This window comes from Triticum aestivum, chromosome 2B (assembly GCF_018294505.1).
Source record: "Triticum aestivum cultivar Chinese Spring chromosome 2B, IWGSC CS RefSeq v2.1, whole genome shotgun sequence".
Lineage (NCBI taxonomy): Eukaryota > Viridiplantae > Streptophyta > Magnoliopsida > Poales > Poaceae > Triticum > Triticum aestivum.
The window spans coordinates 59,619,227-59,691,315 of NC_057798.1; the positions used below are offsets into that span (position 1 = coordinate 59,619,227).

Sequence of the window (72,089 nt, forward strand, 5' to 3'; positions counted from 1 at the left end):
ATGCTAGATGTGTAGTGAAAGCTTATTTATGAAGTATTAGAATAAAAACTAAAGTTCAAATAATTTCTAGCATGATTATATATATTAGCTACTAATCTGCCACTGTTTACTTCAAATAACATATCGTTCATGTATGGATTGAGACATGAATACCTACATTTTACTTAGGTAGTACATGAATGTTATAATATATTGATTATTAAAACTTGCCTGGATTTTGTGGTCTTTTAGTAGTGGATGGCTCAAGGCTGGTTGTAGATTCACATCGATGCAGTCATAAACATCTCCTCCATCAACCTATTTCGGCATCTCCTCAACTTCATAGTTGAAAAACTGATTATAGATATACATACTAAGATGAATTCATACATACCAGAATAGTCTTATTGACTTTTTGATTCAATGGGACCCCACTAGTATTTTCTTCTCGTCTGATACACTTTACTTCTTTTCCACCGATGGCCAGAATAAGATATGCTAAGAGAATGGTCACAATAATAGATGGATTTTCTTTCATGATGGAAATATGAAATGTTCAATTGTTGATGTGTCTACCATCATATTTATAATGTTAGGAAACTATCATGAAATGAATGGTTGTCATTCAATAAGAGCAATAAATTGCATTGCTGGAATAAAATATGTCATTGTATTAATTGATCGCCTCTTAGTTTTTATTACAAAAATCTTGAAGTACTAATGCCCCGAAATATTTGACTTATGTAATAAATGGAAAGATCTTCAAAATTATTGTCTCGTATGGATAATGTTGACCCTAGTTGATTGGTCACCCTTATAGTAGATAGGATACAATAACTATACCACCTCCTAGTATTATTACCAAAATATTGGAGTACTAATGACCCAATAATATTTGAGATATGTAATAAATGAAAAAATCTTCACAATTAATGTCCCATATGGATAATGTTAGCCCCAATTGATTGCTCTTTGATTATAGACGGTATTAACTCAATTCATAACAGACAAGTTTGGGTAGATTCAATATGATCGTTCTTCTAATGTCATAATCTCAATGTTGTTTTAGGACTATCATTACACTTAACGACATCCTAAGATCCAGAAAACGTGATCACCAACAACACTTTATCTAGTCCTAGAGGCAAGTCTAAGATCCCTTTATTTAACTTTTTATCATTCCACACGTGCATATGAGTTTTCCACTGAATCACATATTCCAGGATCATAGCAGTTATAGCATAGAATATAAACTCTATAATTATGAATATGAAAATATAATAATACAAATATTATTGCCTCTAGGGCATATTTCCAACACTTAAATGTACCTTTGGAAGATTGAAGATTGCTTTGGGAGATGGATCAAAACCTTTAGACAGGTGGACAAGAAATTAGTCCTGATTGGGGTGGCTGCAATGTTTTGGAATATTTGGAATTGTAGGAATATGGGATTATTTCTATAACAAAATGTACAATGATTAAACTTATGATCTATTGTATAATGGCTTGGTCTATTTCGCAGAGAAAGGAGCAAAACACAAAGGTTTTGGAGCTAGGAACAAGGCTGTTAGAAAATGTAGCAAGTGAGTGTATAAAACTTCGCAAGAGTGGAGGTACACTATGCCACGCTAGGAGGGTGAGGATCCGGAGTTCTCGCCTGAAGCTGGCTATGGAAGACGGAGTGCCTCTTCTCTAGTAGTAGTGGTAGTGGATTAGGTGGCCCTGAGTGCCTTGTTTTGGTTCCTGTTCCTGCTCCTGTTCATGTCGCAAATAATTTGTAAAACTTGCAATATATATGTTTACTCCCCTCTGCTGTTGTCTAAGAGTAGGGGGTGAAACATTTGGAGGTTTGCTTTTGGTTTTGGGTCATGTTTGTAGCTCGTACTATTGGTTTCCTTTAATGGAAATCGGAAGGGGGGAGCCCTACTTTTCTTCAGAAGAGGGGCGACATGGTGGCGGGACTGGTTTTCCTGTTTTTCTAGTTGGCTTTACCAGTTTGGCTGACGTGGCTGCTGACTGGATGATCAACATGGTCAAAACCGGGAATAGTTGCTAAAACCAGTCACGGGGTTGCATTTTGACCGGTTTTGAGAATCCAGGGTTGATTCTTAGATGGTTTTGCAGTTCGGGGTTGTATATTAGACTTTGGTGGTAGTTTGAGGTTGTAGTATGTACTTCTCTCCCCAGATTTAAGTGTGAATTTCCAAAAACATGGGGTGCATCCAATAGGAATAGAACTCCTAACCGCAGGTGTGTCTACGGCCGGATGTACGCGAACTTTAAAGAACCAAATTCCTTGGCAGATGCGAGCACTCTTGAAATTTTTTTCAAAATTTCCATAGAATGTTTTAACAATTTTTAAAAACACATACAATTTTCAAATCTATGATTTATACAACAAAGGAGGAACATTTTATAAAAATCTGAATAATTTTCAAAAACAGGAACCTTTTCTGAAAGTACCAAATATTTTTTAAATGTGAAAACTTTTTAAATTTATAAACAAATTTGGAACCTTGTCAAAAATTCCTGAAAATTATCCAAAAATATGAACCTTTGCTGAGTTTTATGATTTTTTTCGAAAATGATAACATTTACCGAAATCACAAAAAACAATCGATTGTTCTGACAAAAAAATTAATTCCTGATTTTTTTTCATAAAACCAAGAAATAAACAAAGGAAAGAATGAACAAAATTTTTAAAACAGGTATATTATTTGAAAGTCAGAACAAATAAGGAAAACACCAACATTTTTATAATACATGTCTATCATTTTTCCAAAATTTGCTTGACATGTTTCATATACCAGATTACACGTTTAACATATTTTAATACGTGGTCAACAATTTTGTATACACATTTAACATTTTCTACAAATCCATTATTTTTAATTACCAGTTCAATATGTTTTTAATACATGTTCAACATTTTATCTATACACATTTAATAATTTTGGAATAAAATTTTAACATTTTCCTAATACATGATCAACATTTTTTTGTATACACATGTATAATAAAATCATAAACAAGTTTAATATTTTGTGAATACATGGTCAACATTTTATCTATACACATTTAACATTTTAAAAATAAAATTGTAACATGTTGTGAAAACATGGTAAACTTTTTTGTCTACACACATTTAATATTTTTAAAATAAATGTTTAACATTTTTTGAATACATGGCCAACTTTGTCTATGCACATTTAACATTTTGCAAATACAAGTTCTACATTTTTTGAATAATGGTCAAAAAAATTCTATAAAAAATTAACATTTGGAAATGATTGATTAACCTTTTTCAAATACTTGTTTAACATTTTTGTAAATGTTTAGATTAAAAAAAATTGTATATTTTTTGTATACATTTTTCATATACATGAGAAACATTTTCTCTATACATTCTTTAAATGCTTGGTCAACGTTTTATCAATGTTTTATGCAAAGTGTTTTTGTAATATCTATTTATTTAGAATATTTGGAAGTATAAATAAAAAAACACAATACGTGAAAAAAGGAGGAAAAAACAGGCAGTTGCCTTCCGCGAGCCTGGGCCGGCCCATCTCTCTCTCCCCTTCAGCTAGCCTAGGTCTCGGTAGATGAGAGACATAAGAGCATCTCCAACAGGCGTGGCAAAAGGCGCACCCGCGCGGTAAAATTGTGTTTTAGCGCACACCGGCCGGTTTCGCGCGCTCCAGCGGTGGGGGGACTTACCGCGCGCGGGAAGCTTAGCGCGCGCACGGGAGAAAGCAGCATGCGGCGCGGTAGATTTGGCGCACTGCTTTGCGCGCGCCTATAAAATCCCGCGCTCGCCACGTGCAAAGCACACCGCCACGCGCCCTCCTCCTCGCCACCTCGCCGCTTTTTCTCGCCGCTTCGCAGCTTTTCTCGCCACCATCGCGCCACCATACCGCCGCGCCGCCGGGGTTTTTCGGGCTACCGCGGCATCCGCGAGCACCCCAATGGCTGGTACTCCATCGAGATCCTGTCCGGCGATGTCCGGCTCGGCCTCGACTCATTCCAAAGCGCGCACGAGGCGGCCCACGCGTACGACGCGGCGGCGTGGCACTTGGACAGGCCCCGATCGCAGATGAACTTCCCCGACGTCTTCACGCGCGAGCAGGCACGACGCGTCGCCCTCCGCCGCGTCTCATCACCGACCAGGACCGTGCGGACCACGTGCGGCAGCAGCGCCGCTTCCTCATCGCCGAGGAGGACGAGCAAGCCATGGCAGAGTGGCGCCGTCGCCACCCGGAGGACGTCGTCGCGAGAACCAGTTCTAGGCAGAGAGGACTCCAGATGGCAACGGGGACAAAACCCATCGGGTTTTGCCTTCCCAACCCCATCCCCACAAGAAAATCTTAAACCCGTCCCCATCCCCATCACCATGTGCGGGGCTAGTTTTTCACCCGTACCCTAAACCCATCGGGTTTCGGGGAACCCACGGGGAACCCACGAGAAAATCAAAATATTTAAACAAACATAGTGGCCACAAAGAATAACATTTCAGCAGCAAAACAAGCACATTTCAGCAGCATAGCTTGAGCAAATTTAAACAAAAAACAATGGTAGATGGTTCAACAGCGGTGCCCGTGTGGTGTGCAAGATGGGATCGAGGGAGTGGTGCCCGTGTGGTGTGCGAGACCTAGTGAGGCTGGCCTGCGTCGAGTGGATTTGAGGTTGGGGGCTCGGACGCTACAGATGTTTGGGCCGATATGAGTCCAAGCTGCATGGCTCAATACCTTGCGTAGTATTTTCGCGGGTAGGTCAGGTTTCAGGTTCGGGTATTGATGAAACGGGTGTGAACCCGCGAAACATGCCAGGTTTTGCATTTTACCCAACAGCAGCCCCACGGGGTTAGAAAAACGCCCATCCCCGTCCCCTAATGGGGTAAAAACCCGCGGGGACGCTGGTTTCGGGGGCCCGTTGCCATTTTGAGAGAGGACGGCAAGGCTCCGCATGGAGCGTGCTGACAGGCGTCGGCGCAAGGCACTGGCTTTATCGCAGTGCGATATCGTCAAGAACGGTGGGCAGTCGATCTTCTCCCCCAACGATCAGCGTTGGAATGACATGTGGCTCGACACCTCGGACAACACCACGAGGATGATATGGTGATGATGATGGCTGCTGGGAGTCACCGTAGTTTGTCTCGTTGCACCGTAGTTTCTATCTAGTTGCATCGTAGTTCTATCTATCTATGCTTTCGAACGATGTAAAATACCTTTCTATCCGTAGTTTCTATCTAGTTCCACCGTAGTTTTATCTATGCTATGAACTATGTATGGTATTTTATCTATGCTAGAACTATGTATCATTTTTTATCTATGCAAAGTTTTCATAAAAAAGATGTTGTAGCATGCGCACGCACTGCATTTTAGCGCCCCTGCTGGAGCTATGCACGTGTTGCATTTTAGCGCGGCGTTGGAGCCATCGCTGCGCACCGCACCAAACCAGGTGATGGGCGCACGTCAAAGTACTTTTTAGCGCGCAGCGCGTCCGGCGGCTGTTGGAGATGCTCTAAGGGCATCCCAGCTCGAGATATGCACCACTTCATTCTATAGGCGGTGCCTTGCCATGCGATCCGGGACGTGCGCGCATCGCGCAAATTTCAGAGGTGACCAATCTTTTTCGCGCTCAACAAACCTAAAAACTCGACAGGCTAGCTGAACGCATCTCAGCTGATAATCACACAAAAAGATGGCAACCTACAGGCAGGTAGACCAAGTTGACTCCCAGATGAGCCGCTGCCACCTCCCGTCCGACGAGGCCACGCGCGCCACAGCGCTGTCCCGCCACGTCGGCGACGGCGTGCCGGTCGTGGACCTCGTCGACCGCAAGGCAGATCGTCGGGGGGCGGGGAAACGGCCCCCTCGTGTGCTTCGACAGCAAGGTGACGGGCGCGTTCTTATCCAAGGGCCCACCACGCCGATCTGTGTCCTTCGGCTGCACGCGCGCCACCCGCTGGATCGCTATTCGCCACTGCGGCACCGCCGCCTCCTCCGGCGCGGAGGAGATCGACCTCGGGCTGCAATACCGGCACTACTCCCGCCGCAGGCTCTACCTCTTCGGCTGGTTCGGGAAGGCCTCGACGGACTTCGGCGAAGATGTTAGTGGCAGCTTCACCAGGACGCCGCGCTAGATCTTCCGGTGTGCCACCCTACGACGCCTGCACCTGGCCAACTGGACGCTCGACCTGCCCTGGGGATCATGGCGCCGGCCGTGGTGCTGCAGCAGCTAGTTTGCAGCTGCCACCAGCTGCCCGTGCCTCATCCGCAGTCGTATTTTAAGTGGGAACGTGAGAAAATGCTTCGTTTTTACATAAACACCCCTGCATTAGTTACAATTCTACCCACGGTCCTTAATTAAACTGCTTCACCACCGGGCACGGGCAGCAGCTTACCGGCGGCTTCCACGCCACAGAAGCCAAGGAAGGGTGATGCGTCCCGGCGGAAAAAAAAGGAAGGAGGCGGGGTCGGCCTGCTGGTTTGCCGGGGCCAGAGAGGCTCGTGGCAGGGAGCTCCTCTCCTCTGCTTCGGATGCGAGGCGGCCGAAGCGCTCGGGATGCAGAGCTACGGGGCGGGGCTCGAAGGGTGGCACCGGTGGGTCCTTGGCCGGCGGCGCTCGGGCATCGAGCGACCATGGCCGTCTCTCTATAGAAAAATAGAAGGCAGAGAGAGCTTTTAAAGAAGAAGCACGGGGAGAGAAGAGAGATGGAGGAAGAATGGGAGGGCTCACCGACGGCGCAGAGGAGGGCGCCCGAATGAGGAAGCGGTAGGTCGTCGTCCTCCACATCGCCCAGCGCGCGGCTTCTCCGGGAGCGGAACTGCTGTAGCTGTTGCTGCTGGCCAGACACCCATAGCTATGCACTCACCTGCGGCGAACGGAAGCGGGAGAGGGAGAGTGCCCAGGCTGGTAGGGAGGGGAGGAAGAAAGGAGATGAGTGGTGGTGGAGGAGCAAGGCAGTGAGAGGATGTGGTTGGACGAGGCCTGTGGCCTCTTGCAGTCAATGCGAGCCGCGAGCAGAGGAAGAAGCGACAATGAGCGACGCGGGGTCGGCCGAACCTCTGGGGCATGGTGCAGGTGGCGAAGGGCTAGGCGGTCCGAATCAGGTTGTAGGCGAGGCTGCTGGCCTGATCTGGAGCATGGGGCTGACGACTGGGGCGGACAGCCTGATCAGGACGAGGCAGAGGAGCTCCAAGGCGCCAGCCATGGCATCCTCGGGGTTCATCGCTGATTAGGGGCTGCTGCGCTGGCCAGACACCACGGCCCCGCGCACCTGCGGCTCTTGGCTAGATTGGATGGAGAAGAGGAAGAGGATCAGCGGTGGATTAGGATGAGCGGAGGAATTGGCGATCCGGATAAAAGGAGAGGAGTGTTGTTGCAAAAATCGAACCACCGGAGCACGGCGATCACCGGAGACATGACCGGAGTGGAGGAGGAAGAACACAGAAGGATTGCCGACGCACAAACGCCCCCCCCCCCCCCCCCCGCACGTACGGGACTTTCTGTTATTCACCACGAGCACGAACTCGTCCTCCTCAGCGATTACACAGGCGTGGAGTGGGTCTTATACCCGCGAGCTCTGACATGCCAGGCCTCGCTTACACGCCACTCCCCGCGCCCCGCGCGCTCCGGCTCGCGCCCGCGCACCGTGCATGCCCACGATCGCCACGGCCGTCCCGCGCGCGCGACGCGGTCCTCCCCTAGATCGTCGCTAACCAACTCCCGTGGCCACCCCGCGCACACACGCGCTGGCTCACGTACACACACACGCCTATACGCACACACGCACCCAGGCTCACTCTGGCTCGAGCCCGACACGGCCACCACGCGCACACACGCACTCGCCGTGCCCACAGCCTAGCCGAGGCTTATATGCCCTACATTTCTCCCCCTAAGCCGAAGCTTAGAGGAGGCCGTAGTCCTCGACGTCGACGTCCTCCAGCAGCGCCTGCTCCGCCGCGCCGTCGTCGTCGTAACCGCCATCGCCCGCTGCCGCTGCCAAAGCCAACAGCTCCATGCGCCGCCGCGCCGCGTCTTCATACCACACCCCACGTCCCCGCGTTCCCGGCCCGCGCTCCCGCCACGCACGTACGCGATCTGCGCACCAGGTCCAGCGCCTCGATGTGGTCCGCACCCGCGGTCCCGGCGCGCCCGACGCGTCCGGTGCGCACCCATAACACGCACCGGTCGCGCCCGGCTCGCCGCCGCGCCTCCATGCCGCCGCGCTGCTGTGTGACGTCGCCGCGCCTCTACATCCACCACACGGACGGCGTCACAACCAGCCACAGCCGCGCCCGCCTCCGTGCTCACCACTGACTCGCCGCGCCACAGCCCCGAGCCGCAAGGCTCTGATACCAATTGTTGTTGCAAAAACCGAACCACCGGAGCACGGCGATCATCGGAGACATGACCGGAGTGGAGGAGGAAGAACATAGAAGGATTGCCGGCGCACAAACCCCCCCCCCCCCCCCCCCCCCCCCCCCCCCCCCGCACGTACGGGACTTTCTGTTATTCACCACGAGCACGAACTCGTCCTCCTCAGCGATTACACAGGCATGGAGTGGGTCTTATACCCACGAGCTCTGACATGCCAGGCCTCGCTTACATGCCACTCCCCGCGCCCCGCGTGCTCCGGCTCGCGCCCGCGCACCGTGCATGCCCACGATGGCCACGGCCGCCTCGCGCGCCCGACGCGGTCCTCCCCTGGATCCTCGCTAACCAACTCCCGTGGCCACCCCGCGCACACACGCGCTGGCTCACGTACACAAACACACACACACACACACGCCTATATGCACACACGCACCCAGGCTCACTCTGGCTCAAGCCCGACACGGCCACCACGCGAGCGCCGTGCCCGCAGCCTAGCTGAGGCTTATATGCCCTACAAGGAGTGGCCATGAGATAAGGCACGCAGTGGGCGGTCCATGCTTTTCTTTAATGAAATGGAGTGAGATTGGTCTTGTACCGGCTAGAAGCTACTGGATGCACGCGCGCTAGCACTGAATTTTCATTTTTCGGAAGAGCACCGATTAATACTTCATGATGTTTGTTGTTAGTACATACTCCTTCTGTCCTAAAATAACTCTCAATACAATTTTATACACAATTTTGTATTCCCTCCGTTTCTCAATTTAAGTTCTTTCAGAAATTTTGATATGAACTACATACGGGTATATATAGACATAATTTAGAGTGTACTTTCGCTCATTTTGCTTCGTATGTAGTCTATATTGAATCTTGAGAAAGACATATATTTAGGAACGGAGGGAGTACTGTTAATTAGTACAAGGCGGATTGAGTATAATAATTAAAAGTGAATAAAATATTAAAAAAATATTTCTTAATGGAGAATATATTTGAAGCTCGCCGGTATTTGCGAAACATCAAGATATTCCTCAACTCTGCATGTCATCGATGTCATCGGTAAGATAGGGAGGAGAGAGCGAGGGATGGAGAATAGAAAGAGTGTGACAACAGTGCAGCTTTTGAAATACAATGAGATTTTCATAAAGTGGATATTTATGAGTTTCACAAGCAATTTAATTGGAAAATTGCTTATTATTCATCATGATAGGTAAACACTTGAATATCACATAAACTCTGAGATTTATTTTATACCCGATACAACGCACATGCATTTTTTGCTAGTATTAACCAAAGGGGCCAAAAACCCCGATGATTACAGGCAACCCTTAAGGCGCCACATACAGAGTCACACAGAGATACACGGGGGGCGAGGTGAGCACGCGAGCCCAAGCAAAGACACACTAGCTACGCCGGGGCCGCCAACCAAGAGTCGACGTGATCACGGCAGGGGGGCTTCAGCCGGCCTCTCCAGAGCAGCGCGTCGTCTCTGCAGCAGGCTAGTGCACGAGCCAGAGAGGGGCGCTGCCGCTGGAACACGACCGCGTTCCGATATTTCCACAGGTGCCAGCAGCATAGCATAACAAATTCAGGAACAGAGTGGACAACAGAGCGCGCCGATGCCGCTAACCAATCTAGACAGCCCATATCTGCACCAGCGACCTTGACACCAATTCTTCGCCAGAAAGCGGCCGCGAACGAACATGAGAGGATTAGATGATCGGCACTCTCCAGCTCATTCGCGCAAACGGGGCACCCAGCCCCGTCAGCCTCCACGATGTGTTTCTTGAGCAGGACATCCCTCATGTGGATGCGCCTCTACGCCAGCAGCCAGCAGAAGAACCTGACCCTCGATGGCGCACGGCCATTCCATATGAACTCCGCGAACGGGGCGACGGCGCCGCCGAACCGTAGCAAGCTATGTTAAAATAAATCTGAGGCACTCCGTCGATCATCCGATGACCAAACAATCACACAAGCACGACACCGAGATTTGTTAACGAGGTTCACCGATATGGCTACATCCCCGGGGCCTGACTATGGGCGCTCCTCCCCATGACACCGCTACAATACCGCACCCGGTCGCCCTGGACACCGGCACATGCCGCCGGCTTCCCCTGCGTTCCGGTGCTATTATGTTGGCATCCAATATGTGAGTTATTCACTTTCACGCAGGTCAATGATATGACTACATCCCCGGGGCCTGACTATGGGCGCTCCTCCCCATGACACCGCTACAATACCGCACCGGGTCGCCCTGGACGCCGGCACATGCCGCCGGCTTCCCCTGCGTTCCCGTGCTATTATGTTGGCATAGGTTACATTGTGTGTCTACCCCCGCTATATAAGAGAGGCCTAGGATACAAGTGTCCTACTAGGACACGACTCCACATCCTATGTAAACACGGTACAACTACAAGTCCAACTGTAACCTACCTTGTACACTATATTCGACACAACTCCAACAAACTCCACCTTGCCGAATATTCTCCACCACCTTGAATTCGTCAATGCGTCAAACTTCCATGCACATTGGACTTGGGCTTATCCCATGAGCACCGCTGCTACTTCAAAGACTCCATGTGACTCCACCTGCAACTTGTAGTTTCTTCTTTTCTTGACCACAATCAACACTCGAGGAAAATTAAGTTCCTTGTTACTCTAGTTTGTGCTCCCAACTTCCAGAGTATCCGTCCAACGCCATCACACACCGATCACTGACCTGCGTGAAAGTGAACAACTCACATATTGGGTGTCACACATAAGAGTTACCTGAACTCAACATCACCGCTCCTTTCTTGACTGCCTGTCTGAAACTTGAAAGAATTTCACCATTGCTTGTAGTCATCCCGAGTCAAATTCGCAGTTGTCTCGCCATATGTATGACCACCAGAGCCTTGGCCCGTCTCCATGTCTCGTGCATGCCGCATGCCTCGCCGCTATTATCGCGTCGAGCCTCCACTGTCACGGTCGAGTCTCAAGGGTTGCAAACCCACACCACTCAACCCTGCAGAGTACCACCGATCATCACCGATCGATGACGAGTTTCACGCTTCCATCTGACCACTGGGCTCCAGTCCGAACTGCGTGTCACTGGCTTTTCCCGCTAAATGGGCTTCGACTCTCTGTCGACTTACGCCTTAGCCCCTCAATCAGCATCGAGTGAAGTCTTCCGTCAGACCTCAGCTCCACCTTCAACATGACTTTATGGTAGATGATCAGTCCACCCCCGCGCCTCATCGACTTCAAGCTCCGTGGATACACCACCTTGAATCAATCTCGCGCCATAGTCTTGTTGAAGCCACACAAGCACTCATGCCTGTGTCACGTGTTTCCATGCCCAGAAGTCGATCACCATCAACATCACGCACCTATGTCATCGTCGCCGATCCCACCACCATCTTCTGTACCAACCGACTTGCGTCGATCCGTCAGACTGCCTAGTCCGACCCAGCCGATCTCGTTCGACTGTACGACACGCCCGAGGCTCCCAAATCGTCTTACGCCAATTTCCATCCATCACCTGATAATTCCATCTTAGTTGACATGACTTCCTGCAACGCCTTCAAGCATCTCTATTGCGCCAACAAAATTTTTTATCTTCGTCTACCATAACCCAAGGTTTCCAGTCCAGTCAACTTCTCCACCTCAAACTTGGTACCCATTGACGCCATAGTCTTTTGTATGGCTGACCTTGCGAAAAAATATCCAAGCTTCCAACACGTGCTCAAGTACACAAGATGCACCAGTAGCAAATTCCTACCCAAAAACCTTCTCGTACTCACGTGTATTAGAGCAAATACAATAGAGCTGAGTCAGCGGGCTATAAGAAAATAAACTAGTATATTTCTGCTTAGTTGGAGGAAAAAGAAGAGGAGAGAGAATGTAAACGGGCTCTTTATGAAGAGCCAGCTCTAGCACATGCTCCTAGACAATTTGTGAGAATGAAAGGTGGGTCACATAATAAAAAAGTAGTACACTCTTTTAATCTACTATTATACACGTTGGCTATAAGATGGGCTGTAGATGACATGGCACTGACTTATAGCCAGTAGCTGGCTATATTATTAACCATGCTCTTAGCTCCCAGACTCAACTTCCAATGCTAGTAATTGCTTTGCGAACGCCTCTTTGCTAATTCCCGATGGATGTGAATCACGTGTCAATCGATTTTCCCCTCCGCAGAAACGATCTGTCTCCTGCCTCTCTGTGTCACACGAGGACTCGGTCTTTTTTTTGTCAAAACAAATCCCGTAGATGCCCTTGTATACTACCCTGGTCCTGATCGCCTTTGCATACACACACGTACGCCTGAGCACACCAGCTGCCGTTCAGCCCGTGACTTGCTCACCTGCTGCAGCCGCTCGGCTTCCTCACCTGGGCCGCAACCCACGCACCTGCCTTGGGCTTTCCAGCACTTCGATCAGATGTGTTGTCTGCCAGTCTGCGCGCGACACGCCGCCGGCGTCGATTGCATCTCACCGAGTCCACGCCTAATCGATTAAACCGATCTCACAAAGAACTCGCCTAATCACCGAATCGACCAAACAACCTGCTGCTCAAATGCTGCAACTCGCCGCCGCCAAGACATCCAACCACATGACTGCTTCTTCATCCTCTAGATCAACAACGCACAGTCTCATCAAACCTTGCTCATGATACCACTTGTTAGAATAAATCCGAGGCATACCGTCGATCATCCAAGGACCAAGCAATCACACAAGCATGACACCGAGATTTGTTAACGAGGTTCACCGATATGGCTACATCCCCGGGGCCTAACTATGGGCGCTCCTCCCCATGACACCGCTACAATACCGCACCGGGTCGCCTTGGACGCCGGCACATGCCGTCGCTTCCCCTGCATTTCCGTGCTATTATGTTGGCATAGGTTACATTGTGTGTCTACCCCCGCTATATAAGAGAGGCCTAGGATACAAGTGTCCTACTAGGACACGACTCCACATCCTATGTAAACACGGTACAACTACAAGTCCAACTGTAATCTACATTGTACACAATATTCGACACAACTCCAACAAGCTATACACGGAGCCACAGACAGCCCCCCTCCTGGGGCGGCAATGTGGAGAAGAGTCCGTTCGTCCCCGCCCGCCCGGCGTGGCCTGGAAGCCATCATCCCCGAGACACAGGCCAGCTCCTGCGCCCCAGCACTCGTGAGGCGTGGGGCGAGGTGGTGTCGCAGCCCGTCGGCCCTTACCCGCCAGACCGTAACCTCGACGGCAGTGGCGTGCGAGAAGAGGGCGGGAAAGGTAGCAGCCAGAGCCCCGCATGGCAGCCAGCCGTCGAACTAGAAGGAGACCGTGCATCCGTCGCCAACATCGACAAAGGAGAGAGCACGGTACAAAGGGAGGCTCCGAGACATTGAAGAAGACATACTACTCTGATGATGAGTACGTCGGCGACTCAGATTCAGACCCCGAGCCGGAGATCTGCGACGATGACGACGACATCTATGATGATGACTAGATGTTCAGGAGCATGTGGCGATGGGGCATCCCCTGCTCCCGCCATAGCCTCAAAAGGATCAACATCGCAATGTACACTGGGGATGGCTTCGACAGGATACTTGCAAATTTCCTCTTCTCCAATGGTGCAGCGCTGGAGGAATTCTCAGTCACCATAGCGGCTCCACTGGCGCCATGCAGGGAGGAGATTGCAATGATGTTCAGATCCCGGCGACATAATCCCAGGACTATAGTAACTTGTACCTAGACAAGGGATAGAAATATATCTGACTTGCTCGAGTATTTCTCCGGTTTTGTTACACTTTTTTTTGTTTTTCAGTATAATGTGGGCAACCAACTAGGTAGAAAATATGGCCTGAATGTATATGACACCAAAAGATGATCAACCGCTTTCCTGACATTGCATCCTAACCTAAGATCCCACACCCAAAAATTTTGTCATGTGTACGCAGACACATCGTTTCAACATTTTCTCCTTTGGGAGTGCAAACAAAAATGGTACTAAAACTGTTGCAATATTTCAAACACATGAATTGCAACAAAAGAATTACATAGGCAACAGATCCCCACTGGAAAAAGATGATGAGACTTAATAGCTTGCATTAAGACGATTTTAGAGGTGGCCCTGATCTTTCACCGCACACACAAAGCAAGTGGCAGCTGAACGAAGTACAAAACTAGAGTATTTGGTGTAGTAGAGAAAAATAGATAGTGGAGAACAAAGGATGATTCTTCAACCCTTGTAAAACAAATAAGAAACAAGGCATGGAGACTTTCTTGACGACAGCAATGGAGTTCAGATCCTGGCAATTTAATCGCCGTACCACAGTAACTTGCAACTTGACGACAGCAAAATATATATGAGTGTCTTATTTTTTTCGCGGGGACATAGGACTATATCAATGTTTTATTTCTCGTGCAACAGTAACTCTATATGAGTTGCAGTGGGCATTCCCAAAACTATCTATTACTTAGCAGAGTTGGAAAAACAAACTGGCTTAGTTACTAGGCAGACATTGTTATTATTTACACCTCAATAAGCTCCCCGAGCTGCAACAAACAAACCTTGAGACTGCTCTTTAGGCTGCGCTTGGTATAGATGTAATTTAATACACGTGTATTAAATTTCCGGGTGTAATTTACATGCCAAGAGTTATTTTCGCCTGGAAACCAAAACGACGGACAGAGATCCGTAACTTTTACAGGTGTAAGTGGAGGAAAACGAGGATCCAAGCAGGGCCTTATTGATTATTAGGATATAGGAGCATACCTTCAGGAGATTAGGCTGCTGAGAAATGCAATGATCCCTTTACAGTGATTTGGCTGTTGCAATGAGATTCTCCACCGTCAAACCAAGCTCCCTGTATATTCTTCCAGCAGGAGCACTTGAACCGAAACGGTTAATGCCGATTACTTTGCCCTTCTGTCCTATATACTTCTCCCATCCTAGTGTGACGCCGGCTTCGACGCTAATCCTGGAAGTAACCTCGCTTGGTAGGACACTCTCCTTGTACTCCTCAGACTGCTCCTCAAATAATTCCCAGCAAACAAGCGAGACAACCTGTACAGATTTCCCCTCCTTCCTCAGCTGATCGGCTGCTTTTGCTGCGATCTCGAGCTCGGAGCGTGTGCTGATTAGGATGAGGTCAGGTTTGTTTCCCGATGAATTGTCAGAAATGGCGTAGCCTCCCTTTGCAACGCCTTCAACCGAAGTTCCTTCCACCTGAGAGAGTTTCTGTCGAGAGAGTGCAAGGATGGAGGGCTTTTTCCTGTTGATAACCGCGATCCTATAAGAGCATCTCAAATAGGCACGCAACCGCGCGGCCTGCTAATTTTTTTTACAGCATCGAAATGGCCGTTTTTTGCGCGCAGTTGGGTGCTGGCTCCAGCGGCCGCTGTAAAAGATGGCGTGCGCAAGCACCTCCAACAGGCGCGCTAAATATACAACACGCACACCCAGCACAAACAACATTTCACACTCAAAATAGAACCAAGAAGATCAAACACATACAAAATAAATCAACAATAAATAGTTCAATTTATTACAATCCAAAAAATAGTTTATCTTCCATACGCAAATTGGAAGATAAGGCAGAGGGATCTATCCATCCATCCCTCCGCTTGGCGGCGACAAGAGGAGGTGGCGGAAGTAGCGGTGGCGCACGGGTATAGGCGGGGAAGCCCCGACGGGTCGTTGGAGCAAATGGGAAAGGTGCAGGCGGCGGCGCCAGCGCTTGGATCTGGCGGTTGGTGAGGTCGCGCGCGAGTCCTTGCTGTCCAGCGCGCGGGGTCGGGCGCACGAAATAAGCGGCGCGTGATGTTGTTCTCCTCCACGCGCTGAACCCATTATACCACGTGAGCGATTATTGCGCGGCTGCTGAGACATCCGTTTCGGCTCCATGCGCGCAAAAAAACAATTTTTCCAGCATGCAACTAAGATAGCGCGCCTGTTGGAGATGCTTTAAGCCGCAGAAGTCTCGTTTACATCAGCTGGTTGGAGCATTAATATGCCTGGCATTGCTCGGAGGCTGAATAACTTAGAGGGTGTTTGTTTCCAGGGACTTATTGGTTTAGGGACTTAAAAAGTCTTTATAAGTCCCATATAAACCAAACAGGAGGGACTTATAGGGACTTATTGGGGTCATTTGGGACTTATCAAAAAAGACTCTCAGGGAGGAACTTATTGGGACTTATCGATGTGGACGCACCTACCCCGCATCGCCCCGCACGAACCCCGCCCCGCTCGTTCCCCTCCTCCTCGCCTCGCTCCTTCCCTGCCTCGCCCCAATCGCCGCCGCCGCCGGCACCCTCAACCGCCGCCCCATGGCCGATGAGGAGGACGAGATCCCCTTCTTCTCTCAATTCCCCTCGTCTCAACAGGCACCCAAAGGCTCATCCGCCGGTGGAAATCTCGGGAGGGGAATGGGTTTCTTGGATCTCAACAGCAACGTCAACGTCTTCCCGGAGTTGGGCTCGTACCAGCAACTCCTCTTCGACCAGTCGGCCGGTCATGGCCTTCCTCCGGTTGGACCTGGTCGTGAGAGGCCCGTGCCCCAGGGCGAAGGAGGCCGCAGCCGGTCTCTGAACATCGGAGGCCGAGGCGGCTCTCAGCCGGTCTCTAATCATTCCGGTCAATTTTGGTTCTTATCAACAAGTGTTAATCGTTTGTATGAACAAGTGTTATGAACAAGTGTTATTTCGGTTGTCACTATTCTGTAATTCGTTTGTATGAACAAGGGTTATGTGAACAAGTGTTTTATCAACTTATAAGTCTCTGTAAACAAACAGGTAGGGACTCGGGACTTATAAGTCGATGTAAACAAACAGATAGGGACTTATGACTTATAAGTTGGGACTTAAAAAAGTCCTATGACTTATTAAACAAACAGGGCCTTAACTGCTCAACCGGTTGATGTGTCGGCCCATCTTCTCCAAGTCCAATGGAATCATGAGTCATCACAAAATTCAGATAATGCCGTATAGGAGCTCTCATGTAGTAAGTGAACACAAAGAATGTCGAACAGTAAGGTATCAGGCCAGGGCTGTGCACAACAATGCCATTGCAAACGGCGCCCATTGCATGCTCTCTAACGCCAAAACGGATGTTTCGCTCTTCAGGGGTGTTCTTCCTGAAATCACCAAACATCTTTAGCAATGTCATGTTTGATGATGTAAGATCAGCACTGCCTCCAAGAAATCCAGGTATTACTTTAGCAAGAGCATTCAAGCATTGTTGAGATAGGTTCCTTGTAGCATCAGCAGGACTTTCAGGGGTATATTTCTGCGGAACAAACAAGGGATCAAAGGCAGACTTATAAATCATTCTGACACTTGATGAATATTACATAGACAGGACATTTAAGTTTCAGAGGAGAACTCACCAAAAAAGCATCTTCCCACCCAGCCGGAAGCTTCCTTGATATTATGCTATTTAGCTCGACAGCCTCCTGGTGGTATTTCTTTTCATATTCTGCAAACCTTGCATTCCATTCAGCTTCAAGAGAAGCACCCTCGTCAAGATTATTTAGTCAAACTTCATTGCAGAACAAACTAAGTTAAATGCAATACCATATTGTTGAAATATGAGATGCTCCTAGAGCCCATATGAAAATTTCAGATTTAATCTCTATGGGCCCATGTAGGTGGCATGCCAAGATGGTGGAAAGTTTAGTCCCACCATGCTAGTGGAAGGAGAGTTGGAGTGGTTTATAAGGGATTCTCTCCCTCATGCTATTGGAGCTTGAGAAGAAAAGAAGCCCTCGCGCACTCCTCCTCCTCCGCTCGCCGCGGGTTGCGGTATTGAGCCGAGCCGAGCTCACTCCTATGCGCTTCTTTTTGCCGGTCAGGAATGGAGAGTCTTTGACGGGTAGAGCCACGATCTGAGACGTCGGATCATGAGCTACCGACTTGGATGTGCGCTAAGAATCTGGCAGATCCCTTTACAAAAGGACTATCACGTGTTTTGAAAGAAGACCCACATGAGTTGCCATGGTAATAACCCAACCTATGTGATCGGAGGTCCCGTGAAGTAGCACCTGGGAAAACAAGCCAGTGGTGAACTGAGGAGAGTAACTTTACTAACCCACTCCGTTGGAGATGCAATACTCTCAGAAACTGTATGGAAGGATGACTACTGTCTTAATGTGTTCCAAGCCTTATATGTATAAGCAACATGCTATCCTACAGAGCGATCCTTGGAGGAACACATATATATGAGCCCGACTGCTGGTCACAGTCTATGAGATTGGGGTGATCTCTAGCAAGCTCATGAACAGGCCAGGAGTGTGACTAATATGCTCCACCCGAGGGGTCGGCCTTCGGCAGCCTCGTATCAGTGAGACTTGTGGTGAAACTTCTTGACGCCAAACTGACAATTCAAGGCATAGTCCATTGTTCAGTTGTGAAGGAGTGTAACTACTTGGTCTAGGTGGAGCTCAACCTTAATCGGTCTCCACTGAGATACTGGTATATCAAAACAGCGTTTAGAACAAAGGACAAAGTGGGCCCCTCAGATCTGGTGGGGGATTGTTGAAATATGAGATGGGCCTAGAGCCCATATGACAATGTCAGATTTAATCTCTAAGGGCCCATGTAGGTGGCATGACGAGGTGGTGGGAAGTTTGGTCCCACCATGCTAGTGGAAGGAGAGTTGGAGTGGTTTATAAGGGATTCTCTCCCTCATGCTATTGGACCTTGAGAAGAAAAGAAGCCCTCGCGCACTCCTCCTCCTCCGCTCGCCTCACCACGCTCATTCCTATGCGCTTCTTTTTGCCAGTCAGGAACGGAGAGTCTTTGACAGGTAGGGCCACGATCTGAGACGTCGGATCATGGGCTACCGACTTGGATGTGGGTTCAGCCCACGTCTCTCCACGCGCGGACGCACATATATGTGTGGGGCGCTGCCAACCCTAGCCGCCGCAATATAGAACGCATCTCCGCCTCCACGCCCACGTCGTTCCTTTGCTGCTGCTGCCGCCGGCGACTCCATCCCGTTCACCGCGTACACGGTTGACGGGAGAGCAGGCCTCCGAAACCCCGCCTCTCCGGATCCTATACGGGAGAGGGGCGATTAGGTTTTTGGGTAGCGACTATGCGACTGCTCGCTTCTATTCATCTACGTCCGCATCACCTTCGTCATCACAATGTCGACCGACGCCGACCGTGCCGCTGCTGAGAAGGCCGAGGCCGACAAGAAGGCCGCCGAGGATGCCGCGGCTGCTACCACCGTTACAGCTGTCGCGTGGCCGATTGGAGGGTATACATCGCTGATCCCTCTCGTGTTTCTTTCTGTTGTAGCAGTACTAGCGATATGCGTAGATGTTTCTACTATGTGCATAGTTCATGCTCTATTAGATCGTAATCAGTGTGTTATCAATGTTGTTCATGTCATACTCATGATTTATTCATGGATTAATTTAATCGGAAAACTGCCTATTTTCTTATCAATCCAAAAACCTAATGTGTGTCGGAGTTTTTCGAATTCTGGTTTTGCTGCTGCACTGAAACCGTCCCCGTTTACGGGGACATACTTTAAGCGTTGGCAGACTAAAACCACCTTATGGCTCACGGTCAGGAACGTGTTCTGGGTCGCTAGTGTGACTCCCACAGGAACGATCGCTCCTAAATAGGAGAAGGCTCTCAAGGAGGCCATTGTCGTGTTCCTCGGGGTGGTTCTGAGCGTGATTGGAGATAAGCTGGTTGACGCATATTTGCATATGCGGTCTGCCAAGGACTTGTGGGAGGCGCTCTGATGTCTACTACACAACCTTCTTCTTGTAGACGTTGTTGGGCCTGTAAGTGCACATGTTTGTAGGACAGTAGCAAATTTCCCTCAAGTGGATGACCTAAGGTTTATCAATCCGTGGGAGGCGTAGGATGAAGATGGTCTCTCTCAAACAACCCTGCAACCAAATAACAAAGAGTCTCTTGTGTCCCCAACACACCCAATACAATGGTAAATTTTATAGGTGCACTAGTTCAGCGAAGAGATGGTGATACAAGTGCAATATGGATAGTAGATAGAGGTTTTTGTAATCTGAAAATATAAAATCAGCAAGGTAACTAATGATAAAAGTGAGCGTAAATGGTATTGCAATGATAGGAAACAAGGCATAGGGTTCATACTTTCACTAGTGCAAGTTCTCTCAACAATAATAACATAGATAGATCATATAACAGTCCCTCAACATGCAACAAAGAGTCACTTCAAAGCCACTAATAGCGGAGAACAAACGTAGAGATTATGGTAGGGTGCAGACTAAGGCATAGCCTAGTGGTGGGAAGGGGCTGATGCCTTCCCACCCATCCAGGTTCAAGGCATGGTACTTGCAATTTGGGTTTGTTGCACCAATTATACTGTAAGGGGTTCCCTTACAGTCCTTCTTTCAAAAAAAAAGATTATGGTAGGGTACGAAACCACCTCAAAGTTATCCTTTTTGATCGATCTATTCAAGAATCAAGAGTTCGTAGTAAAATAACATAGAGCTATTCTTCTATTCTTTCCGGTCGATCCATCATAGAGTTCATACTAGAATAACACCTTAAGACACAAATCAACCAAAACCCTAATGTCACCTAGATACTCCATTGTCACCTCAAGTATCCGTGGGCATAATTATACGATATGCGTCACACAATCTCAAATTCATCCAACCAACACAAAGTACTTCAAAGAGTGCCCCAAAGTTTCTACCGAAGAGTCAAGAAAACATGTGCCAACCCCTATGCTTAGGTTCATGGGCGGAACCCGCAAGTTGGTCACCAAAACATACATCAAATGGCACGTGATATCCCATTGTCACCACAGATAAACACGACAAGACATACATCAAGTGTTCTCAAATAAAGACTCAATCCAATAAGATAACTTCAAGAGGGAAACTCAATTCATCACAAGAGAGTAGAGGGGAGAAACATCATAAGATCCAACTGTAATAGCAAAGCTCGCGATACATTAAGATCGTGCCATAGAGAGAACACGAGAGAGAGAAAGATCAAACACATAGCTACTGGTACATACCCTCAGCCCCGAGGGTGAACTACTCGCTCCTCGTCATGGATAGCGACGGGATGATGAAGATGGCCACCGATGATGGGTTCCCCCTCCGGCAGGGTGCCGGAACAGGCTCCCGAGAGGTTTTTGATGGCTACAGAGGCTTGCGGCGGCGGAACTCCCGGTCTATCTTCTTCGTGGATGTTTTTAGGCTACGTGGGACTATATAGGCGAAAGAAGTCGGTCGGAAGGTGCTCGAGGGGCTCATGAGACAGGGGGGCGCGCCCAGTAGGGGGGGGGCTATCTCCTGGCCTCCTCGAGGATCTTCTGACGTGAACTCCAAGTCTCCAGGATCATATTCTTCCAGAAAATCACGCTGCCGAAGGTTTCATTCCATTTGGACTCCGTTTGATATTCCTTTTCTTCGAAATACTGAAACAGGCAAGAAAACAACAATATGGGCTGGGCCTCCGGTTAGTAGGTTAGTCCCAAAAATGATATAAATGTGTAAAATAAAGCCCATAAACATCCAAAAGGGGTAATATAATAGCATGGAACAATCAAAAATTATAGATACGTTGGAGACGTATCACGATCGAATCTAAGTTCGGGGCTGCCGATGCAGGGAGCGAGATGTATATTATAGAGCAGTTCCATAATTACAAGATGGTTGAAAATCGTCCTGTATTGGAGCAGGCTCATGAGATAATATGCATTGTTAAGGAGCTTGAGCTTCTTAAGTGCGAGTTTACCGGGCAAGTTTGTCGTGTGCTGCATAATCGCTAAGCTCCCCAATTCCTGGAGAAACTTTGTCGCCACTCTGAAACATCAGAGGCGTGAATTCTTTGTGGAGGATGTCATTGGCCATCTGAGTGTTGAGCAGAATTCAAGGTCAAAGATTTCTTTGATACTTATTCACTTGTGGCTAGACTGACCACCATTCGAGTATTACTCTCGTTGGCGGCCTCGCACGGTTTTCTCGTCCACCAGATGGATGTTAAGACGGCTTTTCTGAATGGAGAGCTAAACGAGGAAATCTACATGCAACAGCCAGATGGCTTTGTGATAGATGGTCTGGAAAGAAAGGTGTGTAGGTTGCTGAAATCTTTATATGGCCTGAAGCAAACACCTAAGCAATGGCATGATAAGTTTAATACAACTCTAATATCTGTTGGCTTCGTTGTTAATGAAGCTGACAAATGTGTATACTATCGCCATGGTGGGGGCGAAGGAGTCATACTGTGCTTGTATGTTGATGACATACTGATATTCGGAACCAACCTCAAAGTCATTGAGATGAAGGACCTTGGTGTGGCTGATGTTATCTTGAACATCAAGCTACTGAGAGATAATGAGGGTGGGATCACACTTCTGCAATCCCATTATGTTGAGAAGGTGTTGAGCCGTTTTGGATATTCGGATTGCAAACCATCTCTAACACCATATGATCCTAGTGTGTTGGTCCGAAAGTTCGAAGGCACAGCTAAGGATCAACTGAGATACTCTCAAATCATTAGTTCACTCATGTACCTAGCAAGTGCAACGAGCCCTGACGTCGTGTTTGCTGTGAGCAAACTGAGCCGGTTTGTTTCCAATCGGAGTGATGTACATTGGCAAGCTATTGAGAGAGTTATGCGCTATCTGAAAGGTACTATGAACTACAGACTTCACTATACCGGATACCCGTCGATAGTTGAAGGGTATAGTGATGCGAATTGGATCTCTGATGCTGATGAGATGAAGGCCACAACTGGGTATATGTTTACTCTTGGAGGTGGCGCTGTTTCCAGGAAGTCTTGCAAGCAAACGATCTTAACGAGATCGACAATGGAAGCAGAATTAACAGCATTAGACATATCTGGTGTCGAAGCAGATGGATTCGTGATCTTTTGATGGACTTAACATTGGTTGATAAACCAGTTCCGGCTATCCTTATGAACTGTGACAATCAGACTATTATCACCAAGGTGAAGAGTTCAACGGACAACATGAAGTCCAACTAACACATAAGAATAAGATTAAAAGTTGTCAGAAAATTAAGAAACTCCAGAGTGATAGCATTGGAGTATGTCCACACGGCTAAGAATCAGGCAGATCCCTTTACAAAAGGGCTATCACGTGTTGTGATAGATAGTGCATCGAGGGAGATGGGTATGAGACCCACATGAGTTGCCATGGTAGTAACCCAACCTATGTGATCGGAGATCCCGTGAAATAGGACCTGGGAAAACAAGCCAGTGGTGAACTGAGGAGAGTAACATTACTAACCCACTCCGTTGGAGATGCAATACTCTCGGAAACTGTATGGAAGGATGACTATTGTCTTAATGTGTTCCAAGGCTTATATGTATAAGCAACATGCTATCCTACAGAGCGATCTTTGGAGGAACATACCTATATGAGCCCGACTACTGGTCACAGTCTATGAGATTGGGGTGATCTCTAGCAAGCTCATGAACATGCCAGGAGTGTGACTAATATGCTCCACCCGAGGGGTCGGCCTTCGGCAGCCTCGTATCAGTGAGACTTGTGGCGAAACTTCTTGACGCCAAACTGACAATTCAAGGCATAGTCCATTGTTCAGTTGTGAAGGAGTGTAACTACTTGGTCTAGGTGGAGCTCAACCTTAATCGGTCTCCACTGAGATGCTGGTATATCAAAACAGCATTTGGAACAAAGGACAAAGTGGGCCCCTGAGATCTGGTGGGGGATTGTTGAAATATGAGATGGGCCTAGAGCCCATATGACAATTTCAGATTTAATCTCTAAGGGGCCATGTAGGTGGCATGACAAGGTGGTGGGAAGTGTAGTCCCACCATGGTAGTGGAAGGAGAGTTGGAGTGGTTTATAAGGGATTCTCTCCCTCATGCTATTGGACCTTGAGAAGAAAAGAAGCCCTCGCACACTCCTCCTCCTCCGCTCGCCTCTCCACGCCACGCCACGCCTCGCCACGACGCGCCGCGGGTTGCGGGATTGAGCCGAGCCGAGCTCACTCCTATGCGCTTCTTTTTGCCGGTCAGGAACGGAGAGTCTTTGACAGGTAGGGCCACGATCTGAGACGTCGGATCATGGGCTACCGACTTGGATGTGGGTTCAGCCCACGTCTCTCCATGCGCGGCCACACATATATATGTGGGGCGCTGCCAACCCTAGCCGCCGCGATATAGAACGCATCTCCGCCTCCACGCCCACGTCGTTCCTTTGCTGCTGCTGCCGCCGGCGACTCCATCCCGTTCACCGCATACACGGTTGACGGGAGAGCAGGCCTCCGAAACCCCGCCTCTCCGGATCCTGTACTGGAGAGGGGCGATTAGGTTTCTAGGTAGCGACTACACGACTGCTCGCTTCTGTTCATCTACGTCCGCATCACCTTCGTCATCACCATGTCGATCGACGCCGACCGTGCCGCTACTGAGAAGGCCGAGGCCGACAAGAAGGCCATCGAGGATGCCGCGGCTGCTGCCACCATTATCACTGTCGCGTGGCCGATTGGAGGGTATACCTCGCTGATCCCTCTCCTGTTTCTTTCTGTTGTAGCAGTACTAGCGATATGCGTAGATGTTTCTACTATGTGCATAGTACATGTTCTGTTAGATCGTAATGAGTGTGTTCATGTCATGCTCATGATTTCTTCATGGTTTAATTTAATCGGAAAACTGCCTATTTTCTTATCAATCCAAAAACCTATTGTGTGTAGGAGTTTTTCGAATTCTGGTTTTGCTGCTGCAGTGAAACCGTCCCCGTTTACGGGGACGTACTTTAAGCGTTGGCAGACTAAAACCACCTTAGGGCTCACGACCATGAACGTGTTCTGGGTCGCCGGTGTGACTCCCACAGGAACGATCGCTCCTGAACAGGAGAAGGCGTTCAAGGAGGCCACTGTCGTGTTCCTCGGGGCGGTTCTGAGCATGATTGGAGATAAGCTGGTTGACGCATATTTGCATATGCGTTCTGCCAAGGACTTGTGGGAGGCGCTCGAATCTAAGTTCGGGGCTGCCGATGCAGGGAGTGAGATGTATATTATAGGACAGTTCCACGATTACAAGATGGTTCAAAACCGTCCTGTATCGGAGCAGGCTCATGAGATAATATGCATTGTTAAGGAGCTTGAGCTTCTTAAGTGCAAGTTACCGGGCAAGTTTGTCGCGGGCTGCATAATCGCTAAGCTCCCCAATTCCTGGAGGAACTTTAGCACCACTCTGAAACATCAGAGGCGTGAATTCTCTGTGGAGGATGTTATTGGCCATCTGAGTGTTGAGCAGAATTCAAGGGCAAAGGACTCGCACGGAAAAGGGGTCGAAGGAACTTCTGTGGCCAATATGGTACATCAGAGAAACTCCAATTCCCACAAGCTCAAGGGAAAGAATGGTGTCCAACAGAATACCGACTTCAAGAAGAAGGGTAAGAAGACCTTCAAGAAGAACAAGAAGGATGAGGGCTGCTTTACTTGTGGTTCGGCTGAACATTGGGCCAACAAGTGCCCAAACAAGTTTAAGAAGTCAGGACAGGACTCCAAGTCTGTCAATATGATTGTGAGCAACAGTGAGAGTGGTGCATCTGGGTACGGTAATTTATTTGCTGTATTTTCAGTTTGGACGTCCACCGATTGGTGGGTCGACACAGGTGCAGGTGTTCATGTGTGTTCTAACATTTCATTGTTCTCTTCTTACCAGGCCACAAGTCACGGGTCCGTACTGATGGGGAATGGCGCGAGTGCTTATGTTCTGAGTGTTGGCACGGTCGATCTGAAGTTTACTTCGGGAAGGATCGTGCAGCTGAAGAACGTGCAGCATGTCCCCGCCATCAAGAAGAACCTCGTTAGTGGCTCCCTTCTATGTAGAAAAGGGTTTAAGTTGGTATTCAAGTCTAATAAATTAGTTGTTACGAAATATGGACTATTTGTTGGAAAGGGTTATGAATGCGGAGGCATGTTCCGCCTTTCTCTTGCAGATCTATGTAATAAAGTCGTGAACAATATTCATTTGAGTGTTAATGAATCTGAAGTTGTGTGACCGAGAACCACCAGTAAAACAACATTGAAAATGGATGTAGCAAAATACATTGCCAGTAGTACCAAAAAACATCGACGGTTGCAGCAAAAAAAAGGTCGCCACCCTCGTGGGTCGCAGCTCCGCTACCGTGGATGTAGCAAAATACATCGCTGGTAGTAGAAAAAACACCGCCGGTTGCAGCAAAAACACCGACGTGTGCCTCGCTGGCCAAAAAATTCACCATCGCTGATGCAACAAAATTGGCCGCTAGTTGTAGCTTTTTCGCGGGTGGTTGCAGCTTTGGCGCATGAGATTGCAGCTTCCACACCACACTGCCCGTCGTCGCGGTCCCGATGCTCACCGTCGCCGTCCGCAGCTTCACCATCGCCGCTTGCTGCAAAATGGTCAGCGAATTGTAGCTTTTTTTGTTTGCCGGTTGTAGCTTTTTTCTTTTGCGGGATGCATCTCCACGGTGGCATGTAGCAAAACAGGATGTCAGTTGTAGCCGGATGAGAAGCCGGTTGTAGCAATTTGTGATGCCGGTTGTAGCTCACAGCTCTAGTGATGTCCCCTCCCATCCCATCCCCAAGTCAGATGTCGCCTGTCGTCGCAACTTCTCATGCCTTGGGTGTGCCTCACCGTCGCAGTTTTGCAGGTCGTCCACTGGAGCTGGGAAAACTACTGAAGCCGAAGATGGTGCGCTGGGAGAAACGCCGGAGTTGTGGATAAGAGGTGGTCGTGCGCGTGGGGAAAATGACGGTTGTGCGTGGACGGCGACCTCACCGGCGAGATTGGGTTGCAGCAGGTAGGGGGCGATGCGGGGGTAGACAGCAGCCGCGCTGGCGAGATTGGGCTGCAGCAGGTAGGGTTCGATGCGGGGCTCATCTTGCAAGGACCCACGACACAGGAGCACGTGGTAGCGGACGACCGGCCAAAGTTTCGGCTGGCGCGCCATCTCCAAACGTTTCTCTTTATATCGGCCACCCGGTGTCTAAGGTTGTAAAGCTGTGTGAATCACGTGTGTGGCGCGCGGCGAATCCATGAGACTCGGGGTACAACCACATATGCCGTGACAAACCCAAGAAACACGCGGGGTACGCTGCACGAAGCCGAGCATCCTCACAGTACACAGTATATCCATGCTATGTTCATGCTAGATAACCTTGTTCAGGCCACTTTACCATAGACGGTCAAAAGTTTTCCGACGTTTGCTATGCCGATATGTCCATAGTTTGAGAGGCACGTCCCATTCTACAACAGCTTGTTCATCAACGTTAAAATCCCAGTCACATCTGCGAAAAACACATGTAAAAACCCTATGTCGTTAAAACAAAAGTATACTAAGCACTTTATAAAAAGCTCTAAGTAGCTAGTGCTTAGAAAAATACTAACACAAAAAAATTTGCTTGGGTGCATATCAATGTCCACACGGTGAACTTTTCCATCATCCTCGTCTGCTCCTAGTAATGTTTCTTCCACAACGAACAAACTGTTGCTACTATGGACCTTGCTACTTCATCCAGCCTCTTACTTTTCTTTAATGTCCTTGATATGTGTCTAATATAACTATAATTTTTGAAGTATTCATGCTACATTAGCATCAATTATACTACGGTTTTCGTGAGTTTCAGTTGTTGTTTTCTGCATGTATTTTATTTTAAGAAAATCAATATATAGGAAGGTCAAAATACCACGACAATTTAATTTTTTTCTAAAATATATGTGATTTTTGGTCGAAGTAATAACACTAGTTGATGTCCGAGGGGCCCACAGAGCCACATGGTGCGACCACCCCCCTGGCCGCACCGTGGACCTGTGTGGGGCTGTGGATCTCGGTTGGAGCCCTTCTTTCGCGCAAGAAAGATAATTTTATGGAAAAATCCTCTCAATATTTCAAGCCGATCGAAATTATGGATCTTCGAATCTTTTAGAAACAGTGTTTGAACAGTACCAACGACACAGAGCCTGACCCCATGGTCAGTGCCATCGACAGGAAGACGTGGTTGTTGCTCACACGATTCGGATAGCGACTAGCTTTAGTAAGTTTTAACTACTAGTTTTAGTTACTAGTTATAGTAGTAGAGTATGTTTGGGTTGATGGCAATGTGAACTATTATGGCCATGTGTCGAATTTTGGTTAAGTGTAGTTTATTTGAATCGAATTTGTGTTGTAACAGGACCAAACTTGATTTTTACTCCGCTAAATTTACGAGATCGGCTAGAAACGGTCAAGATTTAGAGAAGCAAAATTACCACTATACTTTACTCAACCGAATACTCCTCTGTTTTTCAGGGGATCGTCTGCTCTAAAATAGTTGACATGGAACACACCCTTACAAGGATGGCAACTGAATCGTGTCATCGTTGACACCGCCAAGTAGGGGGGAGCACCAGATGACAATCCGCCGAATTAGAAGCTATCAACCCATAGGACCAAACCCAGACACATTCTCATATGACAGCCATGTCGGCCTCGACATCCACACGAGGACGGCGACGGAGCTGTGAGAGCTACACTCTGTATCACTCTATAGCAATTGTCTCGACCTTCAAGACTTTGGCGCCAAGGACACATGAACATAGTCAGCCGGCCAGCAATATATAGGTTGAGTTAGTGCTTTCCTTGGGGCGTGGCTTCATGGCTTTGTATGGGCCAAATCTTCTTTGTGCCACATACTTAATGAACACTTCTGCTTCGGTAAATCCCCTTAAACACATCACGGGCTGAGATTCGTCCATACCCCTTCGCTGGCACAGGCAAGATGGTCTTCTGTAAAAAAAAATATCCCCGCGCGTCCAGGCCGATACACCCGCGCGCCCGTGTATATAGGGCTGCGGGGCGAGCCGAGCCGCCCAGTAGCCGTCAGGACGCGAGCCGAGCCGCGCGCCATGGGACCACTATGTCAGGCGCCATGCGGGACGTGCGTGCGGACGTGGCGCGGACGGGCGTACCGTCGTGCAGTAACTGCCCGCGGTAAATGTGACATGACTGCAGGCGGCGACTGCTCGCGCCCGGTCGCGTGCCACCCAGCGGCCACCACCTCGGGGCGCTCGCCATGCGCCTTCCACTGCCGCGCGTGTGGCGACCGCTCGCTTGCCGTCGTCCGCCTCGGGACACCCGCCATGCCCCTTCCATTGCCGCGCATGCGGCGACCACCTACCTGCCGCCCGTCCGCCTCGGCTATCGCGCGCTGTCGCGACAAGCCCGCCTTCAGACGCCACCGATGTCGCGCCTGCCGCCCGCCTTCCGCCTCGGGTACGCCGCTGACGCGATCACTCGGCTGCCGCGGCCAGCCCGCCCGCCTTCACACGGCACCGCTGCCGCGCCTGCCGCCCGTCGCCCGCATGGGGCCGCCCGCCTTCCCCTCGTGGTGCGTGCCACCAACGGTTCACGTGCCACCGAGGGCTCATCCGCCCCTCTTCCTCCCCTGCCGTCTATAAAAAGGCCGCGCCAGCCCCTCTCCACGCCATGCCCTCTCTTCCTCACTTCTCAAAGCCAGCCCCTCTCTTCCTCTCTTCTCCACACCGGCGATGTCTTCCAGCGACTCCGACGAGGGTGCGTGGCCGGGCGGGGTCTGGCCGTTGAGCCTCACCACCGGCGACACCGAGGACTTGGCCCGATACCGCCTGATGGTGCCGTCGGCTACCAAGGTGTCGGGGCCATGGCGGATCGACGCGGACGGCATCACCACCATGGGACCGCTGCCGACGAGGGAGCAGCTCCACGCCTTCCCTGGTGGCCGGTACAACAGGAGGGCCCGCCGCAGGTTCTGGCGCGGCAAAAACTTCGACATCGTCCTCGGCGCGTTCAGCTCCGCGGCGGCCAGCCTCCCCGTCGGGGACATTACCGATGAGGCCGGCTCTTCCCATCGCCGCCGCCGCCACGGCCCACCTCCACCCGCCCCAACTACCCAGGCATAGCAGGCGCCCCCTGCCCCGGCGCTGGTCGAGATCCCGCCGGCGCAGGCCGCCCTCGCGCAAGATAGAGACTCCGACGACACACCGGGGATACTTGCGGTGCTGGCCCGGTCAGCAGAGGAGGCGACGGCGGCGGCAACTCGCGAGGAACGAGAGCGACAGGCGGCCATAGCGGCGGTGCAGGCGAAGCAGGCGCAGGAAGACAACTGGTGGGACTTCAGCGACGATGGCGACTACAGCGGCGACGATGGCGACGACGATGGCGACGACGGCGGCGAAGGAGACGCCGGCGGTATGGCACCGATCGTCGACCTCACCGATACCAGGGATGCCGAGTAGTCTAGGTTTCGGTTTAGATTTAAATTTCATTGTAAGTTATGTAAGAGCAGCGGTTATGTTTAGGGTTATGTAAAATATCTTGAATTATGAATGAACTCAAAATGGTTTATCTAGAAAAAATATATCCTTATGTTTAATTTGATGTTAGTCGTGCAATAAACCTTCGAAAAATAAACGGAAATACGTGCATTTGAATGTTACGAAACGACAAGTGACACAAAACGGGCGGTTCGCTCATACCAACTCACCGCAAAAATTATAGAAAAATCAGAGTGGCAAAAGGCCACGAAACTTGTCATGCATGGGGCCTTCGCTCCTACCCGAAGGCGGATAACTTGTCATGCATGGACACCACAAACATGTTGCGTCATGTCCCGGGTGTGCTATGTGGTGTTTTCACCGAAAAATGATAGAAAATTCATAAAGTGGCAAAAAGTCACGAAATTGTCATGCATCCTAGTCATTATGGTGGAACACTATGGAAAAAAACTGGGTTCATTTGAAGGATGTCGAAAAAAACTCCTTTTGGATGGGGCCAGCTCTCCTACCCTAACTGATAGGTGGGAACACGATGAACGAGTTCACGCCCGAGGGTGGCCCGATCTTCACGTCGTAGTATCGAATCGGAAGGGATAATTAGCTGCAAGCAGCCGGGATAACTAGCTTTATACCTGCCAAGGTTGGATGTAACCCGTACGTTGGGGATGGCTGACCGAAGCTACAAGAACTCCAACCCGCTGTCCGAACAATCGCAGAACCATAAACCGGGACTAATCCACACAAAACGGCCGGAACCGTAGAGCACGAACTAGGGGGAACCAGAGGCTCCTTCTCGCGAATCCGAATGAACTCACAAGAGCAAAGGTAGCAAGATCTCTCGGATCTCTCTAGCAGTCTTGCTGCATAAGCTTGTAGCTGAATGGTTGGACAAAAGGTTTTCTAGAGGATGGGGGGAGATGGGGTTTTATAGCAGGGACAACCCCCCTTAGCTAGGTGTGAAAATGGTTTCAAAAGTAAGCCGGTTTGCATGGCTTCCTTGGGTGAATAAGCAGTCAACTTTGGAAGTTGTTGGAGAGCTCCTCGGAAATTCGCGAAGTCTTTGACAGCCTGGACACCTTCCACGAGAATGACTAGTACTTTTGACTCACAACTCCAAATGATGTGAGGTTTTTTGCATTGGAAAGATAATTTGATTTAGCTTCTGTTTATGTACCCCTATGGCCCCGTCTCTCCACCATATGGGTGTGCCAACACGAAACATCAGAGGTAAAAACTGACAGCATCAGCTTCACTTGAAGCTTGTTTTCTTCAAACTCGTTCCTCCAGACCGGTTGCTTCAAGAGCTCATAGGTTGTTGGATTTCTTTCATGTGATACCTAAGTTCAACCAACAACAATGGGGATGAAAGTGCAGCCATGTGGTCAAGATTGTGGTATGAACTTAAGTTAGCGTTCACCTGGCCATATGTTTGCTTGATTCGGCTTAGTAATTCTTTCCAACTAAATTGTGCACTTTTCTGAAATGTCATGTATGATGTACCCATGTGCTCATCATCCTCCCTCCCTTGATGAAGAGTCGTCCTCGACTCTCTTTGATCTGCAAAGGATAAGTAGAAGGGAAGTAGATAATATCCATGCAAAGAAATGATGCAATTCTCATTTGTAGCTTTCACCTTTGAATTGTGTTGCATCTGATCATGTACTTGTTTGTCACAACTTAGAGTTTGTTCAGGGATGATTGGTCTTGTTTCAATGACCGAGATGTCCTCATCATCCCCCCTTTCTTGAAAAGGATTAGTCCTCGACTCTACTTGGTCATAACACAAAAGAAAACATGGCAATACCAAATCATAATGCAAAGGTTTCATGATATAGAGTATTTTAGTTTTCAGCTTTGCTATCTTATGGACAATGCAAACATGATGTTTTGTTCGACTTAGGAGTTCCTTCCAGCAAATATTTCCATGGATCACAAATTTGTAACCCATCATCATCATGTTCTTATCAGCCTCCCTCTCTAGGAGAAAAGTTGTCCTCAACTTTATTTGGTATGCAAAATTATAGCACAAGGACAATACAAAATAACTAGGAAAAGAAAATGATGAATAATCATGTGCAACATTCAGTTTTATTGGATCTTTAAGAGCCTCTTCAAGGTTAACAAAATCATATTGTTGGATGGATGATTCACCAAACAATTTTTCTCTAATGTTATCACGCCATTGCTTCGAAAACTCATAAGTGCATACCTCTGGCTTCATAAAAATGGAAGATCCTTTTTGTTTTACCTCATTGAGTACTTGAATGCCTTTCTGAAAATCAATCTGCACACAAGCACCTTGTGTCGTGGTGTTCCACGTGCACCACAATTGTTCCTGAATCTCGTCCTCCCATTGTTTCAAGAGAGCTGATAGGTATGACTTTTGCATCTGCACATATTGTAAAGAAAAAGAATTTTGTGAAAGGTTAGTAATTGAATACTCCTCTCTCTTTTCATTTGGTGGATCACTCATCTCTTTCATATTATCGGGAAATACCTCAAGATCACGTTTGGTGGACTCACACAACTCACTAATCCTCTCTCTTGGATAATGTGGTATATTATGTTGTGGTTCACTCATCTCTCTAATGAGGTGTGGAATGATCTCAAACTCACATTTTGTGGACTCACTCACCTCACTTTCTTTATCACTCTCAATATATGGAATTGTGGAAAGTGGACACTCTTCCTCACATTTGGTGGAGTCACTCAACTCATTTTTCTTTTCACTCTCAAGTGGTGAGATTTTTGAAAGTGGACACTCTTCCTCACTTTTGGTGGAGTCACTCAGCTTGCTTTTCTTATCACTCTCAAGTTGTGGGATTTTGGACTGTGGACTCTGTTCCTCACAGGTAATTTGTGGGACATGTTTCTTGGATGTTGGGACAGTAGTGGTGATCGAGATGCCAACATTAGGAGTGAGTCTCGTAGGTGAACATGGGCTATGAATCACCGGAGCCGCTCCATCAACCACAGACATGCTTCACGGTGGGTTGTTGTTGTGACGATGGGTTCCACAACTTCTCCCTCGAGCATGACACCCTTGTTGCACTTCAGGAGCAGCATTGTCACGCCCATGAGAAGAAACACCATGCCCTCGAGAATGTCCTCCTTGCTGCACTTCTTGAGGAGTAGTGACACGCCCACAAGCAGCAACGTCAAGCCCTCGAGCATGTCTTCTTTGTTGCACTTCATGAGTACTAGTGACACGTCCAGGAGCAGCAACATCATATTCTTGAGCATGTCTTCTTTGTTGCACTTCATGAGCAACGGGGTATTGTCGATGTCGAACCCCATCACCACATGTTGGAGGACACTTGTGAAGCATCCTCTCCATGGCTCGAAGTATATTGTTCTCGAGTTGCTTCACATCAGCGCGGGTGGCCAAACAATTTCCTTCTCCATGATTCTTTCGATGCACACTTAGTGTAGATCATGCCATGTTAGTAGGGCTAAAGTGGAATTGGATAATTTTGTGGAATCACACAACCTCACCTCTAACTCACCAAAGTTCTTATGAGTCCACATCAGATTGTGCTTCTCCCAGATGTGTTAAAGCGATTGAAAGATAGGGATCAAAGAACTAGCTTCGGTTTTTGGTGGAGCTCGGTGGGGTAAACAAAAAGGGGCTTGTGCTGAAATCAAGTTGATGCAAATCAAGAAAAATATGTGGTTGGATCTGCTGCACCTTTGCACCAAGATTGAAAAACACAACACACAAGCTTCTGAATTTTTTTCTATCAAGCTGAAACTTTTGGATCTTACACAAGACTTTCTTTTTCTCTCTTGACTTTTTTTCCACTCTTTTTTTCTCTCTTTGATTTTTTTGCCACTTTTTTCTCTCTTTTTCCAAAGCACAACAACCAAATTTGAAAGCAATTATGAAGATGAACTTGGTGCAGATCTAAAAGATGAAGAACATGCAAGGAATGCAACAACAAGATCTCAGCACCAACAAGGCTTGGATTTATTTTTGGTGGGGCTTTGGACTTCTAGGACAGAAAATATAGCATGAAAAACACTCGATCTAAAGGGATGATAGCAAGATAAACTTGGATAACAGATCCTACCGTGTCAACAAAGGCTCTGATGCCAGATGATAGGTGGGAACCCGATGAACGAGTTCACGCCCGAGGGTGGCCCGATCTTCACGTCGTAGGATCGAATCGGGAGGGATAACTAGCTGCAAGCAGCCGGGATAACTAGCTTTATACCTGCCAAGGTTGGATGCAACCCATACGTTGGGGATGGCTGACCGAAGCTACAAGAACTCCAACCCGCTGTCCGAACAATCGCAGAACCACAAACCGGGACTAATCCACACAAAACGGCCGGAACCGTAGAGCACGAACTAGGGGGAACCAGAGGCTCCTTCTCGCGAATCCGAATGAACTCACAAGAGCAAAGGTAGCAAGATCTCTCGGATCTCTCTAGCAGTCTTGCTGCATAAGCTTGTAGCTGAATGGTTTGACAAAAGGTTTTCTAGAGGATGGGGGAGATGGGGTTTTATAGCAGGGACAACCCCCTTAGCTAGGTGTGAAAATGGTTTCAAAAGTAAGCAGGTTTGCATGGCTTCCTTGGGTGAATAAGCAGTCAACTTTGGAGTTGTTGGAGAGCTCCTCGGAAATTCGCGAAGTCTTGACAGCCTGGACACCTTCCACGAGAATGACTAGTACTTTTGACTCACAACTCCAAATGATGTGAGGTTTTTTGCATTGGAAAGATAATTTGATTTAGCTTCTGTTGATGTACCCCTATGGCCCCGTCTCTCCACCATATGGGTGTGCCACCACGAAACATCAGAGGTAAAAACTGACAACATCAACTTTACTTGAAACTTGTTTTCTTCAAACTCGTTCCTCCAGACCGGTTGCTTCAAGAGCTCATAGGTTGTTGGATTTCTTCCATGTGATACCTAAGTTCAACCAACAACAATGGGGATGAAAGTGCAGCCATGTGTTCAAGATTGTGGTATGAACTTAAGTTAGCGTTCACCTGGCCATGTGTTTGCTTGATTCAGCTTAGTAATTCTTTCCAACTAAATTGTGCATTTTTCTGAAATGTCATGTATGATGTGCCCATGTGCTCATCATCCTCCCTCCCTTGATGAAGAGTCATCCTCGACTCTCTTTGATCTGCAAAGGATAAGTAGAAGGGAAGTAGATAATATCCATGCAAAGAAATGATGCAATTCTCATTTGTAGCTTTCACCTTTGAATTGTGTTGCATTTGATCATGTACTTGTTTGTCACAACTTGGAGTTTGTCCAGGGATGATTGGTTTTGTTTCAATGACCGAGATGTCCTCATCATCCCCCCTTTCTTGAAAAGGAGTCATCCTCGACTCTACTTGGTCATAACACAAAAGAAAACAGGGCAATACCAAATCATAATGCAAAGGTTTCATGATATAGAGTATTTTAGTTTTCAGCTTTGCTATATTATGGACAATGCAAACATGATGTTTTGTTCGACTTAGCAGTTCCTTCCAGCAAATATTTCCATGGATCACAAATTTGTAACCCATCATCATCATGTTCTTATCAGCCTCCCTCTCTAGGAGAAAAGTTGTCCTCAACTTTATTTGGTATGCAAAATTATAGCACAAGGACAATACAAAATAACTAGGAAAAGAAAATGATGAATAATCATGTGCAACATTAAGTTTTATTGGATCTTTTATAGCCTCTTCAAGATTAGCAAAACCATATTGCTGGATGGATGATGTACCAAACAATTTTTCTCTAATCTTATCACGCCATTGCTTCAAAAACTCATAGTGCATACCTCTGGCTTCATAAAAATGGAAGATCCTTTTTGTTTTACCTCATTGAGTACTTGAATGCCTTTCTGAAAATCAATCTGCACACATGCACCTTGTGTAGTGGTGTTCCACGTGCACCACAATTGTTCCTGAATCTCGTCCTCCCATCGTTGCAAGAGAGCTGATAGGTATGACTTTTGCATCTGCACATATTGTAAAGAAAAAGAATTTTGTGAAAGGTTAGTAATTGAATACTCCTCTCTCTTTTCATTTGGTGGATCACTCATCTCTTTCATATTATCGGGAAACACCTCAAGCTCACATTTGGTGGACTCACACAACTCACTAATCCTCTCTCCTGGATAATGTGGTATATTATGTTGTGGTTCACTCATCTCTCTAATGAGGTGTGGAATGATCTCAAACTCACATTTTGTGGACTCACTCACCTCACTTTCTTTATCACTCTCAATATATGGAATTGTGGAAAGTGGACACTCTTCCTCACATTTGGTGGAGTCACTCAACTCATTTTTCTTTTCACTCTCAAGTGGTGAGATTTTTGAAAGTGGACACTCTTCCTCACTTTTGGTGGAGTCACTCAGCTTGCTTTTCTTATCACTCTCAAGTTGTGGGATTTTGGACTGTGGACTCTGTTCCTCACAGGTAATTTGTGGGACATGTTTCTTGGATGTTGGGACAGTAGTGGTGATCGAGATGCCAACATTAGGAGTGAGTCTCGTAGGTGAACATGGGCTATGAATCACCGGAGCCGCTCCATCAACCACAGACATGCTTCACGGTGGGTTGTTGTTGTGACGATGGGTTCCACAACTTCTCCCTCGAGCATGACATCCTTGTTGCACTTCAGGAGCAGCATTGTCACGCCCATGAGAAGAAACACCATGCCCTCGAGAATGTCCTCCTTGCTGCACTTCTTGAGGAGTAGTGACACGCCCACAAGCAGCAACGTCAAGCCCTCCAGCATGTCTTCTTTGTTGCACTTCATGAGTACTAGTGACACGTCCACGAGCAGCAACATCATATTCTTGAGCATGTCTTCTTTGTTGCACTTCATGAGCAACGGGGTATTGTCGATGTCGAACCCCATCACCACATGTTGGAGGACACTCGTGAAGCATCCTCTCCATGGCTCAGAGTATATTGTTCTTGAGTTACTTCACATCAGCGCGGGTGGCCAAACAATTTCCTTCTCCATGATTCTTTCGATGCACACTTGGTTTAGATCCTTCCATGTTAGTAGTGCTAAAGTGGAATAGGATAATTTTGTGGAATCACACAATCTCACCTCTTACTCACGAAAGTTCTTATGAGTTCACATCAGATTGTGCTTCTCCCGGATGTGTTAAAGCGATTGAAAGACAGGGATCAAAGAACTAGCTTCGGTTTTTGGTGGAGCTCGGTGGGGTAAACAAAAAGGGGCTTGTGCTGAAATCAAGTTGATGTAAACCAAGAAAAATATGTGAATCGATCTGCTGCACCTTTGCACTAAGATTGAAAAACACAACACACAAGCTTCTGAATTTTTTTCTATCAAGCTGAAATTTTGGATCTTACACAAGACTTTCTTTTTCTCTCTTGACTTTTTTCCACTCTTTTTTTCTCTCTTTGATTTTTTTGCCACTCTTTTTTCTCTCTTTTCCAAAGCACAACAACCAAATCTGAAAGCAATTATGAAGATGAACTTGATGCAGATCTAAAAGATGAAGAACATGCAAGGTATGCAACAACAAGATCTCAGCACCAACAAGGCTTGGATTTATTTTTGGTGGGGCTTTGGACTTCTAGGACAGAAAATATAGCATGAAAAACACTCGATCTAAAGGGATGATAGCAAGATAAACTTGGATAACAGATCCTACCATGTCAACGAAGGCTCTAATACCAGATGATAGGTGGGAACCCGATGAACGAGTTCACGCCCGAGGGTGGCCCGATCTTCACGTCGTAGGATCGAATCGGAAGGGATAACTAGCTGCAAGCAGCCGGGATAACTAGCTTTATACCTGCCAAGGTTGGATGCAACCCATACGTTGGGGATGGCTGACCGAAGCTACAAGAACTCCAACCCGCTGTCCGAACAATCGCAGAACCACAAACCGGGACTAATCCACACAAAACGTCCGGAACCGTAGAGCACGAACTAGGGGGAACCAGAGGCTCCTTCTCGCGAATCCGAATGAACTCACAAGAGCAAAGGTAGCAAGATCTCTCGGATCTCTCTAGCAGTCTTGCTGCATAAGCTTGTAGCTGAATGGTTTGACAAAAGGTTATCTAGAGGATGGGGGAGATGGGGTTTTATAGCAGGGACATCTCCCCTTAGCTAGGTGTGAAAATGGTTTCAAAAGTAAGCAGGTTTGCATGGCTTTCTTGGGTGAATAAGCAGTCAACTTTGGGAGTTGTTGGAGAGCTCCTCGGAAATTCGCGAAGTCTTGACAGCCTGGACACCTTCCACGAGAATGACTAGTACTTTTGACTCATAACTCCAAATGATGTGAGGTTTTTTGCCTTGGAAAGATAATTTGATGTAGCTTCTGTTAATGTACCCCTATGGCCCCGTCTCTCCACCATATGGGTGTGCCACCACGAAACATCAGAGGTAAAAACTGACAACATCAACTTCACTTGAAACTTGTTTTCTTCAAACTCGTTCCTCCAGACCGGTTGTTTCAAGAGCTCATAGGTTGTTGGATTTCTTCCATGTGATACCTAAGTTCAACCAACAACAATGGGGATGAAAGTGCAGCCATGTGTTCAAGATTGTGGTATGAACTTAAGTTAGCGTTCACCTGGTCATGTGTTTGCTTGATTCGGCTTAGTAATTCTTTCCAACTAAATTGTGCACTTTTCTGAAATGTCATGTATGATGTACCCATGTGCTCATCATCCTCCCTCCCTTGATGAAGAGTCGTCCTCGACTCTCTTTAATCTGCAAAGGATAAGTAGAAGGGAAGTAGATAATATCCATGCAAAGAAATGATGCAATTCTCATTTGTAGCTTTCACCTTTGAATTGTGTTGCATTTGATCATGTACTTGTTTGTCACAACTTGGAGTTTGTACAGGGATGATTGGTCTTGTTTCAATGACCGAGATGTCCTCATCATCCCCCCTTTCTTGAAAAGGAGTCGTCCTCGACTCTACTTGGTCATAACACAAAAGAAAACAGGGCAATACCAAATCATAATGCAAAGGTTTCATGATATAGAGTATTTTAGTTTTCAGCTTTGCTATCTTATGGACAATGCAAACATGATGTTTTGTTCGACTTAGGAGTTCCTTCCAGCAAATATTTCCATGGATCACAAATTTGTAACCCATCATCATCATGTTCTTATCAGCCTCCCTCTCTAGGAGAAAAGTTGTCCACAACTTTATTTGGTATGCAAAATTATAGCACAAGGACAATACAAAATAACTAGGAAAAGAAAGTGATGAATAATCATGTGCAACATTAAGTTTTATTGGATCTTTTATAGCCTCTTCAAGATTAGCAAAACCATATTGCTGGATGGATGATTTACCAAACAATTTTTCTCTAATGTTATCACGCCATTGCTTCAAAAACTCATAAGTGCATACCTCTGGCTTCATAAAAATGGAAGATCCTTTTTGTTTTACCTCATTGAGTACTTGAATGCCTTTCTGAAAATCAATCTGCACACAAGCACCTTGTGTAGTGGTGTTCCACGTGCACCACAATTGTTCCTGAATCTCGTCCTCCCATTGTTTCAAGAGAGCTGATAGGTATGACTTTTGCATCTGCACATATTGTAAAGAAAAAGAATTTTGTGAAAGGTTAGTAATTGAATACTCCTTCTCTTTTCATTTGGTGGATCACTCATCTCTTTCATATTATCGGGAAACACCTCAAGATCACATTTGGTGGACTCACACAACTCACTAATCCTCTCTCTTGGATAATGTGGTATATTATGTTGTGGTTCACTCATCTCTCTAATGAGGTGTGGAATGATCTCAAACTCACATTTTGTGGACTCACTCACCTCACTTTCTTTATCACTCTCAATATATGGAATTGTGGAAAGTGGACACTCTTCCTCACATTTGGTGGAGTCACTCAACTCATTTTTCTTTTCACTCTCAAGTGGTGAGATTTTTGAAAGTGGACACTCTTCCTCACTTTTGGTGGAGTCACTCAGCTTGCTTTTCTTATCACTCTCAAGTTGTGGGATTTTGGACTGTGGACTCTGTTCCTCACAGGTAATTTGTGGGACATGTTTCTTGGCTGTTGGGACAGTAGTGGTGATCGAGATGCCAACATTAGGAGTGAGTCTCGTAGGTGAACATGGGCTATGAATCACCGGAGCCGCTTCATCAACCACAGACATGCTTTACGGTGGGTTGTTGTTGTGATGATGGGTTCCACAACTTCTCCCTCGAGCATGACATCCTTGTTGCACTTCAGGAGCAGCATTGTCACGCCCATGAGAAGAAACACCATGCCCTCGAGAATGTCCTCCTTGCTGCACTTCTTGAGGAGTAGTGACACGCCCACAAGCAGCAACGTCAAGCCCTCGAGCATGTCTTCTTTGTTGCACTTCATGAGTACTAGTGACACGTCCACGAGCAGCAACATCATATTCTTGAGCATGTCTTCTTTGTTGCACTTCATGAGCAACGAGGTATTGTCGATGTCGAACCCCATCACCACATGTTGGAGGACACTCGTGAAGCATCCTCTCCATGGCTCGGAGTATATTGTTCTTGAGTTGCTTCACATCAGCGCGGGTGGCCAAACAATTTCCTTCTCCATGATTTTTTCGATGCACACTTGGTGTAGATCCTTCCATGTTAGTAGTGCTAAAGTGGAATAGGATAATTTTGTGGAATCACACAACCTCACCTCTTACTCACGAAAGTCCTTATGAGTTCACATCAGATTGTGCTTCTCTCGGATGTGTTAAAGCGATTGAAAGACAGGGATCAAAGAACTAGCTTCGGTTTTTGGTGGAGCTCGGTGGGGTAAACAAAAAGGGGCTTGTGCTGAAATCAAGTTGATGCAAACCAAGAAAAATATGTGGATCGATCTGCTGCACCTTTGCACTAAGATTGAAAAACACAACACACAAGCTTCTGGATTTTTTTCTATCAAGCTGAAACTTTTGGATCTTACACAAGACTTTCTTTTTCTCTCTTGACTTTTTTCCACTCTTTTTTTCTCTCTTTGATTTTTTTGCCACTCTTTTTTTTCTCTTTTTCCAAAGCACAACAACCAAATCTGAAAACAACTATGAAGATGAACTTGGTGCAGATCTAAAAGATGAAGAACATGCAAGGTATGCAACAACAAGATGTCAGCACCAACAAGGCTTGGATTTATTTTTGGTGGGGCTTTGGACTTCTAGGATATAAAATATAGCATGAAAAACACTCGATCTAAAGGGATGATAGCAAGATAAACTTGGATAACAGATCCTACCGTGTCAGCGAAAGCTCTGATACCAGATGATAGGTGGGAACCCGATGAACGAGTTCACGCCCGAGTGTGGCCCGATCTTCACGTCGTAGGATCGAATCGGAAGGGATAACCAGCTGCAAGCAGCCGGGATAACTAGCTTTATACCTGCCAAGGTTGGATGCAACCCGTACGTCGGGGATGGCTGACCTAAGCTACAAGAACTCCAACCCTCTGTCTGAACAATCGCAGAACCACAAACCGGGACTAATCCACACAAAACGGCCAGAACCGTAGAGCACGAACTAGGGGGAACCAGAGGCTCCTTCTCGTGAATCCGAATGAACTCACAAGAGCAAAGGTAGCAAGATCTCTCGGATCTCTCTAGCAGTCTTGCTGCATAAGCTTGTAGCTGAATGGTTTGACAAAAGGTTTTCTAGAGGATGGGGGGAGGTGGGGTTTTATAGCAGGGACAACTCCCCTTAGCTAGGTGTGAAAATGGTTTCAAAAGTAAGCCGGTTTGCATGGCTTCCTTGGGTGAATAAGCAGTCAATTTTGGAAGTTGTTGGAGAGCTCCTCGGAAATTCACGAAGTCTTTGATAGCCTGGACACCTTCCACGAGAATGACTAGTACTTTTGACTCACACTCCAAATGATGTGAGGTTTTTTGCATTGGAAAGATAATTTGATTTAGCTTCTGTTGATGTACCCCTATGGCCCCGTCTCTCCACCATATGGGTGTGCCAACACGAAACATCAGAGGTAAAAACTGACAGCATCAGCTTCACTTGAAGCTTGTTTTCTTCAAACTCGTTTCTCCAGACCGGTTGCTTCAAGAGCTCATAGGTTGTTGGATTTCTTCCATGTGATACCTAAGTTCAACCAACAACAATGGGGATGAAAGTGCAGCCATGTGTTCAAGATTGTGGTATGAACTTAAGTTAGCGTACACCTGGTCATGTGTTTGCTTGATTCGGCTTAGTAATTCTTTCCAACTAAATTGTGCACTTTTCTGAAATGTCATGTATGATGTACCCATGTGCTCATCACTAACGGTCTTCGTAGAAGGAGGTCAATTTTTCGACATATTCAGAATGACCTCAAATTTTGCAAGTGAGTTGGTATGGCCACCCCCACACTCAATCCAAGAATTGAACGTATTTGGACATCAAAAACATGTTGCGTCACGTCTGGGGTGTGCTATGTGGTGTTTTCACCGAAAAAATTATAGAAAATTCATAAAGTGGAAAAAAGCCATGAAACTTGTCATGCATCCTAGTGATGATGGTGGAACACTATGAAAAATATTGGGTTCATTTGAAGGATGTCGAAAAAAATTCCTTTCGGATGGGGCCTTCGGTCCTACCCGAACGGTCTCCGGAGAAGGAGGTCAATTTTTCGACATATTCGGAATGGCCTAAAATTTTGCAAATGAGTTGGTATGGCCACCCCCACACTTAATCCAAGAATCGAACGTATTTGGACACCAAGAACATGTTGCATCACATCCGGGGTGTGCTATGTGGTGTTTTCACCAAAAAAATTATAGAAAATTCATAAAGTGGCAAAAAGTCACGAAACTTGTCATGCATATCCTATTCATGATGGTGGAACACTATGGAAAAAATTTGGGTTCATTTGAAGGATGTCGAAAAAAACTCCTTTCGGATTGGGCCTTCGCTACAGTCTCCGAAGAAGGAGGTTAATTTTTCGACATATTCGGAATGACCTCAAATTTTGCAAGTGAGTTGGTATGGCCACCCCCACACTCAATCCAAGAATTGAACATATTTGGACATCAAAAACATGTTACGTCATGTCCGGGGTGTGCTATGTGGTGTTTTCACCGAAAAAATTATAGAAAAATCATAAAGTGGCAAAAATCCACGAAACTTGTCATGCATCCTAGTCATGATGGTGGAACACTATGAAAACAAATTGGGTTCATTTGAAGCATGTCGAAAAAAACTTCGTTCGGACGGGGTGACACTAAATTTGCGTAGTGTGGCAAACGATAAAAAATAAGACAGATAGTAATGATGTGATTTGAGTTTACACTGCAACTGGCAGCTCTACCGAACTGCCCGGGCAGTGTAAGCCGAGCTTGCATTGTCCGGGCTGTATGTCAGCGCCACCACTGGCGGTGCAAAGTCAAATCAAATTATTACTAATTGTCTCATATAGCAAAGTGCACGAACGCGGCTACATAAGCCGGTCGTGGCGTCCCTCGGCGCGCGAGGTGGGACTAAACAAGCGCCCACCCCTCACCCCCCGCTCCCTCCCTGCGCCGTGACTAGGAGGCAGAAAAAAGTGAGGCAAAAAAATGGCCCAACCATCCTTGCAGGCCGCAACTAGGCGTAATCGGTTTGGCCCGATCAAGTAGGGCGGCGAAAGGGCCGGCCTTTTGGCCATGTTACGGCCTGCAGGACCATCACAACGGGGCAGTGGCGGGATGAGGCGATATTCAATTGAGTTCGAAAGGGTTGGGGGAGGGAGGTATATAAGGCGGTCGCGGTGTCGTTCGACGGGCGAGGTGGGACTAAACTTTAGTCCTGACCCCCGCCGACGCTACCCCCGCACCACCGCAGCATCAATGGGCCGGCCCACGCGCGCCATCTCGCACCGTAACTGGGCCGACAACGCGCGCCGGCCAGCAAATATATTGTTCAGTTATTAATATTTATGTAATGTTCATTATTTAATATTTATAAGTAGGAATAATGTGTTTTTGTTATAATTTATAACAAAAAATAATAAGTTTTTTGTTATAATTGTTTATGAGTTTTTCGTTAATGGCTAACATTTTTGAGTTTATTAAAAAATAATAATGAGTTTTTTGCTATAACTAATAATTTGGAAAACACCCTTAATAATTGTACATATATACAAAGTTTAGTACTGTTATGTTCAAAGTTTAGTAGTGTTATATGCATTTTGTTATCGTTTAAAAAATGTTCCATAATTATAAAGAAACAGTATTGAATATAGAATATTATTTGTTAAAAAGTGCACGGAGTGACAAAATGATACAAAAAAAATAATATACCTAGTAATAAAGTTATTGTGACTCATAAGAGACAAACAAAATTGAGGCAAAAAAAATGGCCCAACCATCCTTGCAGACCGCAATTAGGTGTAATCGGTTCGGCCCGATCAAGCCGGACGGCGAAAGAGCCGGCCTTTCGGCCCTGTTACGACTGCAGGACGGTCACAACCGGGCAGTGGTGGGACGAGGCGATATTCATGTTGGGGAACGTAGTAATTTCAAGAAATTTCCTACGCACACGCAAGATCATGGTGATGCATAGAAACGAGAGGGGAGAGTATGTCCACGTACCCTCGTAGCCCGAAAGCGGAAGCGTTAGAACAATGCGGTTGATGTAGTCGTACGTCTCCACGGCCCGACCGATTAAGCACCGAAACTACGGCACCTCCGAGTTCTAGCACACGTTCAGCTCGATGGCGTCCCTCGAACTTCGATCCAACCGAGTGTCGAGGGAGAGTTCCGTCAGCACGATGACGTGGTGACGATCTTGATGTTCTACCGTCGCAGGGCTTCGCCTAGCACCGCTACAATATTATCGAGGAGGACTATGGTGGAGGTGGGCACCGCACACGGCTAAGAGATCAAGAGATCAATTGTTGTGTCTTGAGGTGCCCCCCTGCCCCCGTATATAAAGGAGCAAGGGATGGCGGCCAGCCTAGGAGGGGGTGCGCCATGGGGAGTCCTACTCCCACCGGGAGTAGGACTCCCTCCTTCCTTGTTGGACTAGGAGAGGGGGGAGGAAAGGCAGAAGAGGGGAAGGAAAGAGGGGGGTCGCCCCCCCCCCCCCTTGCCCTAAACCAATTCGGTTTGGGCCATGGGAGGCGCGCCCCACACTCCCCTTGCTACCCTCTATTTCCCCTAAGGCCCATGTAGGCCCATTAAGCCCCGGGGGGGGGGGTTCCGGTAACCTCCCGGTACTCCAGTAAAATCCCGATTTCACCCGGAACACTTCCGATATCCAAATATAGGATTCCAATATATCAATCTTCATGTCTCGACCATTTAGAGACTCCTCGTCATGTCTGTAATCACAACCGAGACTCCGAACAACCTTAGGTACATCAAACCTCATAAACTCATAATATAACAGTCATCGAAACCTTAAGCGTGCGGACCCTACGGGTTCGAGAACTATGTAGACATGACCGAGATACGTTTCTGGTCAATAACCAATAGCGGAACCTGAATGCTCATATTGGGTCCTACATATTCTACGAAGATCTTTATCGGTCAAACTGCAACAACATACGTTGTTCCCTTTGTCATCGGTATGTTACTTGCCCGAGATTTGATCGTCGGTATCCCAATACCTAGTTCAATCTTGTTGTCAGCAAGTCTCTTCACTTGTTACGTAATGCATCATTCCGTAACTAACTCATTAGCTACATTGCTTGCAAGGCTTGTAGTGATGTGCGTTACCGAGAGGGCCCAGAGATACCTCTCCGACAATCGGAGTGACAAAACCTAATCTCGAAATATGCCAACTCAACATGTACCTTTGGAGACACCAGTAGAGCTCCTTTATAATCACCCAGTTATGTTGTGACATTTTGTAGCACAGAAAGTGTTCCTCCGGTAAATGGGAGTTGCATAATCTCATAGTTGTAGGAACATGTATAAGTCATGAAGAAAGCAATAGCAACATACTAAACGATCAAGTGCTAAGCTAACGGAATGGGTCATGTCAATCACATCATTCTCCTAATGATGTGATCCTGTTAATCAAATGACAACTCATGTCTATGGTTAGGAAACATACCATCTTTGATTAATGAGCTAGTCAAGTAGAGGCATACTAGTGACATTAAGTTTGTCTATGTGTTCACACATGTATCATGTTTCCGGCTAATAAAATTCTAGCATGAATAATAAACATTTATCATGATATGAGGAAATAAATAATAACTTTATTATTGCCTTTAGGGCATATTTCCTTCAGTCTCCCACTTGCACTAGAGTCAATAATCTAGATTACACAGTAATGATTCTAACACCCATGGAGTCTTGGTGCTGATCATGTTTTGCTTGTGGAAGAGGCTTAGTCAACGGGTTTGCAACATTCAGATCCGTATGTATCTTGCAAATATCTATGTCTCCCACCTGGACTTGGTCCCGGATGGAATTGAAGCGTCTCTTGATGTGCTTGGTCCTCTTGTGAAATCTGTATTCCTTTGCCAAGGCAATTGCACCAGTATTGTCACAGAAGATCTTCATTGGTCCCGATGCACTAGGTATGACACCTAGATTGGAAATGAACTCCTTCATCCATACTCCTTCATTTGCTGCTTCTGAAGCAGCTATGTATTCCGCATCGCATGTAGATCCCGCCACAACGCTTTGTTTAGAACTGCACCTACTGACAGCTCCACCATTCAATATAAACACGTATCCGGTTTGCGATTTAGAATTATCCGGATCAGTGTCAAAGCTTGCATGGACGTAACCATTTATGACTAGCTCTTTGTCACCTTCATAAACGAGAAACATATCCTTAGTCCTTTTCAGGTATTTCAGGATATTCTTGACCTTGTCTAGTGATCCACTCCTGGATTACTTTGGTACCTCCCTGCTAAACTTATTGTTAAGCATACGTCAGGTCAGGTACACATCATTGCATACATGATAGAGCCTATGGCTGAAGCATAGGGAACATCTTTCATTTTCTCTCTATCTTCTGCTGTGGTCGGGCATTGAGTCTGACTCAACTTCACACCTTGTAATACAGGAAAGAACCCTTTCTTTACCTGATCCATTTTGAACTTTTTCAAAACTTTCTCAAGGTATGTGCTTTGTGAAAGTCCAATTAAGCGTCTTGATCTATCTCTATAGATCTTGATGCCCAATATGTAAGCAGCTTCACCGAGGTCTTTCATCAAAAAACTTTCATTCAAGTATACCTTTATGCTATCCAGAAATTCTATATCATTTCCAATCAACAATATGTCGTCTACATATAATATCAGAAATGCTACAGAGCTCCAACTCACCTTCTTGTAAATACAGGCTTCTCCAAAAGTCTGTATAAAACCATATGCTTTGATCACACTATCAAAGCATTTATTCCAACTCCGACAGGCTTGCACCAGTCCATAAAAAGATCGCTGGAGCTTGCACACTTTGTTAGCACCTTTTGGATCGACAAAACCTTTCGGTTGCATCATATACAACTCTTCTTCAAGAAATCCATTCAGGAATGCAGTTTTGACATCCATTTGCCATAATTCATAGTCATAAAATGCGGCAATTGCTAACATGATTCGGACAGACTTAAGCATCGCTACGGGTGAGAAAGTCTCATCGTAGTCAACCCCTTGAACTTGTCGAAAACCTTCCGCAACAAGTCGAGCTTTGTAGACAGTTATATTACCATCAGCGTCAGTCTTCTTATTGAAGATCCATTTATTCTCGATGGCTTGCCGATCATCGGGCAAGTCAACCAAAGTCCATACTTTGTTCTCATATATGGATCCCATCTCAGATTTCATGGCCTCAAGCCATTTTGCAGAATTTGGGCTCATCATCGCTTCCTCATAGTTCGTAGGTTTGCCATGGTCAAGTAACATGACTTCCAGAATAGGATTACCGTACCACTTTGGTGCGGATCTTACTATGGTTGACCTACGAGGTTCGGTAGTAACTTGATCTGAAGTTTCACGATCAATATCATTAGCTTCCTCACTAATTGGTGTAGTTATCACAGGAACCGGTTCTTGTGATGAACTACTTTCCAATAAGGGAGCCGGTACAGTTACCTCAACAAGTTCTACTTTCCTCCCACTCACTTCTTTCGAGAGAAACTCCTTCTCTAGGAAGGATCCAAATTTAGCAACAAAAGTCTTGCCTTCAGATCTGTGATAGAAGGTGTACCCAATAGTCTCTTTTGGGTATCCTATGAAGACACATTTCTCCGACTTGGGTTCAAGCTTATCTGGTTGAAGTTTCTTCACATAAGCATCGCAGCCCCAAACTTTAAGAAACGACAACTTTGGTTTCTTGCCAGACGGATTTTGATGGTGCCCTATTTAACGTGAATGTGGCCGTCTCTAAAGCATAATCCCAAAATGATAGTGGTAAATCGGTAAGAGACATCATAGATCGCACCATATCTAGTAAAGTACGATTACGACATTCAGACACACCATTACGCTGTGGTGTTCCGGGTGGCGTGAGTTGCGAAACTATTCCGCATTGTTTCAAATGTAAACCAAACTCGTAACTCAAATATTCTCCTCCATGATCGGATCGTAGAAACTTTATTTTCTTGTTACGATGATTTTCCACTTCACTCTGAAATTCTTTGAACTTTTCAAATGTTTCAGACTTGTGTTTTATTAAGTAGATATACCTATATCTTCTCAAATCATCTATGAAGGTGAGAAAGTAATGACACCCGCCGCGAGCCTGAACATTCATTGGACCACACACATCCGTATGTATGATTTCCAACAAATCAGTTGCTCGCTCCATAGTTCTGGAGAACGGCGTTTTAGTCATCTTGCCCATGAGGCACGATTCGCAAGTACCAAGTGATTCATAATCAAGTGATTCTAGAAGTCCATCAGTATGGAGTTTCTTCATGCGCTTTACGCCAATATGACCCAAATGGCAGTGCCACAAATAAGTTGCACTATCATTATCAACTCTGCATCTTTTGGCTTCAACATTATGAATATGTGTATCACTACTATTGAGATTTAATAAAAATAGACCACTCTTCAAGGGTGCATGACCATAAAAGATATTACTCGTATAAATAGAACAACCATTATTCTCTGATTTAAATGAATAACCGTCCCACATCAAACAAGATCCAGATATAATGTTCATGCTTAACGCTGGCACAAAATAACAATTATTTAGGTCTAAAACTAATCCCGGAGGTAGATGTAGAGGTAGCGTGCCGACTGCGATCACATCGACTTTGGAACCATTTCCCACGCACATCGTCACCTCGTCCTTAGCCAATCTTTGCTTAATCCGAAGTCCATGTTTCAAGTTGCAAATATTAGCAACAGAACCAGTATCAAATACCCAGGTGCTACTGCGAGCATTAGTAAGGTACACGTCAATAACATGTATATCACATATACCTTTGTTCACCTTGCCATCCTTCTTATCCGCCAAATACTTGGGGAAGTTCCGATTCTAGTGACCAGTCTGCTTGTAGTAGAAGCACTCAGTCTCAGGCTAAGGTCCAGACTTGGGTTTCTTCTCTTGAGCAGCAACTTGTTTATTGTTCTTCTTGAAGTTCCCCTTCTTCTTCCCTTTAGCCTTTTTCTTGAAACTGGTGGTCTTGTTGACCATCAACACTTGATGCTGCTTCTTGATTTCTACCTCCGCAGCTTTTAGCTTTGTGAAGAGCTCGGGAATAGTCTTGTCCATCCCTTGCATATTATAGTTCATCACGAAGCTCTTGTAGCTTGGTGGCAGTGATTGGAGAATTCTGTCAATGACACTATCATCTGGAAGATTAACTCCTACTTGAATCAAGTGATTATTATACCCAGACATTTTGAGTATATGTTCACTGACAGAACTATTCTCTTCCATCTTGCAGCTATATAACTTATTGGAGACTTCATATCTCTCAATCCGGGCATTTGCTTGAAATATTAACTTCAACTCCTGGAACATCTCATATGCTCCATGACGTTCAAAACATCGTTGAAGTCCCGGTTCTAAGCCGTAAAGCATTGCACACTGAACTATCAAGTAGTCATCAGCTTTGCTCTGCCAGACGTTCTTAACGTCGTCAGTTGCATCTGCAGCAGGCCTGGCACCCAGCGGTTCTTCCCGGACATAATTCTTTTGTGCAGCAATGAGGATAATCCTCAAGTTACGGACCCAGTCCGTGTAATTGCTACCATCATCTTTCAACTTTGCTTTCTCAAGGAACGCATTAAAATTCAACGGAACAACAGCACGAGCCATCTATCTACAACAAACATAGACAAGCAAAATACTATCCGGTACTAAGTTCATGATAAATTTAAATTCAATTAATCATATTACTAAAGAACTCCCACTTAGACAGACATCTCTCTAGTCATCTAAGTGATCACGTGATCCAAATCAACTAAACCATGTCTGATCATCACGTGAGATGGAGTAGTTTTCAATGGTGAACATTGCTATGTTGATCATATCTACTATATGATTCACGTTCGACCTTTCGGTCTCCGTGTTCCGAGGCCATATCTGTATATGCTATGCTCGTCAAGTTTAACCTGAGTATTCCGCGTGTGCAACTGTTTTGCACCCGTTGTATTTGAACGTAGAGCCTATCACACCCGATCATCACATGGTGTCTCAGCACGAAGAACTTTCACAACGGTGCATACTTGGGGAGAACACTTCTTGATGATTAGTGAGAGATCATGTTAAAATGCTACCGTCAATCAAAGCAAAATAAGATGCATAAAGGATAAACATCACATGCAATCAATATAAATGATATGATATGGCCATCATCATCTTGTGCTTGTGATCTCCATCTCCGAAGCACCGTCGTGATCACCATCGTCACCGGCGCGACACCTTGATCTCCATCGTAGCATCGTTGTCATTACACCATCTATTGCTTCTACGACTATCACTACCGGTTAGCGATAAAGTAAAGCAATTACAGGGCGCTTGCATTTCATACAATAAAGCGACAACCATATGGCTCCTGTCAGTTGCCGATAACTCGGTTACAAAACATGATCATCTCATACAATGAAATATAGCATCGCGTCTTGACCATATCACATCACAACAAGCCCTGCAAAAACAAGTTAGACGTCCTCTACTTTGTTGTTGCAAATTTTGCGTGGCTTCTACGGGCTGAGCAAGAACCGTTCTTACCTACGCATCAAAACCACAATGACAGTTCGTCAAGTTAGTGTTGTTTTAACCATCGCAAGGACCGGGCGTAGCCACACTCGGTTCAACTAAAGTTGGAGAAACCGACACCCGCCAGCCACCTGTGTGCAAAGCACGTCGGTAGAACTAGTCTGTGTAAGCGTACGCGTAATGTCGGTCGGGGCCGCTTCATCCAACAATACCACCGAACCAAAGTATGACATGCTGGTAAGCAGTATGACTTGTATCGCCCACAACTCACTTGTGTTCTACTCGTGCATATAACATCTACGCATAAAACCAGGCTCGGATGCCACTGTTGGGGAACGTAGTAATTTCAAAAAATTACCTACGCACACGCAAGATCATGGTGATGCATAGCAAAGAGAGGGGAGACTATGTGCACGTACCCTCGTAGACCGAAAGCGGAAGCGTTAGAACAACGCGGTTGATGTAGTCGTACGTCTTCACGGCCCGACCGATCAAGCACCGAAACTATGGCACCTTCGAGTTCTAGCACACGTTCAGCTCGATGACGTCCCTCGAACTTCGATCCAACCGAGTGTCGAGGGAGAGTTCTGTCAGCACGATGGCGTGGTGACGATCTTGATGTTCTACCGTCAGAGGGCTTCACCTAAGCACCGCTACAATATTATCGAGGAGGACTATGGTGGAGGGGGCACCGCACACGGCTAAGAGATCAAGAGATCAATTGTTGTGTCTAGAGGTGCCCCCCTGCCCCCGTATATAAAGGAGCAAGGGGGGAGGGGGCGGCCGGCCTAGGAGGGGGCGCGCCATCGGGAGTCCTACTCCCACCGGGAGTAGGACTCCCTCCTTCCTTGTTGGACTGGGAGAGGGGGAAGGAAAGGGAGAGGAGGAGAAGGAAAGAGGGGGGCCGGCCCCCCTTGCCCTAGACCAATTTGGTTTGGGCCTTGGGGGGGCGCCCCACACTCTCCTTACTTCCCTCTATTTCCACTAAGGCCCATGTAGGCCCATTAACCCCTGGGGGGTTCCGGTAACCTCCCGGTAAAATCCCGATTTCACCCAGAACACTTCCGATATCCAAATATAGGCTTCCAATATATCAATCTTCATGTCTCGACCATTTCGAGACTCCTCGTCATGTCCGTAATCACATACGGGACTCCGAACAACCTTCGGTACATCAAAACTCATAAACTCATAATATAACTGTCATCGAAACCTTAAGCGTGCGGGCCCTATGGGTTCGAGAACTATGTAGACATGACCGAGACACGTTTTCGGTCAATAACCAATAGCGGAAACTGGATGCTCATATTGTCTCCTACATATTCTACGAATATCTTTATCGGTCAAACCGCATAACAACATACGTTGTTCCCTTTGTCATCGGTATGTTACTTGCCTGAGATTTGATCGTCAGTATCCCAATACCTAGTTCAATCTCGTTGCCGGCAAGTCTCTTTACTCGTTACGTAATGCATCATTCTGTAACTAACTCACTAGCTACATTGCTTGCAAGGTTTATAGTGATGTGCATTACCGAGAGGGCCCAGAGATACCTCTTCGACAATCGGAGTGACAAAACCTAATCTCGAAATATGCCAACTCAACATGTACCTTTGAAGACACCTGTAGAGATCCTTTATAATCACCCAGTTATGTTGTGACGTTTGGTAGCACACAAAGTGTTCCTCCGGTAAATGGGAGTTGCATAATCTCATAGTTGTAGGAACATGTATAAGTCATGAAGAAAGCAATAGCAACATACTAAACGATCAAGTGCTAAGCTAACGGAATGGGTCATGTCAATCACATCATTCTCCTAATGATGTGATCCCGTTAATCAAATGATAACTCATGTCTATGGTTAGGAAAAATAACCATCATTGATTAATGAGCTAGTCAAGTAGAGGCATACTAGTGACATTAAGTTTGTCTATGTATTCACACATGTATCATGTTTCCGGTTAATACAATTCTAGCATGAATAAAAACATTTATCATGATATGAGGAAATAAATAATAACTTTATTATTGCCTCTAGGGCATATTTCCTTCAATTGAAATGAGTTAGAAAGGGTGTGGGAGGCAGGTATATAAGGCGGTCGCGGCGTCCTTCGGCGGGCGAGGTGGGACTAAACTTTAGTCGTGACCCCCGCCGCCTTGCCCCCCTCCCCCCACCACCGGCACAGTCAGTGGGTCGGCCCACGCGACCCGTGGCCAACCGTCGTTGGGCCGTTCAACACGTGTCGTCGAGGACTTGTTTCTAGTTTTTTTTCAAAAATAGTGTTAAGTTTTTTAGTTATTTATGCCTTTCATTATCGTTTAATAAATGTTCCACAATTATTAAAAACAGTACTTAATATAGAATTTATTAAGTAGTTATATTATATTAGTAATTCTATTTTTCATATTTATGTAATGTTGATTATTTAATTTTTCGGTTACAAAATATTCCATAATTTTAAAAAATTATTTAATCAAGAAATTACTTACTATTTAAATTATACATATGAAAACTTTACTATTGTTATTTGAGTCAGAAGTATTAATGAGCTTTTTTGTTATAATTTAAAAGTAAGAACTAACATATTTCAGTTTCCTAAAAAATAATAATGAGTTTTTTTGCTATAACCAATAATTTATGAAATGTTTAATAATTATTCGAAAAATTATGAAAACTTGCACGCATGATGGCCCTGGTGACCTCCTTCATATCCGATCAGTGCTGGTTGCATAGGTGGTACGAGGTGGCATGGATGAAATGTCTGCCAATTTTGGCAGGTAGTGGCCAAGCCCATCGTAGGACCCCACGCAATAACGAACTCGGGCACCAAACGCACGTTGCGTCACTCCCGGTCAGTGTTTTCGGTGATTTTCACGGGGAAAATCTTAAGAAATTCGTACGGTGTTGAAAAATTATGAAAACGTGCACGCATGATGGCCCTGGTGATGCGTGCGTGTGCAAAAAGTGTGGGGTCCACCGGCTGAGTCAGAAAAGAAAACGCACTACCGAGTTGAACTCCTCCATATCCGATCAGTGCTGGTTGCATAGGTGGTACGAGGTGGCATGCATGAAATGTCTCCCAATTTTGGCACGCAATGGGCATGCCCATCGTAGGACCCCACGCAAGATTAGAACGAATTCAGGCACCAAACGCACATTGTGTCACGCCCGGTCAGTGTTTTCGGTGATTTTCATGGGGAAAATCTTAAGAAATTCGTACGGTGACGAAAAAATTAGAAAACTTGCACGCATGATGGCCCTGGTGATGCATGCGTGTGCAAAAAGTGTGGGGTCCACCGGCTGAGTCAGAAAAGAAAATGCACTACCGAGCTGACCTCCTTCATATCCGATCAGCGCTGGTTGCATAGGTGGTAGGAGGTGGCATGCATGAAATGTCTCCCAATTTGGCAGGCAGTGGGCATGCCCATCGTACGACCCCACGCAAGATTAGAACAAATTCTGGCACCAAACGCACGTTGCGTCACGCCCGGTCAATGTTTTCGGTGATTTTCACGGGGAAACTCTTAAGAAATTCGTAGGGTGTCGAAAAATTATGAGAGCTTTCTCGCACGATGGCCCTGGTGATGCGGTGCGTGTAAAAAAGTGTGGGGTCCACCGGCTGAGTCAGAAAAGAAAACGCACTACCGTACTGACCTCCTTCATATCTGATCAGTGTTGGTTGCATAGGTGGTACGAGGTGGCATGCATGAAGTGTCTCCCAATTTTGGCAGGCAGTGGACATGCCCATCGTAGGACCCCATGCAAGATTAGAACGAATTCGGGCACCAAACGCATGTTGCATCACGCCCGGTCAGTGTTTTCGGTGATTTTCACGGGGAAAATCTTAAGAAATTTGTACGGTGTCGAAAAATTATGACAACTTGCACGCATAATGGCCCTGGTGATGCGTGCGTGTGCAAAAAGTGTGCGGTCACCAGCTGAGTCGGAAAATAAAATGCACTACCGAGCTGACCTCCTTCATATCCGATCAGTGTTGGTTTCATAGGTGGTACGAGGTGGCATGCATGAAATGTCTCCCAATTTTGGCAGGCAGTGGGCATGCCCATGGTAAGACCCCACACAAGATTAGAACGGATTGGGCCACCAAACACATTTTGCGTCATGCCCGGTCAGTGTTTTCGGTGATTTTCACGGGGTAAATCTTAAGAAATTCATAGGGTGTCGAAAAATTATGAAAACTTGCACGCATGATGGCCCAGGTGATGCGTGCGTGTGCAAAAATGGTTGAATGGTTGAGTTAGAAAAAAAACGCATTAATATTTTCTGTCAGAAAAAAAACTCATTAATATTTTATGTCCTTAAAAAACATCGGAGATAATGGCTCTCCATTTGAAGAATATGCATGATCCTTGTGAACCTTCACAAGCTCTGAGCAGGTGAAGTCTCACATCGATCCTGCATATCCACCAAATAGAGTCCCACAAACACATATATTTGTTCATGTCAAAAAACAAAAGTATATAAAGGAGTCAATGGCGCGCCGGCTTAGCGATGTGGTATTAAACTAGGGGCGATCTTAAAGTACAATGCATTTATTTGTTTTCAATAAATGGATCATGGTCTAGCCGGCGGAAGTTTTACGGGACGGACCAACAGGCCCACTATGGCGTGACCACATCTTATGACGCCGTACGTGCGTGCATGGGCATGGAAACTACGCCGCCATTACCTTGCCCCACGACCACCTAACCCCGCCGCCTCCATGCATGACCTCACCCCGATCCCACGGTCGCACCGCCATGGCCGTCACAACTCCCTTCCCTACCAACCTCACGACGGCCATACACTCCGGCATCTACGCGCGCGACTTGGATCTCGGCCCGGCGGGGCCGTCTCGGCAAAGTCGCCCGCACCAAGAACCCTAGGGCGGGCCGTTGGCCACCGCGGTGGTGTGGGCGCGCGCGGCTGCCACGACTAACCCACACCGGGTGGGGATAGCCAACGGGGCTGTCGGTGCACCTAGCTTCAGAAGGTATGGTATTAGAGTAAACCACACGTAATGGTTTTTAAATCTCATAACTAGTCAAATAACGTTCATCTTATTTAGAATGCAAGAATACGGAGATGTGTATGGTTGAGAAGTGGTGCGAATTGGTAGGAAAATTCACACCCAGATAGCGCATGAGGCTACGTGGCACAAATTTGGACGGTATGTTGAGAATTCCTTTGGTGAAAATGAGGAAAAATTTATTGGAATTTATGATTACAACTTATGATACTAGTATGAAGCGATTTATTATTCGGCCAAATACCGGCGGCATCACTGTGCTTAATGAAGATGTTTATGACATATTCGGTCTATGTAACGAGGGTGATGATGTGATTAGCATGATAGCAATCGTTGAACTAGACACCAAAAAAATTGTTCCGAATAGGTTTATAGACAAAAGAACATGCCTAATCCTCATCGATGACTTGATAAAAAATATTGTTGATAGTCAGTCATATGATGATGATTTTGTGAGAAGGGTGGTACTGGTTTTTATGGGTACAGTCTTAGCCCCACAATCCAGCAAGTTTGTTCCTTATCGTTATTACAAAATGGTGGAGGATGTCAACGCTATCAAGTCATACAATTGGAACAATTTCACGTTGCCTGTGTGCATGGATGCTATTAAAATACGGTCGAAGATCTTGAAAAATTCCATTGGCCTATCGGCAACTTGGCTCTTCTTCAGGTACAAGTCATTTCATAATAGTTGTACGTACATATATTTTTTATGTGATATATGTGTCTGACTAATTGTGTTTACTATCTTTCAGTATATATACTGGGAAAAACTTGAGCCAATTGGTTTGGATGCATTTGATCCTTTGTCTCATGAATACCCACTAATGCTTAACTGTCCAGAAACGGAAGGGAAAAAGAGAGATGACTATGACAACATACACGGGCAGGGTACCGCAATGTAAGTCAATAAATATAGTCCTTATTTTTTCACATATAAATTAAGTATATTCGTTATGTAATGCTCTTCATTTTTTTGTACAGATTGAAAACTGCATTAGTGAAGAGTACAGACGTGCTAAGGTTGCACATGAAGGGACTGTCCCAGAGGAAGAACCGAAGAAAACTAAGAGGAAAGGTGGTGGCAGGAGTAGAAAGCCAAGCACATCGGCGGTTTCATCGAACACGAATTATAATATGGACCGTGTGGTGACATACATAAAACTGCTTCACAAGGAGGTTCTCAATATTCCCGAAAGATGTGCACAGGTAATTTAGAAGTTGTATTCAATGTGCTTTAATTATTCAACTACTTATCGTGTTTCATTTGTGTTTGTAGATGGTAATGGAAAGGTTGAACACAGAAGGTGTGATGTACAAACCCACTAAGAGGGACAACGTTGACGAATTTGATGACGTAGGTGAAGGAGTTGGGATGCAGAATGGCAAGTACAAGTCAAAATATGAGCCGTCAAAATATTGGCCAGATGTTGAATCACCTACCGACGTAAAGATAGGAACATCTTTCACAGGGTGTGTATGATACCTCCGTGCCCATTGATGACACGGGTGCTCCGGCGACGACTCCGGGTAAAGGTGAAGCTACGGATCCTTTCATTATAGACGATAATGGAAACTCTCCACCTTCGGCATCAACTGTACAGACAAAAGACTTTCCATCTATGTCCCGAACCCCGCAGAATGCTCATATTTCTGGTGAGTCTATGGGTGGTTTTTCACCAACAAAGTTCAAAGAATCGTTTGAGAGTTTCCCGGCAAAGAGCAACATAGTTAATGGTGATGGCAGTCAGGACAATGAAGGTAAATGCAAACGAAATCTGTTGAAATATTGTCAATCCCCCTACGACCTTCTCATTACCCGCAAGAAACGTGTTAAAAAAAGTAAGTCAAATACTACTTTATTATGCATTCACGCCTTGTGTAATTTCTTTTATTATTTAACTGACTGTAACTACATTGCTTTAGATCTGTTTGCATCGTCACCACATTCAATTCTAGCAAGCTCTCTTAATATGACTCCAGATCACATAGAGGCAGCCAAAGTTTTTGTTGAGACTCTTGCATCGTCAAAGAAGCATGCGCACCGAACCGTGGTTAATGTGCCGCCACTAGGTGGGGACATATGCACGCCAGCTATGCTTCGTGATGTCCTCGTGTTTAAATGGTTGGATGGCGTTGTAAGTATGATTTTTTTAATAGAACCCTCATTTGTACTTAAGAAGTTGATAGAAATTTTATATTAATGTATGCAGATCATCAATGCATATTGTAAGCACCTAGAACACCATGGTTTTGCTCATCGTCACATATCAACAACGTGGTTCCCCAAATTTATATTGAATAGGGCAAGGGGAAAGACCAAGTCAGTAAATAATATAAACTCAGAGAAGCTTACAAGGAAAACAAAAGTCCTCAAGAGAGTAATGGATGAGTATTTCGCACGGGACAAGGTATTGCTTTCATATTTATTAGTTTTTCTAAGTCAATATTTTTTAATTGCACTAACATCATTTGGTTGTTATGTAGGCATATTTTCCTATGCACGTTAACAACAATCATTGGATAACCATAGTGATACACACCGTCAAGGAGGAGTTTCAAGTTCTTGACTCAAATTCGAATGGCGCAATTAGCCAAAGAATTCGCAATATGATTGCCACACTAGTACGCTATAATTTTTTCACTCGCATTAAAAAATATATTGGGTCATGCATTATTCTGGTTTATATTGCGACATACATTATTCTGGTTTGTATTGGAACAAATATATATTCTGGTTTCATTAATTTGTTTCGGACAGCTGAAATTTCTAAGGATATTATGGAGGCCAACTCAACTCTTCAAGCAAAAAAATATCCAGATGTCTCATCGTGGCCAATAAATGAGTACGAAATGCCGAGATAAAAAGATGGGTAAGTTCATACTGCATACAACTAGTACAAGAAAGTGCATGCTACGTCCTAAGCTGATCGCACGTGTTTATTGCAGAGTGTGTCTTGTGAACTTTTTGTGATGTGGTGCATAGAACACTGGGACAGAGATCGCTGGACATATGAATTTGATCAGGAAGAGATTAATGCGTCAAGGCCACGCATTGTCGCGGAAATTGTTTTTTCGGAGGTGAACACATTAGAGAAGGTGAAGATGAAAATTGTTAAATTCATGGAGAAGGAATAGGTATTAGCATCGCTAGGGTTTTAGTCCCATAGAAGGTTTCCCTGCCGTTGTTGGGTACTTATCACTTTGTTCAATTGTAATGCGACATGGCACTTTTAGTTTATTTGTTATGCTACTTTGTTAAAGGATACGAGAGGTGGCACTTTCGGTTTATTCGATATGATACTTTGTTAAAGGTTACGAGACATGGCATTTTAATTGTTATGTGTGAAATGTGATATATTTGCATGAATGTGTTACTGCTGTCATGACTTTTCTCGACTGTTAAACATATTAAAAAATTAATGTATGTGAAAAAAATCATATTTAAAAAAAGGCCTAGCCGTGGCCGGGCGCGCACATCGAGACTTTACTAGAAAGCCTTCAAGACGGCCATTCGGCCGCCGAGGGGCGTGGCCACGGCGTACAACAGGGCATTCATTGTAGTGGTTTGTAGTGAGCTTGGGAGAACGGCGACGACGTGGGTATATAAACCAGTCGTGGCGTCTCTTGGCGGGCGAGGTGGGACTAAACCTAGTCGCTGCAACGCGCCAGCGTCCCCAGCCTCACACGAAGCAACCTTAAAGGGCCGGCCCACGCGCCAAACATGTGTCGTTGATGGGCGGACGATCCGAATGAAATAGAGATCTCCTCGAGATCGTTGCACCAGCCCGTGAAAGCCAAGTGGCATCCTCGGCAGGTGCCAGCTCGTTCAGGCGGGAGGAGACGTCTGCGACCGGGCCCGCAGTCGTCGCTCGGTCGGTGGCTGGGCCACCAGACACGCGCGTGGCGCACGGCGAATCACGCCGGACCGCACTAGCTGGACTACACGGGCCCGCCACTGCCTCGGTTGTCAGCCACCGCACGGGCTGGGCTGGAATATTCGTGGGATGGCACGCCAATCATGCTGCCAGGCGGATCGTCATCGGATCCAGTGCCGCTGCTGCCACCAGAATCGTTCTGGGATCATGCGCCGCCGCTGCTGCCAGGTGGACGGTGGGGGTATTGTTTATAAAAAAATAACCGCCGCGAATACAAACAACAACGGTATGTATAACATCACAGCCGCAAATAACACTAGTTGCCCACGGTTATAAAATAGTACCAATGATAGTTGTCTCACAAAATAGTACCAATGATAGTTGGACACACATTTAAATGTTTAGTCTCACACGAAAGCGACAATAAAACGTAATAAAATTGTCTGCAAATATAGTACGTGTAGCAACACAACAACATGCTAATTGAACTCTGTCCCTTCCATTGATTATTAATACTCCATCTTTATGCTTGGTTCCTACGTAACAAATTGTAAAAAACTTATTAGGCAATTGTAAAGAGAGAAACAAAAATAATTTAAAAAAATGTAAAACTTACTTTTCATTCTGGGGGCACGTTTGTCGTCTATGGCCCTCTTCGCGACATATGCCACAAAGAGGACCGGGTTTTCTCTCAGAAAATGATTTTGGTCTTCCATTGTTTGTAACATTTGGATCTTTCTTTGCCCACCCTGTCTTGCTCTATTTAGGGGCGCCCTTGGTGGAAACTTTCATGGGATCACCTATGACATCAACATGTTGTTCTGGCTCACGTGGCTCCTCCTGCACATTCCTTCTATTACCAACAGCATCATCATCAGGGACCTTTTTCTTAGCTATTATATTCTGCAGACACTGCATCAACTCATCAAAGACAAATGGATCATTTGACGCAACATGGAAAGCTTCTGCTCCTGTTATACTGAGTTGACTATAGCGAGCACGCTGCTCTACCCCTGTCTAACCCCAGCCAAACATGTCACTCTTCCGCTGTGCAGGCAGCCCACCTCTCGCAACTTTCGACATCCTCTTAAGGATGCAACACTTAGGTATTTCAGACATTTTCAGATGAACCAACACATACAGAATGTGTTTGCAAGGCAACCCTTTCTGAAGCATTTGTCCACAACTGCAGTCTATAGTATTCTCAGAGTTTTCAGCTCGATAATTGACGCTAAACTAAAATTTGTGGTTATTTCTCCATGTCATGATGAAGGTGTGACAGTCAACTCCAACTAGCGTCCCAAAAATCTCAAACTCTCCCATCTTCTTCAGATCTTGTTGAAGAATATAAAAATTGGCATGAGTGAATACTTTGGTAGCATGCTTCTCAATGTCCTTATATTCTGTGACTGATGGTGGCATTGACTAATTAGAAACACAGTCATCATGCACCTCGTTCTCACGTAGTCGAACTATGCAATTCTCATAATGCACAACTACATCAACAATAGTTATACCGCCGTCAGGTGAAGGTGAAGACAAGAGTTAAGGCTTTCACTCCTCTGATTACTTTGCATACCTAGAAAAAAAACATCTGACAGATACGATGCTGCCCACGGACTCCTCTTTCCGTACATCCTCGCAACCACTCTTCTGTTTTATCAGTCTTCCATTTAAGGACAAAAATGTGACATCTCGCCTCAAAGTTGGCCGGAGAGGTGGAGTAGTACAAGAGTGCCCTGAACTCATTTAGTGATTTGTAATTAAGGTGCTTCTGCATATTTTTTTTCCACGTGCCATGAGCAGAGTCGGTGCAACACATCAACCAAAACCAACCAAATAGCTCGTATCATTGCAGCGTCTCCATCTGTGATGATTGATCTTGGCTTCTTCTGACAATTGGCTTTCAGGAATGTCTAGAGCAGCCACACATATGTCGCCTCGGTCTCGTCAAACACAATAGCACAACGAAACAGTGTGGTGCAATGGTGATTATTTACACCAACAAAGGGGATGAACGGCATACCATATATGTTCATCTTATACGTGTTGTCAAACACAATCACATCTCCATACAACTGATAGTCCCGCCGCGACTGTGCATCGCACCATAACATGCTCTTTAAACGGTCCTTCTTATCGAGCACGTACTGAAAGAAGAAGTCTGGATCCTTCTCCTTTCTGCTCCTCATAATCCCGATTGCCATGTTAGCATCACCCTTCGCAATCAACTTTATTTTTTCACGGCAACATAGGTTGTAGACGTCTCGTCTCAAAAACCCACACTTATCGTACGAACCATACCTGCTAATGAAGTTGTCGGCGATGATATGCTTTCTGATCCCAGCTCCTTCCATCGCCAATATCTCAGTTATCTAGTGATCTCCCATCACTCTATGTGACCACAGAAATACCACCTCATCTGCTCTACCCAACAAATGGTTGTGATCATCCATAAAAGCTGCCACAAACCAAACTCCACGTCCTTTGTCCAACTTCACAACTAAATGTGTGCCACACTCGCAACGAGTCTCAGGTCTTAGCCTGCGGGTACGGCCCTCCAGGTTTAAAAAGTTACTCAGTCATTTTCCTGCCCTCGAGCAAATGTACCGCCTATACCGAATTATCGTTGAAAGACCTTTTCCTCATTTCACCTTATCTTTTCAGATACTGAATCCACGGCCTTTGGCATAGTTATTGTAGAACGTGTAAGCCTCCCATTGTCATGCAAAGGTCATACACATAACCTTCAACTGTGTCTCCAGCGCACGTTGCTGGATTTCAGCCTCCTCAATGTCCATATTAGCTGCATCCTCATGCTCATAGCCATCATCACCACTCCAACCATCGAAGTTAGCCTACAATATTACACATAAGTGAAGGAAATATGCCCTAGAGGCAATAATAAAGTTATTATTTATTTCCTTAATTCATGATAAATGTTTATTATTCATGCTAGAATTGTATTAACCGCAAACTTAGTACATGTGTGAATACATAGACAAACCATATAGTCCCTAGTATGCCTCTACTTGACTAGCTTGTTAATCAAAGATGGTTAAGTTTCCTAACCATAGACAGGTGTTTTCATTTGATGAACGGGATCACATCATTAGGAGAATGATGTGATGCACATGACCCATCAGTTAGCTTAGCATTATGATAGTGTTAGTTTCATTGCTACTGCTTTCTTCATGACTTATACAGGTTCCTCAGACTATGAGATTATGCAACTCCCGAATACCGGAGAAACACTTTGTGTGCTACCAAACGTGACAATGTAAAAGGGTGATTATAAAGGTGCTCTACAGGTGTCTCCGAAGGTGTTTGTTGGGTTGGCATAGATCGAGATTAGGATTTCTCACTCAGTGTTTCGGAGAGGTATCTCTGGGCCCTCTCGGTAATACACATCACTATAAGCCTTGCAAGCATTGTAACTAATGAGTTAGTTGCGGGATGAAGTATTACGGAACAAGTAAAGAGACTTGCCAGTAACGAGATTGAACTAGGTATTGAGATACCGACGATTGAATCTTGGGCAAGTAACATACCGATGACAAAGGGAACAACGTATGTTGTTATGCGGTTTGACCAATAAAGATCTTTGTAGAATATGTAGGAACCAATATGAGCATCTAGGTTCCGCTATTGGTTATTGACCGTAGACGTGTCTCGGTCATGTCTACATAGTTCTCGGACCCATAGGGTCCGCACGCTTAACGTTCGATGACGATTGGTATTATGAGTTTATGTGTTTTGATGTACCGAAGGTAGTTCGGAGTCCCGGATGTGATCATGGACATGACGAGGAGTCTCGAAATGGTCGAGTCATAAAGATTGATATATTGGACAGCTATATTCGGACATCGGAAGTGTTCCAGGTGATTTCGGAGAAAACTGGAGTGCCAGAGGGGTTACCGGAACACCCCGGGGAAGTATTGGGCCTTAGTGGGCCTTAGAGGAGAGATAGGGCAGCAGCCCAGGAGGTGGCGCCCCTCCCCCCCACCCAAGGGGAGTCCGGATTGGACTAGGGAAGGGGGCGCAGCCCCTCTTTCCCTCTTCCTCTGCTTCCTTCCCCCTTCCCCCTCCTAATTGGACTAGAAAAGGGGGAATCCTACTCCTACTAGGAGGAGGACTCCTCCCATCCTTGGCGTGCCCAAGGGCCGTCCGGCTTCCCCCCTTGCTCCTTTATATACGAGAGCAAGGGGGCACCCTAGGACACACAAGTTGACATTGTTTAACCGTGTGCGGTGCCCCCCCTCCACGGTTACACGCCTCGGTCATATCATCGTAGTGCTTAGGTGAAGCCCTGCGCCGGTAACTTCATCATCACCGTCACCACACCGTCGTGCTGAAGAAACTCTCCCTCAACCTCAACTGGATCAAGATTACGAGGGACGTCTCAGAGCTGAATGTGTGCTGATCGCGGAGGTGCCGTGCGTTCGATGCTAAGATCGGTCGGATCGTGAAGACGTATGACTACATCAACCGTGTTGTCATAACGCTTCCGCTTTTGGTCTACAAGGGTACGCGGACACACTCTCCCCTCTCGTTGCTATGCATCACATAGATAGATCTTGCGTGATCGTAGGAAATTTTTTGAAATTACCGCATTCCCCAACAATAAGCAAGTGTAAGTTGTTATTGACAAATTTTATTATTGTATGACATCTAAAAGTTTGGACCGAACCTGACTTATGTTATCCGCAAAAGATTCAACACCATGATTTTCCTCGTTGCGGACGTCAATATCCTCCTGCACATGAAAAAAAAATCATATGCACATGTAAGTACCCATATGGTTCATCGTCCGACGAAATGAATGTACACGTCACTTACGTATTCACCACAAGCACCCTCCTCCTTCTTTTGAAAATCCTCCTCAGGTAAATTATCGTACGACGACCAGGATTCATTGTCGCTGCTATCATCATCATTTTTACTTTCATTACCATTCGTACGATCAACACTATCGCTACCATACCACTCACTCGTCTCCAAGAACGCATCCGTAAATCCAGTTTCTTTATCCATTGAATGACCTCACTACCAACACTGCAACATTTAAAATAAAAATTGATCTATTAATTTAAAATCAAATTAAATGTACTACAGTCATACCGATGAATAGTTCATAACAAACAAGTGATTGCAGATAATTATTTGCAGCTACAATTATTTTTCACAAACTAGACGGCTTAGATGACAAACCTAGACACTAGCTTGGCGGCGGACGTACGGCGAGGATGTTCCTGGAGAGGTTGATCACGCCGTTGCGCACGTCGACGACGTCCGCGTAGGCCACGTCACCGCGACGACCTGCACGGAGGCCAGATCTCGTACAGAGGCGACTCCACAACGTCCACGGCGGCCAGATCCCGGGTGAAGACAGGGAGAATGGTCATCGATCGACGGGGAAAGGCGGCGATCGGCCGGACGGGGGGACATTGGAATTGGCAGCATGATCGCGGCTAGATCTGCGGGGAAAGGCCCTGGTGATGCGGCCAGTTTTTTTGCTATAACTAATAATTTATGAAATGTTTAATAATTATTCGAAAAATTATGAAAACTTGCACGCATGATGGCCCTGGTGATGTGTGCTTGTGCAAAAAGTGTGGGGTCCATCGGCTGAACCAGAAAAGAAAAACGCACTACGGAGCTGACCTCCTTCATATCCGATCAGTGCTGGTTGCATAGGTGGTACGAGGTGGCATGGATGAAATATCTGCCAATTTTGGCAGGCAGTGGCCATGCCCATCGTAGGACCCCACGCAATAACGAACTTGGGCACCAAACGCACGTTGCATCACGCCCTATCAGTCTTTTCGGTGACTTTCACGGGGAAAATCTTAAGAAATTCGTACGGTGTTGAAAAATTATGAAAACTTGCACGCATGATGGCCCTAGTGATGTGTGCGTGTGCAAAAAGTGTGGGGTCCACCGGCTGAGTCAGAAAAGAAAACGCACTACCGACACTGGTAGAAAAAGAGGCTTCCGTCCAGCCCCATTAGTCGCGAAACTGTAGGAACCGCGACTAATGAAGTCTTTAGTCGCGGTTCGGCAGACGAACCGCGACCAAAGGCCTGGGCCCAGGGCGCTCGGTGGCCAGCTGGTGCACGTGATGGGCTTTAGTCGCGGTTGGCCAGGCCAACCGCGACTAAAGGTGCCCAAAGGCCTTTAGTCGCGGTTGGCTAGGCCAACCGCGACTAAAGCTCCTCCCCTATATATACCAGTTCAGCACGCTCACTTAGCCATTTGGTGCCACTTCTCTTCACAAGCTTCACAAGGGGGTGTAGGTTTGCTTTTGGTTCCTCTTATGCACACAAGGTGTTTGATGAAATGCCCCAAGAGGGTGAAACAAACATGATATGAAGTGTTGGAGCCACACTTGAGGTTCCTCATTTATTTTTTCCTCCTCGATCGCGGTTAGCAACTTGAACCTTTCATGCATGTGTGTCATTGATAAAATATGCATGTGTGTTGTTCATTGTTTAATTTCTATTGTTTATAGCTAGTTAGTTTAACAAATGCATGATGGTTAATTATATATTTTATATTATAATAATGCAGATGAATCGGCAATGGATGTACGGTAACCGACTCTCCCGCGAGTTCACTACGGGTTTGAAAGATTTCCTCGTAGTGGCTAATGCGAACAAGCAGAAGGGTTTTGTTATCTGTCCATGTGTTGAATGTAAGAATCAGAAGGGTTACTCTTCCCCAAGAGAAGTTCACCTGCACCTGCTTCGGCACGGTTTCATGCCAAGCTATAATTGTTGGACCAAGCATGGAGAAAGAGGGGTTATAATGGAAGAAGATGAAGAAGGGGATGATTTCATCGATGAAAGCTATCTTGCTCATTTCGGTGATACTTTCATGGAGGATGCTGAAGGTGAAGGGGAAGGTGAAGGGGAAGGTGAAGGTGAAGAAGAGGCACGTGATGAGACCGTTGATGATCTTGGTCGGACCATTGCTGATGCACGGAGACGCTGCGAAACTGAAAAGGAGAGGGAGAATTTGGATCGCATGTTAGAGGATCACAGAAAGTCGTTGTACCCCGGATGCGATGATGGTCTGAAAAAGCTGGGCTGCACACTGGATTTGCTGAAATGGAAGGCACAGGCAGGTGTAGCTGACTCGGCATTTGAAAACTTGCTGAAAATGTTGAAGAATATGTTTCCAAAGAATAACGAGTTGCCCGCCAGTACGTACGAAGCAAAGAAGGTTGTCTGCCCTCTAGGTTTAGAGGTTCTGAAGATACATGCATGCATCAACGACTGCATCCTCTACCGCGGTGAATACGAGAATTTGAATGAATGCCCGGTATGCATTGCATTGCGTTATAAGATCAGAGGCGATGACCCTGGTGACGATGTTGAGGGCGAGAAACCCAGGAAGAGGGTTCCCGCCAAGGTGATGTGGTATGCTCCTATAATACCACGGTTGAAACGTCTGTTCAGGAACAAAGAGCATGCCAAGTTGTTGCGATGGCACAAAGAGGACCGTAAGTCGGACGGGGAGTTGAGACACACCGCAGATGGAACGCAATGGAGAAAGATCGACAGAGAGTTCAAAGATTTTGCAGCTGACGCAAGGAACATAAGATTTGGTCTAAGTACAGATGGCATGAATCCTTTTGGCGAGCAGAGATCCAGCCATAGCACCTGGCCCGTGACTCTATGCATCTACAACCTTCCTCCTTGGTTGTGCATGAAGCGGAAGTTCATTATGATGCCAGTGCTCATCCAAGGCCCGAAGCAACCCGGCAACGACATCGATGTGTACCTAAGGCCATTAGTTGATGAACTTTTACAGCTGTGGGGCAGACCTGGTGTCCGTGTGTGGGATGAGCACAAAAAAGAGGAATTTAACCTACGAGCGTTGCTTTTCGTAACCATCAACGATTGGCCTGCTCTTAGTAACCTTTCGGGACTGTCAAATAAGGGATACAATGCATGCACGCACTGCTTACATGAGACTGAAAGTGTACATTTGCCAAATTGTAAGAAGAACGTGTACCTTGGGCATCGTCGATTTCTTCCGAAAATTCATCCAGTAAGAAAGAAAGGCAAGCATTACAACGGCAAGGCAGATCACCGGCCGAAGCCTGCGGAACGCACTGGTGCTGAGGTATTTGATATGGTCAAGGATTTGAAAGTCATCTTTGGAAAGGGTCCTGGCGGACAATCAGTTCCGAAGGGAGCTGACGGGCACGCAGCCATGTGGAAGAAGAAATCTATATTCTGGGAGCTAGAATATTGGAAAGTCCTAGAAGTCAGCTCTGCAATCGACGTGATGCACGTTACGAAGAATATTTGCGTGAACCTCCTAAGCTTCTTGGGCGTGTATGGGAAGACAAATGGTACAAAGGAAGCACGGCAGGACCAGCAACGTTTGAAAGACCCTGATGACCGGCATCCGGAATGGTTTCAAGGTCGTGCCAGCTACGCTCTGACCAAAGAAGAGAAGGTCATCTTTTTTGAATGCCTGAGCAGTATGAAGGTCCCGTCTGGATTCTCGTCCAATATAAAGGGAATAATAAACATGGCGGAGAAAAAGTTCCAAAATCTGAAGTCTCATGACTGCCACGTGATTATGACGCAATTGCTTCCGATTGCTTTGAGGGGGCTCCTGCCGGAAAATGTTCGAGTAGCCATTGTGAAGCTATGTGCATTCCTCAATGCAATCTCTCAGAAGGTAATCAATCCAGAAGATCTACCACGGTTACAGAACGATGTGATCCAATGTCTTGTCAGTTTCGAGTTGGTGTTCCCGCCATCCTTCTTCAATATTATGACGCACCTCTTGGTTCACCTAGTCGAAGAGATTTTCATTCTCGGTCCTGTATTTCTACACAATATGTTCCCCTTCGAGAGGTTCATGGGAGTATTGAAGAAATATGTTCGTAACCGTGCTAGGCCAGAAGGAAGCATCGCCAAGGGCTATGGAAATGAGGAGGTAATTGAGTTTTGTGTTGACTTTGTTCCTGACCTTAAGCCGATTGGTCTTCCTCGATCGCGGCACGAGGGGAGACTAAGTGGAAAAGGCACGATCGGAAGGAAATCAACGATATGTATGGACGGCCATTCTCTGACTGAAGCACACCACACTGTACTGACCAATTCTAGCTTGGTGGCTCCGTACTTTGAGAAACACAAGAATATTTTACGCTCGGACAACCCGGGGAAGCCTGAATCCTGGATTAGGAAGGCCCACATGGAGACTTTCGGCAGTTGGTTGAGAAAACATTTAATGAATGACAATGATGTTGTAGATCAGCTGTACATGTTGGCCAAGTCACCATCTTCGACTATAACGACTTTCCAAGGGTACGAGATAAATGGGAATACATTTTACACGATCGCCCAAGATAAAAAGAGCACCAACCAAAACAGTGGTGTCTGCTTTGATGCAGCAACCGAGAATGGGCAAAAGGTCACATATTATGGTTACATAGAGGAGATATGGGAACTTGACTATGGACCCTCCTTTAAGGTCCCTTTGTTCCGGTGCAAATGGTTCAAGCTAACAGGAGGTGGGGTAAAGGTGGACCAGCAATACGGAATGACAATGGTGGATTTCAACAATCTTGGTTACCTTGACGAACCATTCGTCCTAGCGAAAGATGTCGCTCAGGTTTTCTATGTGAAGGACATGAGAAGAAAACGATCAGTACATCATGCGATGATCCAAAGCGCCACATTGTTCTTTCAGGGAAAAGAAACATCGTGGGAGTGGAGGACAAGACAGACATGTCAGAAGATTATAATATGTTTGCTGAAATTCCGCCCCTCAAAGTGAACACCGACCCAAGCATTAAGTTAAATGATGAGGATGCTCCATGGATACGGCACAATCGTAAGCAAGCAGGGACACAAGGGAAGAAATGATGTGTAATAATTTATTGTACCAAACTTTGTTGAATGGATCATGTGAATTATATTACCCGTGATGTGTTTGGTGTCCATTTTCGAATGATTCGAGATACCACTGATGATACATGAAATTTGGAGTGATTTAGTCATACTCCTGCCTAGGCGTATAATATGCATACTCGTAGTCTTCATAGCCGTCGCCGTTGTACTGGTAGTCGTCGCCTTCTAAGTTGCCGTCGTCGTCGTCGCTGCTGTCGTCGCTGTCGTCGGGCGGCGCTCGTGGCTCGAACTGAGGGTAGCGCAGGCGGGGGATATCGCCGGCCGTGATGTAGTCCATGACGCTCTGCAGAGTCCGGCCGTACCACCATAGCCGACGGCCGGCCTCTAGTATATTATTTTGAATTGAATTAGTTTTATTTTTCTTAATTTTTTGATATATTATTTGTATTTTTAGAATTTTGAATTGAATTAGTTTTATTTTTCTGAATTTTTTGATATAATATTTGTGTTTTTAACATATTGAATTGAATTAGTTCTATTTTTCTGAATTTTTTGATATATTATTTGTATTTTTAACATATTGAATTGAATTAGTTTTATTTTTCTTAATTTTTTGATATATTATTTGTATTTTTAAGATTTTGAATTGAATTAGTTTTATTTTTCTGAATTATTTGATATATTATTTGTATTTTTAACATTTTGAATTGAATTAGTTTTATTTTTCTTAATTTTTTGATATATTATTTGTATTTTTAGAATTTTGAATTGAATTAGTTTTATTTTTCTAAATTTTTTGATATAATATTTGTGTTTTTAACATATTGAATTGAATTAGTTTTATTTTTCTGAATTTTTTGATATATTATTTGTATTTTTAAGATTTTGAAAAAGAAAAAGTATTTTGAAAAATACCTTTAGTCGCGGTTGGCCTGCCCAACCGCGACTAAAGGTCGTTGCGCGCGGGAACGCAAAAACCCGCCAAAAACCCCTTTAGTCGCGGTTGGTCTGGCAAACCGCGACTAAAGGTTACCCTTTAGTCGCGGGTCGCCTCCCCAACCGCGACTAAAGGGGGGGGCTATAAATACAAGGGCCCGAACCGTCGCCTCCATTTCTCGTCTTCTCTGCCGCGCCGAAGGCCTGCCGCCGTCGCCCTCGCCCTCGACGCCGCCCGCCGTCGCCCTCGCCCTCGACGCCGCCCGCCCTCGCCCTCGACGCCGCCCGCCGTCGCCCGCCGCCCCCTCTCGCCCACGTACGGCGCCCGCCGCCCGCCGGCCTACCTCGCCCACCGCGCCGCCTCTCGCCCGCCCTCAACGCCGCCGGCCAGCCTCGCTGCCGCGCGCGCACGCGCGCGCCTCTCTACAGAGAGCGAGATCCTGGAGAGAGAGAGAGAATTTTTTTTTCTTTTTTTTGTTCTTTTTAATTTTAACTAGTTAATTAGTTTAACAAAAACGGTAAAATAACTTAAAACTTGATAATTAACAAAAAAACCGTAAAATTTGATAATTAACAAAAAAACGTATATACGGAGAGGGGGCGGCGAGGGGGGCGGCGATGCGCGCGGTGTTTTTTTCAGGGATCGAGAGGGGGCGGCGAGGGTT

The 72,089-nt window shown here is 46.1% G+C and overlaps 1 protein-coding gene and 1 pseudogene across 1 annotated transcript; both read right to left on the reverse strand.

Annotated features, from left to right (window-relative positions):
- The window catches only part of LOC123040411 (uncharacterized), a 2,442-nt pseudogene extending 1,925 nt beyond the window's left edge, over positions 1 to 517 (reverse strand).
- A 14,636-nt stretch (positions 518 to 15,153) lies between these two features.
- LOC123038959 (transketolase, chloroplastic-like) lies at positions 15,154 to 26,712 on the reverse strand. The gene is made up of 5 exons (XM_044462323.1): positions 26,569 to 26,712; positions 17,726 to 17,866; positions 17,243 to 17,625; positions 16,314 to 16,372; positions 15,154 to 15,641 (listed from the first exon to the last, which is right to left on the reverse strand). The coding sequence occupies exons 1-5, from the start codon at positions 26,710 to 26,712 to the stop codon at positions 15,154 to 15,156; spliced, it is 1,215 nt and encodes a 404-aa protein (XP_044318258.1).
- Positions 26,713 to 72,089: the final 45,377 nt, after the last annotated feature.

Coding starts and splice junctions, on each gene's coding strand:
- LOC123038959 (XM_044462323.1), bottom strand. CDS start 26,712: ATGGTGAAGCTGCGGACGGCGACGGTGAGCATCGGGACCGCGACGACG. Junction 16,373..17,242: donor ACACATCAACCGGTTGAGCA/GTTAAGGCCCTG, acceptor TAAGTTATTCAG/CCTCCGAGCAATGCCAGGCA. Junction 15,642..16,313: donor TGATGTAAACGAGACTTCTG/CGGCTTAAAGCA, acceptor CCTATTTGAGAT/GCTCTTATAGGATCGCGGTT.